Below are 71,830 nucleotides of genomic sequence, written 5' to 3'. Positions count from 1 at the left end.
GTAACGAGTGCTTCCGGGACATTTTGTAAAGGTGTTAAATAGTATCTTTTTTATAAAAACATGTGTATTTAATACATTGGATGTTGTACTATTTGATTTTTTTAAAGAATAATTTCTTAATTTAAAATGTTTAAAGAGTACCTCGAGACACTGTTTAACAAACCCGTATATTAATGATATAGTTGGGGACATTGCTGAAGAGGCCTAGTTGTGGGCTGTTCCTAGTTTAAGGGAATTTGTAGTACACTTGGAGTATGAATTTGCTCTATTTATTTTACTTTATTTAATGTCTATTTATGATGAAAATATACATAAATGATAGCTTAATTAGTGAAATCCATTAAATAAAACAAGTATTACTAAATCCAAGAATAATTGGATGAGATGGAAAGAGATATTTTCCATCAACAAGAGCTCATGAGTTTAAATTTAACCTTGAGCATGCAACACTGATAAATCCTTTGGGAGAAAGCTTTATTATCTAAATTGCCTGGAGACAATACCTCGATTTACAAAACAAAAAAGTCTTAATAAGTTATCACTTGTGTCTATTTCTTTTGTAAATAGATAATAAATTGAGCAAAATAAATAGAGAAATTTCATATTCCTACACAACATGGGTCTTATTTCATGGTACTCTTTTTCCTTCGGTTTCTTTTAAAACCCTTCTTGGAATTTTCTTCCTAAATTAAATTTGTCCGAATTTTTTATATATTCGAACGACATGCATACTTCAAACTAATTCCAAACTAAGTTTCTAAAAACATTTTTCGTATCCCATGCTTTTTTACTTTCTGACACTGAATCTCTCTCACTCTAAAAGAAATTCACGTAGGTTCACTGTGTTGAAAATGAGACTCAAATAAGGTGTTAGAGTTTACGTGATTTACACAGTAAAAAAAAAAAATCAATGTTAAAATAAAGTGTTAGAGAAAGTGTTACGGGTTTAATAATACTTAAGGAGGATGCATGTAGAAGTGGAATGGCGTGTTGGAAATAGTAATTTGAATCATGTTAAAGACCACATTTGGTAATTTGAATTACACGTTTTGCCTATAAAATAAGATGTTTATCTCATTAGTCAGGGTATTAATAAAAGAGGGGTCCTTAAGAAACTTTTATTTTGAAAGAGGATCCTTAAGAAACTTAAAGGCTGATGGTTGGTGTCTTTTGGGGGAATGACTAGGGTTCAAGAGCAAGAGACTAGAAGAGGGAACAAAAAGAGAAGATTATGGCTCTTGTGTTTAGTGCTTGCTTTTGTGTTGATGGTTTTTTGTTGAGGACCTAGGGTTAAGAAACATATTGTAAACACCATGAAAGAGTAAACAATTTTGGTATGTTTCTTCCTCTTCACTCTTTATCTTCTTGATCTATACACGTAAGTTTTAGATTTGTTCTATGTTGAATCTGTTGTTGCTTAGACTATTTAGTTTGGTTGTCATTATTTTGTTTGTCCCGCACATGTATGGTCTTGGTGTGTTCGATCGATTTCACAACACTATGAGACAATCAGATATTTTATATGCGACATTTGACATGAGACGAAGGAAGGATATTCTTGAAACAAAATTATATAGGAGCTTTTAAGAAACAAGTTGAAAACATCGTCTATTTTATCATTTGTACCTGACTCTTCATAGATTAGGCTTGATACATCTTGTACTCCATCTGTTTCTTATAAATGAAATCGTTTGACTAATTGATAGAAATAAATAATGTATTTTGATCTAGTCCTTTACTTAATTTATCCCTTTATCTGGTTTGTATTTTGATCTAGTTGAATTAAGGTAACCTTAAAAACATGGATTAGAAGTCCCACTATTTTGTGAGGCCAAATGTCAGATGATATGAGAACATTACAACAACTTTTTTTTAATTCATATATATTTTAAATGAAATGTACAAGAAAGAAAAAGAAACTCAACCAAACGACTCTATCCTTTGGCTTCTCTTCATAATAAAAGAAAAAGATATCACATGCATATTTCATTCATTTAATTTGCTAGGTTAGGTCGTGTAACAATTACACCATGCACTCTTAAAAAAACTCTTGAAATCCAGTAAAAAAAAAAACTCCAACTAATACAATATCCATGCACCTTCTTCCTACTAGCTCTATTAATTTTACCATAATAATATAGTGGGGGGCATGTTGTTGCTCCTTTCCAAGCTTCTAATTAACCCGTGCTATTAAAATATGTACTACAAAATACTACTAAGAGCCAAATCCTAAACTTTTAATTAATATATCAGAACACTATTGATCGTTTGATCCATAGTGCCCAAATGATTATTTTTCTGCTTCTCATATATTGACGAAAGCTTTTGAATCAGATCATCACACTCATATCTTTGAGTTTTATCCACCTGCAAACATTGCAAAATAAATAAATAAATCAAAGCAAAAATTTTAACAACAACAATAACAAACAAATACTACATATGTCCCTTAATAGTAAACAATTAGGGTTAATTTCTGTAAAAATATAATTTATGCGTCTGATAATTTGAGAATATAATTAAACTTATTATTAAAGATAATATTTTTCTTACAAATATAGACTTATATTTAGAGATAAAGATAATAATATTACCTGAAAATGCAAGTTATAGAAGAGCCTCCCTCCAAAGGTTTTAGAAGAAGAAGAGTTTAATAGAAGAAGTCCATTATTTTCTAAACACATCAAGATCTCAGATAGAGGAATCTTGTAGGTCTCATAAGATGAAATATGAATAACAAGCTCAGTATCATTAAGCCTACTTGTTGAAACTACAAAAGCAGAATTGTGATTTGGAATTTTCTTGCTTTGTGATTCTTTGTTAACTGCATATTCTTGTCGAGAAATTCTTGATAGAAGCTCTTCTTTTTTCTTAGTTAATCCTTGCACTTGCTTTTGTAAATCCGGTATGTATTTTAAGACACGTGAAATTGTTACTGGAATGCTCATTTTTTTCTGCAACATCAACATGGAATAAAATATATATTAATGACAATATTTTATGTGCAAAGTTTCAATTTTTCGTTTTTATATTGATATGATTCCATTCATATTATGAATACGTCATTTTCATTTCTATAAAAGAAAATGTCATTTTCAATTTATACCGTGACATAATTCCAAAACATTACGAAACAAACAGTAAAAACAATAGTTATAGAAGAACTAACACACCCTTTTTTTCTTAAAGTAGGTTACAGCTAAAAAAAGAAAATAATTCCTTTTAAATAACAATTAGCTATCAAAATGAGAATTTGAAAAATAAATCCATCACTAATTTTTTTGCACATTAATTATACACAAATTTCATAATTTCTTTGCAAACAATATTAACATTTGAATTTTTTTTTTCTTCAAATAGATTGGTTAGTTTTTTTTTTGGACAAAATTAGTTAGAATGTTAATCCAAGAATAGTCTCTGATCCAATGAATGATTAATATAGAGGACCAACCCCACCATCCACTCGAGTGAGGGTCCAATAGTCAGATCAAAACTCTTGTAGAGTAACCAAACTTTCATCATCAGACCTAGAGATAAGCATAATCATAGGTCTCAAACTTTCATCATCAGACCAACCATGGAGTTATATAAAGCTAAATATAAACCTGTCATTTTAAAAAATAGCTTATCTTTTGTCACAAGTTCTTGAAATTGTTTTTTACATTAGTTAAGTTGTTAATTCCATACCAAATTAAATAAAATTGGAAGGAGAGAGATGAATTATTACCGTTTGATCTTCACCAGGAAGAAGTGAACGAAGTGAAGAAATCAAGCTATTAATCTTCTTGCGACGATCACGTTCACTAGCATTGTGGTTAAGCTTCTTAGCCATAAGTTTAGGGGATTGTGGCTTTTCAATCTCAACATGTTCCTTTGGTGAAGAGAATTGATGATAAGGTAACGAGTACTCTAAAGATGCATAGTTCTTCTCTTTATGACTAATTAAGGACTCTGGCTCTAACTCCTCTAAGAGCCATCCCATATTTGAGTATGAGAACTGAGGTGGGCAGAATGCAACCATGAATTGGATTTCTTACAATTAAACTGTTAACTTAATTATTGGCTTAGAGATCATTAAGACTATGTAGTATATATAGGATACATATAAACAAGTTGACCCTTACATAAGCTTCATGTTTATATTAAAATTAATGAATAAACAAATGATTAGATTTGTTTAATTATTATGTTATTTTTTTTTTTTCAGGAATTATTATGTTATGTTATGTTTTATTAATAGGAAAATGGGTCATGCTAACATGTGTCTTTAGAACACATGTTAAGAATTCATCAAATAAAAAATATTTAATGAAAAAAAATTAATTGCCAACATTTTAAGAAATAAATTTGCACCATTTTCAATACATAATTTCCACTTTTGGCATCGAGGAAAATTAGTTGGTCCCTTTAAACCATCCACAATGCTGCACCCCATTTGGGTGCTTAAACGGGTCTCGAGTGTACACGTCATTCGTTTTATAATTAATACTAAATAAGCACCCAATCTCTCCAACCTATCACCTCAAAACAATTATTAATTATGTCTCAACAATAACTCTATGTCATTAAATTTTAACAATAATTTATATACTCAATTATAATTATATAATTTTAAAATATTAAAGTATTTTAATTATAAATTATAAAAAAGCTAACATTTTTTTAGTTTTATTAACAATTAAAAAAAGTTAAAACTTGAAAAACAATCTAAATAAAAACTAATCTTGTTGACGATCACTCCCAATGCGTTGCCACTATTTTTGTTGACGATTAAATATTACTCTTGCAACTATTATATAATTTACTTTTTATTATTAAAATAATACAACAATTGAATTGAGAAAAAAAATAGAATTAATTACATGTGGGACTTATGAGTAATAGGAGAGAGAGGGTGCCTATAAAAACACTCACCTTTATAAGCACCATATTTATTGTTGTCACAATGGGGGTGCCTATTTGGCATGGTGCTATATAGGGGAAGAACCCTCCATTGTAGATGGTCTTAGAGCTTGTTATTTACTAAAATTACACAATATTTATTCATTTAAATTGATAAAGTACATCGATACAATACAAATTTGCTAAAAACAATAGGTATGAATATGCGGAAAAAAAACCCACATCATCTATATTAATAGCATAACATGGCAAACTACACAAGGCTACAAGTATGGCACTATTCAAGTATTCAAAATAATCATGCCTTCAAATTTGTAACGTTGGCGACACCAAAGTCATTGATTGGATCTGTACTGGATCAAAACTGAGTTGACAATTTGAACCGAGCAAACACCGTAACAAGATGGGAAAGCAAAACAACGTTGCTTAAAGACGAAAAATGCGGTTGTAAAATGAGAGAGAGAGAGAGAGAATTAAAAAATGACCTTAGGGTTTGTAAACTAGGGTTGTAAAAAGCATTGCTACCTACCTTTGTTATGTCTTGATACCCTCAAGACAAAATTAATTCAAAAATCAAAATCACATTCAAACAATTAAATATATAAATGACCATTAAATTATTGAATGTTAAGTACCATATATAGCCAACAAAACTCTACGATATTAGAGTGCTACTCTACAAGGGGTAGTCTCTCTTATGATCTCGAAGCTGAATAATGGCTTTATTGTTGCTTCATTCTCCTTTGAAGCAATTCAAAAACGGGTTATAGAAACTAGAAAGTGATGAAACAAAAGTTTTGGGTTGAATGGTTTCAATTTTTCGTTTATCAAAACGTTAAGGTATCTCATTAAGAAGGAAAATTGTATTACGTAATTTTATTTAAAATTAGAGATAGAAAACGACGATGAAAAATATTTGGAGGACTAAAACTTGGTGAATTTTTTTAAAGAAACTAAAAAACGAAGTTTGAAAAATTTTTAAGAGGCAAAAACTTTTTTCGAGATAAGGGAGCAAAACTTATTTATCCAAAAAAAAATGACACACATGATGTAGCAACTATTCATTCAAAATTGATATATTAATGATTCTGGTTTGAAGTTAAGATGCGTAGCTTCTAACTTTAAACATCACATTGATTTTGAATTACTTTATTTGTTGTTGAAGGTTTTATGTTTAAATACTTAATTTGTGTTTCTTTAGTTCATAATATTTTCGATGTTTATCAACTATGGTGTTATGTAATGATGATCAATTCCAAGTATATGTTCCAAATAATTTTGACCAGGCTTCTTTTTCATTCCTTCTTTAGATAACTGAAACCATGGAAAGAGTATGTCAGACCAACAAATTACATCACAATTTCTGATTTTTGTGAAGTCTTGGAATATGGAAGTTTCCATGTGACGGTACCGTCGCATCATTTCCTTGCTAGGGTTAATTATGTTTTTGGTCCCTACAAAATTGCGTCCTTGTAAGTTTAGTCCTTACTTAATTTTAATAGCATTTTTAATCCCTACAAAAAAAAAATTTACTTATAATTTTAGTCCCTGCTAAAATAAATTTTGTTTAATTATCCTTAAACTCTTAAATTTTTTAACGATTCTTTTTATACAAGTTTAGAACACTATGAAAGGTTCATTTACTAAAATCTATAATTTTTTAACATGAAATAAATTAAATATGAATTTTTTAAAACGACAAAAGTTTAAGATATAAGTAAAAAAAAATATGGACATAGAAATCAAATTTTTGCGATATTTTTTTTCGGAGGACCTTTTAATAACGTTCTTAACACGCCTGTAAAAAATTGTTGAAAAACTTAAGAGTTTAAGCATAAATTAAACAAATTTGGATTGAGTAAGGACTAATATTGAGTGCAGAAATTTTTTGTAGGGATTAAAAATGCTATTAAAATTAAGTAAGGACTAAACTTACAAAGTCGCAATTTTGTAGGGACCAAAAACATAATTAACCCATAGAGATATTTCATATAATATAGTCTTAAAAATCGTGGTTGGGCCTAACACAACCCCACAAAACCGGCTTGTGAGGTGAGGATTGCCCCCACTTATAAACAAATTGTCAGGCCAACTCCTAACCGATGTGGGACTCTTAACACACCCCCTCACGCTCAGGATTACACATCTGAAGCATGAACATAAATGACGGGTGGCCCGATAACGGAAACCTGACAACAGGTGGCCCATAATCGTGATAATCGTGAAGAGGCTCTGATACCATGTAAAAATATGTGAAGTCTGTGTAATCTCTGTGTGTCTATAATGAGATCACACACCTTGTATTTATAATGGCTTTACAATAAATACATTGAATGCTTATTTAGTAAGCACTAGCCTAGGAAGATGAATACTCTAGGAGTAATAACAATCAATCTAGGAAGTTGTACAATTAAAGGAATATCAAAAGATTCTTAATTTTAACACCCCTCCTCAAGCTGGAGCATACATGACATATGCACCAAGCTTGTTACAACAAATCAAAAGTCACCATCAAGTGATCATCACGGGAAGAGAATGCACCATTGATAATCATCTGTGTGAATATAGTCACCAAGTCACCAAATGTTGAAAAACACCTCAGAATGTGGCAGAGGGGGACCTGCGATGGCTGGATCTGGAAACCATTAGACGGATAGTTGGACACACGCTCTTACATGCTGATTTGGCGACAACACGTGGGGCTCACGCGCAAGGGAAAAAGTGGCCCGTGGAGGCGCATTCATCGGAAGATGGCAGCGGAGAAATAGTCGTCGTGCACGCCGTATGATTACGCGGCGGTATGGTGGTGGCGCTCAGTGTTGAGTCGCACCGAAAAGTGGCAGCTGGTATTTGCACAGCGGGAAAGGGTGTGAAGGTCACTGGAAGAGATGAACACAGTGATAAACACCTCTAGCAGCTGGTATTTGCACAGCGGGGTGTGAAGGTCACCTGAAGCAATGGGCACAGTGATAGGCACATCCCTAGGAACAAAACAGTACTAATAGGTGGTGCTGCTGGCGGAAATGCCGCCGGCAGCAGTAGTGAAGCACAGAGAAATGCCACAGAATCAGAACCAGCTCTGATACCATGTAAAAAATCGTGGTTGGGCCTAACACAACCCCACAAAACCGGCTTGTGAGGTGAGGATTGCCCCCACTTATAAACAAATTGTCAGGCCAACTCCTAATCGATGTGGGACTCTTAACATATAGGGGGATAGTTTTGAGTTTATTCACCTTTAAAATACCAGTTTGTTAAGAAAGTAAACAGAAAGAACCTTGTTTCTTTTTTTTTTTGGCCACATTGCAGACACGTGACCTGGCTAATTCTCAAGTAAGAAAATTATTCTATGATTTTTTTTTTTTAAAAGAAAAATTATTCGATGATGATGATGTTTTTATTTTGACAAATTTTATAATGATGATGATGATCCTTGCATTATTAAATTTCAAAGGCCAACAAGAAAAGAAAAAACAATTATTCTCTCCATTCTTATTCATAAAAAAAAGTCATAATTTATTTGACATTTTTGTGTTAATCCTCTGGTTATTAGGAGAAAGAGACTTTAATAATTCAGAGTTCGATCAGGAGGTAAATAAAATCTAACAAAAAATTGTTCTCATCATAAATTAAATTTAGATTTCCCTAAATGATTCGTCTTAAGAGAGATCATTAACCATTTGAAGACAATCACTTATTTTATTTTATTTTTTGAAAGGGAGATCAATCACTTAGGGTGTGTTTGTTTGAAGTTTATTCCAAGGAATAAGATTCTATGGAATATAAAGATGTGAATTTTATTTAAGGTATTTAGTGAAAAAATATTTAGTTAATATTATAATATTTCAAGGAATCTTTTTTTTTTTGACAAGAATATTTCAAGGAATATTAAAAATAGAGATTATAATAGGTAGTTACATATAAATTTACTATCACCCTTTTCTTTGAGAATTTTTTATTTATTCCCAGTAACATTTCATATCGGGGAATAAAATTAAGTAAACTTGTAACAAAATAAACATATATATCTCTATCATTTTATTCACAGGAATCTACGAATATAACTTGAAACAAATGCATCTTAGTTAAATACTGTAATTATTATGATAAAAAATATTTTAGTAAAAAGGAGGGATATATATATATATATATATATATATATATATATATATATATATAATAAAAAAAAATCATGGCCATTAATTAGTTAAAATTAAGGGTTGAAATTTGAAGTAATTCTAAAACGTTACTACTCTTGGAATTAATATATCACCCCTCTTTTTAATTTAATCTATTTATTTTACTATTTCATGCAGGTTTTACGTATAAGTTATATTTTATATCAAAGATATTACTTTTACTGTGGCTTTCTAATAACAGTGCTAGTATTTCTTTTTCACACTTGTAAATTGCCTAAATTGAAACTAATCTAAATTGTTTTTTTTTTTTTAAGGATCCATCCAAACCGAACGTATTTTTTCCTAAAAAAAAAAAAATTGGATCAAATATTTTTTTTATCTCAAAATGAACTCAAAATTCTCTATTAAGAGTCGCGTACAAGTACTAAAAAGTAGGTTTTATTTATTTTCAATAAGTCTTTCAAAAAAAAAATATTTTCAATAAAAGTCTCTGATAGTAAAATGAAGATAAGGCTAAAATATTTTCAATAAAAGTCTCTGATAGTAACAAGAATTAAGTTTTCAGTTTCCTCAAAAAAAAAAAAAAAAAGAAAAGAATTAAGTTTTCAGCGGTTCAAACTTTGGAGCCATGAAAGTTTAGTTCTAAAGCTTAGTTCATATCAAAATGCTCCACTGATTTGGCATACCTGCATGAAAGTTTAGTTGAGAAATGAGGGAATCTAAGATTAATTGGCTTGATCTAATGAGAAGATTAGACTAGTCACTAAAAGCTCGATCAATTGAATCTCTCCAAAGATTCTAACAAAAAGAAAGGAGTTGCATGTGAGATTAATCAGTCATTCATCTCGAAACTTTCATTTTCTTATCAACTTAGTCCCTAAATCATGATAAGCAGTTAAAAATTCTTAAACAATAACAAATACAACGGTTAGTTCATTGAGTATCATAAAACAACCAATTTTATTAATTGAAGGATTAAATAGTTGGATGAGAGAATAGTTTAGTTAGGGATATTTTAATTAATTTTAATAGTTCAAGAACTAAGTTGATGAGAAACTGATAGTTTATTGATTAAAATGATTGTTTATTCTCGATGTGAGCTAATTAATAAATGGTGAATGGAAATAGTTGGATCTCACGCTCTTAAATTATGTTGTGTATCCAGTTGTCACAATTGGAGAAGGATTCCTCTGCCATTATTTAATCTTTCAATATTAATAGGTTGAGTATCCCGGAGAGCTCCAAAAGCAACAAGCTAATCAGGGTTGACCACGTGCAATTGGCATAGGGCCTCAAACTAATAGGATCCTAAAAAAGTTGAAGTAAAAAAAAACTTGTATATGTAGACAAAATTTGTCACTAATGTCATTTTTCTGTAGGTAAAAGTCTTTAAGACAACAATTTTGCTATCAATTATGTTTTGTCCATAAGTAAATGTTTTATAGGTAAATGTCTATTTGTCTCTAAGTAAAGGTCATGTTTGAACTATTTACTCATATATTAAACTATAACTTACTTGTTTATCATTATAAGCGGTGTTTTTTCAATTATTTTTAAATGAAAACTACTAAGATTATAATAGGGATTCTAAATTGTCGGGAACGGCCCTAGAGCTAGTGATTCTAAAGTCATAAGAGTTTGGAAAACATTATCTTCATCCAAAAACTAAGAGTGTATTTAGATGAGTGAATTTTAGAGTGTAATTTAACTCATTAAACTAAGCATTTGAAATTTAAACTGCGATTTTTTTTAATAGTCCTAGTTTATTTACTAACCCATTCTTACTTTAATACTCATCTATAGAAGAAACTAATCTCTCAAAAAAAAAAAAAAAAACTATAGAAGAAACTAATCTCTCAAAAAAAAAAAAAACTATATAGAATGTTAATAAATTACCTAATTGTTGTAGCCATTGAAGTGCACGTGCCACTGCATGGTATACACAAGCCTTTTGCTTCCTTGATTGTGGTTTGCACGGGTTTATTAATTAACATTGTTTGAAAGAACTATGGATAAAGAATTGATAATATGATGGTTTGCATGACATTATGTTGACATAATGTTGTATATATGTCAATTAAATTAGTTCTACACTAGACAGTTCTTAAATAAGAGACATGAGTTGTTTATAGTACGAATGCAATATTAAATGTGTTATTCTTATTCTCATATAGTGGATCAGGTTGAGTGGTGTATTTCTTATTGTAATAAGGAAATATTGCTTTGTGCTGCAAAATGTGCCGACGAAAAACGACTAAGCATGTAAATTAGTGGTTAGTATTTGCGTGAATACCATTTTTATTCTTCACCTATTTTCTTTATTACCACCTTAGCCATGTATGGTAAGTGGTTTCTTACTTCGTCAAATTTTGTTCGAGTGCATGTCACACTGTATAGCAATGCTCTTGTAATAACTTGGTTGTTTTGATCTTCTTGGCGATAGATTTCAATTTTTCCATCTTAAGTTTGAACTTTGATTCGCAATGTTGTGGCAGCATAACATTTCTGCTAGACCCAACACATATGGATGGATTTAAAAATGTTTGAATATATAATGTATAATTATATTATTGTCTTGAGAATTTGGTTCTCAAGTGATTATTAGCTGGTTAACAAATTTTTACATATTGTAATATGGCTTTTGGTGAATATATACTCTAGTTGATTTCCGTTGTTAGACAATTAATTATGTTGAGAAAGACTACTTCCTCAGTCAATAATTATAAGACCATTCTTTCGTATTTCTTTGTCTCTTTACAACATACTTTTTACAAAACTTTTAAACGTATTAATAATTTCTTTACAAAAATATTCATATTTAACTTACAATTGAAAAACGTTAATTTATTTCATATAAATATGATATAATTAATTGTAGAGGTGATCATGGAAAAGTAACATATTTTACAAATATTTCATTCTTATACATTGTCTATGTGTAAAGAATTTTTAAACTCTTAATTCAACACAATGGTCAAATGACTAGAAACATTTAACTTTTATTATAACCGTTTTCTAAGGTCGATGCATGATTGGTTGTGATGTGTAAACAATCCATGAAAGTTAAACTATTTTTACAAATTCATAGTTGTAATAGTAACCCAAAAAAAAAATTCATAGTTGTAACTTGTTATTACAGGGTCTTGTAATAAAGAACATATGGAGTGTATTTAGTGTTTGGGTCAATGTAACAACATTTTTTTGTCGATATTACCATTAGTTATTTATGGCTGAAAGATAGTAAATAAATAAAATGAGATAATAAATAATTAAATTATTGTAAGAAAAGATAAATAATTATATTAATAATAATTAACAAAATTCATTGGTTGATTTGATTATGTGGAAAAAGTCTTAAAAAAATTTATTAAAAAGAAATGGGGCGAGTAGATAAGAAGTCTCACTATTTTATTCACCCAAAATAAAGAAGTCCCACTATTTTGTGAGGCCATAGCACAAGATGATTTGAGAATATTGTAACATAATTTTTTCAATTCATATATTATAAGTGAAATCTAAAAAACTCAACCAAAGGACTCTATCCATTGCTTCTCTTTGTAATAAAATAAAAAGAGATCACATGCATATACTGTCCCACTATTTTGGTTAGCTAGATTGAGTGCATTATGCTAATGCAACATAGGTTAACCCTTAAAAAACTCCTAAACTCCTAAACTTCCTACTTGCTCTTTTTACCGTTATATAGGTGCATGTGATTGCTCCTTTCCAACCTTTCAAACCATGCTACTAAAATATGTACAAACTACTAACAACCAAATCCTCAACTTAATTTAATTAATATATTAGAACACTGTTGATCGTTTGATCGTAAGCTCCCAACACTAAATGATGATTACTTTGCTGCTTCTCATATATTGTTGAAAGCTTCTGAATTAGATCATCACACTCTAATCTTTGAGTTTTATCCATCTGCAAACGTTGCAATTATATTAAGATTAACAGCAATATTAACTAACAAATACTACATCTGTCGCTTATTATATTATGGCTATTATTTGTCATTGAAAAAAAATATTATAACTATTATTTTGACAATTTCATACAAATTAAAAAGTGTGTTATATTTTTTTTTTTTGGTCAAGATATTTATTTCTTTTATATTGAGATTCCAAAATTTCCTAATAATTAATGTTTTAGTTGAACAATAACACTAAAATAAATAAATTAATTAGGGATACATTTTGTAAAATTATATTTAATGCATCTAATAATCTGAATATAAACTTATATTTAAGGACAATATTTTTTTTTTACAAATATAACTTATATTTAGAGATAAGTGTAGTATTACAAAATGTACCTGGAAATGTAAGTTATAGAAGAGCCTCCCTCCAAAGGTTTTAGAAGAAGAAGAGTTAAGTAGAAAAAGACCATTATTTTCTAAACACAACAAGATCTCAGATAGTGGAATCTTGTAGGTCTCATAAGACGAAATATGAATAACAACCTCAGTATCATTAAGCCTACTTGTTGAAACTTCAAAAGAAGGATTGTAGCAATTGGGAATTTTCCTTTGTGATTCTTTGTTCACTTCATATTCTTGCCTAGAAATTCTTGATAGAAGCTTTTCTTTTTTCTTAGTTAGACCTTCTACCTGTTTTTGTAATTCCGGTATGTATTTTAAAATTTGTGCAATTGTTGCCGGGATGCTCATTTTTTTCTGCAATATTAACATGGAATAAAATATATATTAATGACAATATTTTATGTGCAAAGTTTCAATTTTTTATTTTTATATTGATATGATTCCATTCATATTATGAAGACGTCATTTTCTTTTCTATAAAAAAAAAACATGTCATTTTCAGTTTATACTGTGACATAATTCCAAAACATTACGAAACAAATAGTAAAAACAAAAGTTAGAAACCGGTAATCAATTGATCATAGGTCTCAAGTTCTTGAAATTGTTTCTTACATTAGTTAAGTTATTAATTAGACATGAACAAGTGACTCAACTGGTTTGAGGTAAGGAATAAAAGTTCAAGGTTTTGGTACAAACTCGGACGAATAAGAAAAAAACTATTCTAACAACTCATTACTAATTTTTGTCGCTAAAAATTTATATTAATTAAAGAAAATTGGAAGGAGAGAGATGAATTGTTACCGTTTGATCTTCACCGGGAAGAAGTGAACGAAGTGAAGAAATCAAGCTATTAATCTTCTTGCGACGATCACGTTCACTAGCATTGTGGTTAAGCTTCTTGGCCATAAGTTTAGGGGATGGTGGCCTTTCAATCTCAACATGTTCCTTTGGTGAAGAGAATTGATGATACGGTAACGAGTACTCTAAAGATGCATAGTTTTTCTCTTTTTGACTAATTAAGGACTCTTGCTCCAATTCCTCTAAGAGCCATCCCATGTTTGAGTATGAGAACTGAGGTGGGCAGAATGCAACCATGATGTGGATTTCTTACAATTAAACTGTTAGCTTAATTATTGGCTTAGAGATCATTAAGACTATGTAGTATATATAGTATACATATAAACAAGTTGACCCTTACATAAGCTTCATGTTTATACTAATTAATGAATAAACAATTGATTGGATTTTCTTAATTATTATGTTATGTTTTATTAATATGTAAATGAATTATGCTAATACGTGTCTTTAGGGCACATGTTATAAGAATACATCAAATATAAAATATTTAATGAAAAAAGTTAATTGCCAACTTTTTAAGAAATAAATTTGCGCCATTTTCAATACATAATTTCCACTTTTGGCATCCAGGAAAATTAGTTGGTACCTTTAGAGCTTGTTATTTACTATAAATATACAATATTGATTCATTCAAATTGATAAAGTATATCGATACAATACAAATTTGCTAAAAACAATAAGTATGAATATGCGAAAAAAAACTCACATCATCTATGTTAATAGCATAACATGACAAACTACACAAGGCTACAAGTATGACACTATTCAAGTATTCAAAATAATCATGTCTTCAAAGTTGTAACGTTGCCGACACCAAAGTCATTGATTGAATCTGTATTGGTTCAAAACTAATTTGACAATTTGAATCAAGCAAACACTGTAACAAGATGGGAAAGCAAAACAACGTTGCATAAAGACGAAGAAATCACGATGGAATAAACTATACATACATATATATATATATATATATATATATATATATATATATATATATATATATATATATATATGGGGTTTGCTACAATAGACCCACTTATTTTCATGAATGTCTATTTTAGCAACCAACACCTTTTCATTTGGACCAAAAACCCAATTTTTATTTTTTTGAAAATATCAAAACTTAGGGATACAATTGTAATTCACTTTTTTATCATTAATGCTTTTTTCTTAATTTTTTTTTTCTGCATCTCTCTCACTCCGATCCTCTCTCTTTCACTTCCCTCTTTTTCATCCTTCTTCCATTCCATCTTCTTTGCAAAAGTGACTATTCATGATGAATAATTCATTATTCACGTTTGAAGCTACCATTGATGTTTTCTCTAATGTTGAATGCGCAACATAGAATGAACTAAGATTCGATTTCCGGCCAAATGTTGTGGTTTCTTGCGATTTCTGGATTTGAAAGGGATTCGCTTTGGTGAATTCGGATTCAACAGATTTAACAGATACTGTTGTTGTTAGATTTTTTTCTCAAGATTTGTTCCCCCTTGAAGAATTTTAGATTCATACCCATTGTTGTGGTAGTTCAATATTAGGTTGTTGGTTGAAATCAATTAACCAAGAAAAGATGGGGAAGAACAAAGAAGAAAGAGATTTTATATATTGTATTGTTAGTGTTTTGAAAGATTATTATGGATTAAGCACCTTCCTCATGAAATTGATCTCACGTTACAGAGGACAGTGGAAACACGGAAAGAGAAAAGGGAACCGCAGAACAAAAAAAAAAGAAATAAAAAAAACATGAATGATTATACGTGAATTACAATTGTATCCCTAAGTTTTGATATTTTCAAAAAAATAAAAATTGGGTTTTTGGTCCAAATGAAAAGGTGTTGGTTGCTAAAATAGACCTTCATGAAAATGAGTGGGTCTATTGTAGAAAACCCCTATATATATAATCACTTATTTAAATAAAAGCAAATGAGAAAAACAATTTATAGGTGTGATTTCACATATAAAATGACTCTAAATAACCTTTCTTTGGTGTATGAAGGAGAAGAAATTGAGGTTATAAATGGGGCAGGATGAGAGAGAGAGAGAGAGAGAGAGAGAGAGAGAGAGAGAGAGAGAGAGAGAGAGAGAGAGAGAGAGAATCAATTCAAAATGACTTTAGGGTTTGCAAACTAGAGCCGTAAAAAGCATTGTTACCTTATATCTTTGTTAAGTCTTGATACCCTAAAGATAAAATTAATTCAAAATCACATTCAAAAACTCTACGATAACATTAAATTATTGAATGTTGAGTATCATACTATCATACATAGCCAACAAAACTCTACGATACTCCCTAAAAAAAAAATAAAAAATTCTACGATATTAGAATGGTACTCTACAAGGGGTAGTCTCTCTTATGATCTCGAAGCTGAATAATGGCTTTATTGTTGATTCATTCTCCTTGAAGCAATTCAAAAACAGGTTGTAGAAACTAGAAAGTGATGAAACAAAAGTTTTGGGTTGAATGGTTTCAATTTTTCGTTTATCAAAACGTTAAGGTATCTCATCAAGAAGGAAAGTTGTATTACGTAATTTTATTTAAAATTAGAGATAAAAAACGATGATGAAAAATATTTGGAGGACTAAAACTTGGTGAAAATTTTTAAAGAAACTAAAAAACGAAGTTTGAAAATTTTATAGGAGGCAAAAACTTTTTTCGAGATAAGGGAGCAAAACTTATTTATCCAAAAAAAATGACTCACATAATGTAGCAACTATTCATTCAAAATTGATATATTAATGATTCTAGTTTGAAGTTAAGATGCGTAGCTTCTCACTTTAAACATCACATTGATTTTGAACTACTTTATTTGTTGTTGAAGGTTTTATGTTTAAATACTTAATTTGTGTTTCTTTAGTTCATAATATTTTGATGTTTATCAACTATGGTGTTATGTAATGATGATCAATTCCAAACTATGTTCCAAATAATTTTGACCAGGCTTCTTTTTCATTCCTCATAAGTGAAACCATGGAAAGAGTATGTCAAACAACAAATTACATCACGATTTCTTATCTTTGTGAAAGTCTTGGAATATGGAAGTTTCTGTGACGGTACCCTCGCATCATTTCCTTCGGGCCAATTGTATACTCACCCTTGCTAGAGATATTTCATATATAATATAGGTAAAGTTTTGAGTTCGAACCTAAATAATTTATTCACCTTAAAATAGTTTGTTTAGAAAGTAAACAGAAAGAACCTTGTTTCTTTTTTTTTTTTTTTGGTTACAAAACAGAAAGAACTTTTTTTTTTAAAAAGAAAAAACAGAAAGAACCTTGTTTATAATAAAAGTAAGCAAACCCTAAATTAATAAATAAGTGTGTATTGTGTAATTCAGTTTTAATCCACGCTCTCACAGCTTCCCAACCTCTCTCCTACACGGACAAAAACATAGGTGCCACATTGCAGACACGTGACCTGGCTAATTCTCAAGTAAGAAAATTATTCTATGATTTTTTTTTAAAAGAAAAATTATTCGATGATGATGATGTTTTTATTTTGAAATTTTTTTATAATGATGATGATGATCCTTGCATTATTAAATTTCAAAGGCCAACCAGAAAAGAAAAAACAATTATTCTCTCCATTCTTATTTATAAAAAAAAAAAATCATAATTTATTTGACATTTTTGTGTTAATCCTCTAGTTATTAGGAGAAAGAGACTTTAATAATTCAGAGTTCGATCAGGAGGTAAATAAAATCTAACTAAAAATTGTTCTCATCAGAAATTAAATTTAGATTTCCCTAAATGATTCGTCTTAAGAGAGATCATTAACCATTTGAAGACAATCACTTATTTTATTTTATTTTTTGAAAGGGAGATCAATCACTTAGGGTGTGTTTGTTTGAAGTTTATTCCAAGGAATAAGATTCTATGGAATATAAAGATGTGAATTTTATTTTAAGCTATTTAGCGAAAAGATATTTGATTAACATTATAATATTTCAAGGAATCTTAAAAATAGAGATTATAATAGGTAGTTACATATAAATTTATTCTCACCATTTTCTTTGGGAATTTTTTTATCTATTCCAAGTAACATTTCATATCCAGGAATAAAATTAAGTAAACTTGTAACAAAATAAACATATATATCTCTATCATTTTATTCACAGGAATCTACGAATATAACTTGAAACAAATGCACCTTAGTTAAATACTGTAATTATTATGATCAAAAATATTTTAGTAAAAAGGAGGGATATATATAATAAAAAAAATCATGGCCATTAATTTGTATTAAAATTAAGGGTTAAAATTTGAAGTAACTCTAAAACGTTACTACTCTTGGAGTTAATATATCACCCATCTTTTTAATTTAATCTATTTATTTTACTATTTCAAAGATATTACTTTTTTTTTTTTGGGTCAGGTAGCCTAGTGGCTAGTAATCTATTTATTTTACTATTTCAAAGATATTACTTTTTTTTTTTTGGGTCAGGTAGCCTAGTGGCTAGAATTCACCTTATAATAAGTGGGGTGTCCGGGGTTCGAACCCCGATCCCTGCATATAACAATGCATTGTCCTACCAACTGAGCTATGCTCACGGGACTCAAAGATATTACTTTTAATGTGGCTTTCTAATAACAGTGCTAGTATTTCTTTTTAACACTTGTAATTTGTAAATTGCCTAAATTGAAAACTAATCTAAATTGTATTATCCTTAAAAAAAATGATTTTTTTTTAACCGAACGTATTTTTAATATTTGGATCAAATATTTTTTTATCTCAAAATCAATTCAAAATGAACTCAAAATTCTCTATTAAGAGTCGCGTACAACTACTAAAAAGTAGGTTTTATTTATTTTCAATAAAAGTCTCTGATAGTAAAATGAAGATAAGGCTAAAATGTTTTAAAAGTAACAAAAATTAAGTTTTCAGCGGTTCAAACTTTGGAACCATGAACAGTTAAACACCCAAATTTCAACTTCTAAAGCTTAGTTCAGATCAAAATGCTCCACTGATTTGGCATACCTGCATGAAAGTTTAGTTGAGAAATGAGGGAATCTAATATTAATTGGCTTGATCTAATGAGAAGATTAGACTAATCACTAAATGCTCGATCAATTGAATCTCTCCTAAGATTCTAACAAAAAGAAAGGAGTTGCATGTGAGATTAATCAGTCATTCATCTCGAAACTTTCATTTTCTTATCAATTTAGTCCCTAAATCATGATAAGCAGTTAAAAAGTTCTTAAACAATAACAAATACAACGGTTAGTTCATTGAGTATCATAAAACAACCAATTTTATTAATTGAGGGATTAAATAGTTGGATGAGAGAATAGTTTAGTTAGGGATATTTTAATTAATTTTAATAGTTCAAGAACTAAGTTATGAGAAACTGATAGTTTATTGATTAAAATGATTGTTTATTCTCCATGTGAGCTAATTAATAAATGGTGAATGGAAACAGTTGGATATCACGCTCTTAAATTATGTTGCGTATCCAGTTGTCACAATTGGAGAAGGATTCCTCTGCCATTATTTAATCTTTCAATATTAATAGGTTGAGTATCCCGGAGAGCTCTGAAAGCAACAAGTTAATCAGGGTTGACCATGTGCAATTGGCATAGGGCTTCAAACTAATAGGATCCTAAAAAAGTTGAAGTAAAAAAAAACTTATATATGCAGACAAAATTTGTCACTATTGTCATTTTTCTGTAGGTAAAAGTCTTTAAGACAACAATTTTGTTATCAATTATGTTTTGTCCATAAGTAAATGTTTCATAGGTAAATGTCTATTTGTCTCTAAGTAAATGTCATGTTTGAACTATTTACTCATATATTAAACTATAACTTACTTGTTTATCATTATAAGCGGTGTTTTTTCAATTATTTTTAAATGAAAACTACTAAGATTATAACAGGGCTTCTAAATTGTCGGGAACGGCCCTAGAGCTAGTGATTCTAAAGTCATAAGAGTTTGGAAAACATTATCTTCATCCAAAAACTAAGAGTGTATTTAGATGAGTGAATTTTAAAGTGTAATTTAACTCAATAAACTAAGCATTTGAAATTTAAACTGCGATTTTTTTTAATAGTCCTAGTTTATTTACTAACCCATTCTTACTTTAATACTCATCTATAGAAGAAACTAATCTCTAAAAAAAAAACTATATAGAATGTTAATAAATTACCTAATTGTGGTAGCCATTGAAGTGCACGTGCCACTGCATGGTATACACAAGCCTTTTGCTTCCTTGATTGTGGTTTGCACGGGTTTATGAATTAACATTGTTTGATAGAACTATGGATAAAGAATTGATAATATGATGGTTTGCATGACATTATGTTGACATAATGTTGTATATATGTCAATTAAATTAGTTCTACACTAGACAGTTCTTAAATAAGAGACAAGAGTTGTTTATAGTACGAATGTAATATTAAATGTGTTATTCTTATTCTCATATAGTGGATCAGGTTGAGTGGTGTATTTCTTATTGTAATAAGGAAATTGCTTTGTGCTGCAAAAATGTGCCGACGAAAAACGATTAAGCATGTAAATTAGTGGTTAGTATTTGAGTGAATACCATTTTTATTCTTCACCTATTTTCTTTATTACCACCTTAGCCATGTATGGTAAGTGGTTTCTTACTTCGCCAAATTTTGTTGGAGTGCATGTCGCATTATATAACATTAATTCTCTTGTAATAATTTGGTTGTGTCGATCTTCTTGGGGATAGATTTCAATTTTTCCATCCTAAGTTTGAACTTTGATTCGCAATGTTGTGGCAGCATAACATTTCTACTAGACCCAACACATATTGATGGATTAAAAAAAGTTTGAATATATAATATAAAATTATATTATTGTCTTGTAAATTTGGTTCTCAAGTGATTTTTTTTTTATGGTGTAGTTCTCAAGTGATTATTAGCTGTTTAACTAATTCTTAAATATTGTAATATGGTTTTTTGGTGAATTTATACTCTAGTTGATTTCTTTTGTTAGACAATTAATTATGTTGAGAAAGACTACTTCCTCAGTCAATAATTGTAAGACCATCCTTTCATATTTCTCTGTCTCTTTACAAGATACTTTTTACAAAACTTTTAAATGTATTAACAATTTCTTTAAAAAAAATGTATTAACAATTTCTTTACAAAATATTCATATTTAACTTACAATTGAAAAACGTTAATTTAGTTCATATGAATATGATATAATTAATTGTAGATGTGATTATGGAAAAGTAACATATTTTATGGCGGGTAAATTGCTCATTTTCATTGGTTGGTGGGGAAATTACCAACTTTTTTTCAAATGTATTCTAGAAAAAAACCATTTTACAAAGACTTCATTCTTATACATTGTCGATAAATAATTTTTACAAAATTAATTCAACAAGATGGTCAGGTGACTAGGAACAATTGACTTTATTATAACCGTTTTCTAAACTCACCAGCACGATTGGTTGTGATGTGTAAACAATACATGAAAGTTAAACTATTTTTACTTTTTACAAATTTATAGTTATAACTAGTTATTATAGGGTTTTGTAAAAAAAAACACGGAGTATATTTAGTGTTTCTGAGTTCTTATATCCATGGTTGTCAACTTGTGAGTAGACTCGCGAGTTTATACGAGTTTACGAGTCTATCAGATAAAAACAAGTAGACTCGCACATAGAATAGCTTTTGTGGTAGACGCAGGTAGAGTCGTACAAACTCACATAGACTCGTGAGTCTAGGACGAGTTTATCGAGTCCATGACTCGCGAGTTTATACGAGTCTATCAGATAAAAACAAGTAGACTCACACATAGAATCACTTTTGTGGTAGACGCAGGTAGAGTCGTACCAACTCACATAGACTCGTGAGTCTAGGACGAGTTTATCGAGTCCATGAACTTTTTTAAAAAGTCCAAATTACGGCCCAAATTTCAAATCAATCAAAAAATGTGAATAGAAAAAACGTAGAATCTTATAACCCTAGAAACGAAAGGTTACTTTCTCTCACTCTCAATTTAGAAACAAAAAGCCACTCTCTCTCAACGACGATGTCCAATCTCACCTCTATAGTCGGCGAACACTTCTCAAGTTTGTATTTCGTAAATCACTTACTTTTTTGTTTTCATCGACGACGTTCACTTGCTTCCTTTTCATGTAATCGTTGCCTTGTTCAATGTGTTTCATCCGGGGCAGAATTTGATGATGATGATGTTGACGATGATGGTCAGGATGCTAGTGAAGATGATATGGTGACCATGATGGTGACGATGATGGTGGTGATTTTGATGATTGACAAGATTTCATTGGAGCTTTAGATGTTTCAAGACATTATCATATATGCTTTATTTTTATTTTTTTTAATGTAGTAGCTAATTGGGAAGGAACTAGAACCTTATCTACTTACTTTTACAAATTTACTAGCTTTATCATAGAGATTTTTTGTTAACAAGTTGGTTATGGAGTTTGAATTTTTATGTTAATTGGTATTTTGTTATATATATTTGTCATTTATGTGTCACATACATAAATTTTAATATCAATTTAAATTTTCCATAACTTGTACGAGATTACGAGTCGAGTCGTACAGACCCTTTTTGAGAACTAATATATATATATATATATATATATATAGGGTTAATGGTATTTTACCCCCCCTGTAATATAGATCAAAATTTTTTGATTTACCCCCCTGTAAAATATATTTTTTTTCAAGAATACCCCCCTAATAGGCCATACAAAAACCAAAATTTTTGTAAAATAAAAATAAAAAATTCGTTTTTGTATGGCCTATTAGGGGGGTATTCTGAAAAAAAAAATTACAAGGGGGTAAATCAAAAAAAATATTTTACAGGGGGTAAACTCGGAAACGGCCTATATTACAGGGGTAAAACACTATTAACCCATATATATATATATATATATATATATATATATATATATATATATATAGACTTGGGAGAGGATGAATTATGGAGTGTTTTGACACAATCAATATTACAATTTTTGTTAAAACGGGTTGGGGGCTGGGGTAAGGTGAACCCTTTTTACCTTTTTTATTTTTGCTTATTGTTGAAGGTCTCAATTTTCTACTTATGACATGTATTGATAAAGTTCAAGTTGGAAATAATGATGAATTTATTTGTGGTAGATACCAATGTGTATGTTTTGGAATTAGGTATCAAGATGTATGCGAAAGTTCTTCTTCAACAAGATGTGTATTTTTACACACCTATTTAATTTTACACACATTTTAATGTATACACGTATGAAATTATCTGCTTTATTGTTTTTACTGGTCTACTAATGTTTGTTGTCCGGGAGTTGTTTTGGAATGTTGTGATAAGGTAATATCCATATATATATATATATGAGTGGGGATCCATTGACTCCAAGAGTAAGTCTAAAGACTTACTCCAAATCTTAACCCTTCATCTTAATAATAATTAATGGCTATAATTGATTACTAATAATTCCTATGTGTGGTTAACTCAGGAGCATTGCATTGTATTGGTGCACTTCATTCATCCCTTTCAGGTTCCATGACACAGCCCTTCGTCTACCAATGCATTTGGCTTAAAAATTTCATATTTTAGAATTTTAATTTTCAATATCATTTTATTCTTCTCTAGGAAATCGATTCATTCTTTTTAGGTTTTTTTTTTGGTAGAAGGTTTTATTTTAATCCATTCATTTATTAATGAAATTGTACCTTCATCACTATCATGTAAGTGGTGTGGAAAATAATCGGTGCATTGATACAAATTCAATATCTGAACCAAACATTATAAAAAATCCTACACCAAATTATGCAAAAAAAACTGTGTTTGAAACTTGTTGATTGCAAATTAAAAGGTACCCGATTTGATGAGTGACCTATGATTATGCATAATGGAATTTTGATGAAACCAATTCCTGGTAGATTTGTAGCATTAATCAAATAGTGGAACGATACTGTGCTGATTCTTTTGGATTGGAAACACGCATGTTTGTGTCAAAATCAATCTTTCCATGTCTTTTGCCGTTAGAATCACGAAGAAGGCCTATACCATAGAGATTATTAAGAATCAATTATAGCCATTAATTATTATTAAGATGAAGGGTTAAGATTTGGAGTAAGTCTTTAGACTTACTCTTGGAGTCAATGGATCCCCACTATATATATATATATATATATATATATATATATATATATATATATATATATATAAAAGAAACTTGAGTTGTTCTCATGTAAGCTTTATGATATTGTGGCACTTTAAAAAAAATTCTTATCATCTCTTAAATCTTTATCTATAATATACTCTTAATTTTAATAAAATAAAATTCTCACATTCATGAGTTTTATTTATTTAAACTACTAGCCATGTTTGGAATGAAAACAGTTTCTCATGTAACATAAGTAAATAAAAAATATTTTAATGCTCCATTTTAATTTGAATGGAAATTTCTTAATTAATTACAAGTGATCAAGCTTACGTTTTTTTTATCTTATGAATTTCTATCTTAAGTGTAGAGTTGAAGACCAATAGTTTTTGTACTTTAATCTAACTTTTACTATAGAATAAATAAACAACATTGGTATATTTCCCACCATAACATCCACATAAAAAACGTATCAAATGATCAAATTCTAATTCAAAAATTAAAGACAAAAAATAAGAGGAACGAGCATAAGGAGTGTATATAATGAAGTTGCGGTTCTAGCTAGATTAATGGGGAGCACGCTCAGCCTCTCCTTTTCTCTCTCAATTTCTATCTTTTTATTATTTTTAATTTTATTTTGAGCTCTAATTTATAAACTTCATTTATGCATTTTTAAGTTCATTGTATAATTGGAAAACTGAATTTGTTGTTGCTTTGACTGAAAAATTGAATTTGCAAAGATGGAAAGGAAAAGAGGTGGCTACACTTTTGCTTGGAGTGTAATTTGGAAAGTTTTTGGAGATGAAGAGAGAATGTTTTAACAGAGGAATGATGTGATGGAGCTTATCTAAATTTGTTGTGTCATCACAATTCGTATAGATAGATGTAGATGTATATACTAGGATATGAAAATTTCTATCATTCAATTTATGTTTTGGAGGCGGATGTCTTTGTGAACCTATTTGCAAAGTTTTATAGATTCGTATAGATAGATGTAGTCATAAGAAAGACAAAAATAATTTGCATTCTTCAATGGTAAATTAAATAGTCATTTTTGTAAAGAAATCATCAATGCATGTGGAATTTTGACAATGATCTTATATAAGAAATAAAGGAAAATTAAGAAAAAAAAATTCTTTACAAGTATTTTACAAGGATGTAATTTCTTTTTCAAGAAAAAAAAAGATTTAATTTTTTTTATAAATTTTTTATAATGTACCTAGATTATAAATGTGGTTCGTATCAGACACAACGTCAATATGAGGGTGTAGTTAGAATTATTTTGGTTTTGTATTGTTTATGCATCTTAACTTATCTTATAGTTTAAATAAAGCCCGTGAATCTAACCCTAGTCACCACCCGTCACCCACATCCAGATCTAATCTAACGAAATTATGAAGTTTTTACCTCCGGCCGCCATGTACTCAGAGCTTCTAAAAAAAACAAAATCGCTTGGATCAATGAGAATCGTGTGTTTGGACGTGGGAGACATTAACACTGGAGTATCATTCACAAAGCTAGACCTGAAACGCGTCTCAGAAAAGCACTTTCGGTATGTAATAAATGTGTTTGTGCATGAGTGCTTCTTCAGTTAACTGATTTTTTCGCTTTACTTAGCATTTCTATAATAACTAAGTTTGATTTTTTTCTTTTTCTTTTTATTTGTTGCAGTGTACTTCATATGCTAAACGAGAATAAGAAAAAAAAAATATGTTCTGTTGATTGGGCATCAAATAAGTCACATGGTATGTTCATTGACAATTTAAGTTGATTGCAGTTGTTACTAAGTGTTAGTAATTAGCCAACTAAGCAAATTGTTTGTTGTGCACCTACTAGCTAGCTGCAACCTAAGTATTTGTTTGGATGTAACATTTAATTTACTTTTACGTGTTTTGATTTTGAAATTAAAACTGTTTTTTAAATGTTCAGAGTTAACTGCTCTGAATTCAATTTTAAGATAAACAACTTCTGGTTTTGTATCTTTGTGCTATTTCCTGAAAATCTTGTGTTTTTTGACTATGAAATGAAGCTATGTTGAAAGAATTTATTTTAGATGCTTATGATGGTGATTGTTTGGAGTGATATCAATTGTATTTCTTTTCTTCTTGATTTTATGTTATGGAATTCAAAATCTGCTACAAGTACTTATTTCATACAATCATGTAAAAATTCTTTAGACATCCAAACGTGAAGATGTGAGTGGAATGTACCTGTTTTGGGAATAACTGCAAACAATGTTTTAAAACTTTTCAGAATTTTACAAAGTAATTCAGTCTATGCATAAACACTTCCATAATGCTTTTATTGTTCATGTCATGAATCATGATCTGAATAGTTCTATAAGTGCTTTTAATTCGATATTCCTTGCTGTTTTATGTGTAGTATTTAGCGGGCCAAAATGTTTATTCTGCACCCACTAGCTAGTAATTATAACACCATCTTTTCATATTTCTTTGTCTCTTTACAAAAATATTTTTTACAAAACTTTTAAATATATTAATAATTTCTTTACAATAATATTCATATATAACTTACAATTGAAAAACGTTAATTTATTTCCTATGAATATGATATAATTAATTGGAGAGGTGATTATGAAAAAGTAATATATTTCACGAAGATTTCATTCTTATACATTGTCTTGTGTAAAGAATTTTTACACTCGTAATTCAACACAATGGTTAGATGACTAAAAAACATTTTGACTTTTATTATAACCGTTTTTTAAGGTCGCCATGATTGGTTGTGATTTGTAAATAATACATGAAAGTTAAACTATTTTTACAAATTTATAATTATTATAACTAGTTATTATAGGGTCTTGTAATAAAAAAAACATATGGAGTGTATTTAGTGTTTGTGAGTTATTATACCACTTCGAGTGCGATATATATAAACTTTTGCTCTATATATCCCATATGTAGACTTTGTGGTGACAACAATGAGATTTTTATTTTTTATTTTCTTATAAACGGAGAGGATGAATCATGGAGTGTTTTGGCACAATCAATGTTACAATTCTTGTTAATGGAAACCCGACAAAAGAATTTAAAATGGGGTGGGGGTTGAGGTAAGGTGATCCCCTCTAATTTTTTTTTTTTTTGTTTAATGTTGAATGTCTCTATTCTCTACTTTTGACGTGTATTGATAAAGTTCATGTTGAAAATAATGATGAGTTCAAATTAACACATCCAATTTGTTGATGATATGAGTTTGGAGGAAGAGAAGTCTTGGGCGAACATTAGAGCTCTCAATAATTACATTTTTGTATATTATAAGTGTTCGAATTTATGATTTTTTCATCAAAATTTTGCTATACAAAAATTACAGTAGTCCTCATTAATTTGAATATGCAGAACAGCGTTTTATTATATATATTCTCTTATTTGCTCCAATAATTTTTTAAAACTTATCACAACATTCAATAATTTCAAACTTTTTATTGATCATTTGATCACAAATGATGTGTGAATTATTAAAAAAAATTATTGATCATTTGATCACCAATGATTTTTATTGAATTATTTAAAACTTTTTGAGATGACATGGTTTAAAAGTGATCTTCCACAAAGCTTTTTTGGTTGGAGTCAATGTGAATCAAACTTGGTTAGACGAGAACCAACTAGTGCTTAACTGCAAATGGGGCCAAACTACATTTGAATATATTGATGGAAATATCAGGAGAGGATAGCTTTTCGGAACCTTGTCATCATTAATAAAATTCTAGCAAAAGGGTAAGGGTGGGAAAGTTATAATTTATCTATGGGAGATATGGCTTGCATGTGTGTGGACCATTTGAAAGGCAGACAATAATTTGGTGTTCCGATCTAGGGATGAGAACAACTATTGCATTATGGATCATGTTAAATTCTTGTGTTGGTGCACCTAGGTCAGAACACCAAATTAAACAAATTCTAATCCCTAGGTTGAAACACTAAATTAAATGAATTCTTGTTCAAACCTAGGCGTGCAATAATTTGGTGTTCCGACCTAGGGTTGAAGCACCTGTGTATAGAGTTCTGTTTTTAATTTAAACAAATTATGTGATCATCCAGCAGAGTGTCTCGACAACTTATATGGTAACCTTTGAGGTGTTTTGAGGCATTGTTTTCATTCTTGTTGTCTTGATAACTATGCTTTGTTTTGCTACCATCCTCGTTGTTTGATGATGGTATCTGATCCTTTGTTTTTAGGACAGACTTTTGAGTTGTAACTCTTTCTCCATCTAGATACGCCTCTCTGATCATATTTATTAATTCATTTGACTTTAAAAAAAAATTAAAACACAGTTGATTCATTAGAATTTATTTAATGAAATCAAAGAATAATTAAATTTCATTGGTGGAGGCAGAACCAATTAGTAAGATGTTGATTCATACTTCACAAAAGTGTGAGATTAACTCTCGTTAGAGACGTGAGAACCTCTTTGACAGGTAATGTTTTCAGCGCTCTTTGTGTCTTACAATCTACCTTCACTCTAGTGAACTCTCAAGACTTAACTCGCCTAACTTTTCTCCGGTTAAAAAAGTAAACATGGTGCTTATTTTTAAGATAATAAATAAATAAAATATCATTTATAAGAAATTCAACTTTATGTGTTATATTTCTTCAAAAAAAAAAAACTTTATGTGTTATATAACATTAGAACAGTTAACTTTAATAATTACTTTTTTCTTTATGTTATTAGAGTCGAATATATGAATTTTTCATCGAGTTTTTGTTATACAAAAATTACAATATTTCTCATTAATTTGAATATGCAGAACTGAGTTTTATTATATATATTCTCTAATTTTGCTCCAATAATTTTTAAAAACTTATCACAGCATTCAATAATTTCAAACTTTTTATTGATCATTTGATCACCAATGAAATGAATTAATTTTGCTTCTTCATTCTAAAAATAAGAGATATTTTGGTGAACTTGATGATACAAAAATAATAATTTGAAATTTAACTATAAAATATTCATAAAATAGGAGGACTTTTCTGCAAGTTTAAAAAATAAAAGGAATTTGTGTAAGAGATTGGAAATGTTGAAGTAATTTACTCAAAATTAATCCACCGGTTTATTCTATTTATTAATAATCCTTGTAGCTTTAGAAAATCTGTAAGAAAACACACTGATGAATGCAAATATAAAAGCTCCTACCTACACCTTCATTTCTGTTTCATAAGTTACAGTCTCACATCTCTTTCATACATGTACAGTACATTATTGTAACTAAAGCCTAAACACTATTAATAAAATGTATATTTATATTTGCATAACCTTCTTGAACTTGTAGCATAAACATTTTTCAGACCTGGACACCAATCCTCTGTGCTACCTGCGTCAGCAAAAGAATCAAGTCATTTATGAATGCATCGTCTCAAATAAAAAATTTAATTTTTAGAAATCATATATAAGATTAGCATAGACAACAAAAAGCAAAAATGAACTGTTGATAAAAAAAATAATAAACAGCAGTGGATTTATCCATATAAGGCATACATTTTTGGATCATATTGGACATAAGGATATACTTGTCAGATAGGGTCCCTGTTTTCCCTAAATTTGTAACAGAATAGCATTGTTTCTATTTTTTGGCTAACTAGGGAGACCTCTATTGGGAATTTGGTATCTGAGGGGAAGGAGAAATTGACATGTGGGAAATCAAGGGATTGTATAGAATGGTCCTCATGAGTTTTGGACTTTTGGTCTATGATGGACAAACTTCTGATGTACAACTGACATATTATAAAATAGTCATACCAATGGTTGGATTTTGATGGACTATGGACCATTCTATACAGTATACACAACTGGGAATGAAACTTCCACCCAGCAGTAAGAACCTGAATTTGCGAGGTACCTACATAAGAATTAATTTTGGGAGGATGTTTTATTCTCCCCTAGGTGTACTCGCCCTCTAGTCTCCACTCCAATAAAATTTTCTTATGCATCAAAAAGAGATGAATATGCTTAACATACCTCCTTAAAAGAGTGAACATCACTTCCCCAAAGCCATGCATCACAGCCTGCATCTCTGGCACCCCATATATCATTTCGACGATCATCCCCAACATGAACAGCATCCTCAGGTTTTACATCCAATAGTTCACACGCTTTCAGAAATATAGTTGGATTTGGTTTCTCTGCTTCAACCTGTATGAAATAGGCATACCAATAATTCACATATACATTAAATGTGATATGAGTTCATAAATCAGCTATGGAACAGAAAAGGAAAATTGCATGCTTATAAAACTTTCAACTAACAGCACACACCGCAAAATCATTATTCAAATGCATGGTTGCTCAAATGAAAAACTTGAAAATATAAATAACTGTCAAGAGGATCTCGCAGGACAAATCCAACTCCTCAAAGTTAATATTGGCAGCAAAAACATTCCACAGAATCTATTGAATGATTCTAAAGTATTAATAATACACAAATTCTTCTTTTAGCCATCAAAGTCCCCATTTAAATTTTCACCCAATTTACTTCAATATTCCTCAATTGCATGCAATACTTGATACATCTTCAATGCTAAGGGTAATGCAATTCCCATGCAAATCCATTGTTTCAAATGTAAGCATGTTTGGTTCAATGGGGGAAGAGCTCTACAACATAACTCTGCAATCCAGAGTCATGCTAAGCTGCTTCCTCCTCCAATACAGTTCTAAGAATTGCATTGGGTGAGCACACTACTTAAAGATACATACTGAAATATTAGCTTCACAGTTGACATATTTGTGGTTCTACTAGAAAGATTTGTGATATATCATATACAAACAAAGATTATGCTTTCACTATCGTGGTAATTTATCTGCATTTGATCTTTCAATTCCTAACATGTTTCTGCAAGATGCGAATTGACACAGTGAATGATTTAAGATTTATTTCCACCATTTCTTTCCCAAAGATTTTTTGGCAGTGATGATACTCTACATTGTGAATGACATCGATACAGTAAGTTCAGCGAGGAGCTTGCATAAATTTTTCGAGGGAGCCAGATACATGTATATATACATGCTGTGTTGTCAACAAATGAGCCAAGTGTGATGGTGGAAAGTTAATGATAAGAAACATGTTCAAGCGAGTTTGAACCTTGGAAATTTCATTTTCTTGTTTTTTTCTTCTTGAATATTCAGTGCGGAAATACAAAACACAATGGTTGAGGAGTGGAACACAGGACCCTGCTTAACCCAAAGTGAGGAAGTTACGACTACTATATACTACAAGTTGGTGTAAAAGATTTAATATAATATAACATTTGAGGGGTGCCATGCTCCCACCCGCCATGCAGAAATACTAGCATGCATCAATAGATGAGGGGGGAAGTGGAAAACATGCGGTGACACAAACTGATAAAACAAAATACGGTAAAAAGAGAAACTCAATTTACTTACCTCAGCTGATACTGCTACAGCATCAAACCAATCATCACAGTTTAATGCCCGCAAGAGAGGTCTTAACCGAGTGTCAAAATTTGACACAACAGCCAATTTCACACCTGAGTTTCTAAGAGCTTTGAACACTTCTTCTGTGTTAGGATCACATAGGTGCCATGCCTGTGGATGATAAAATGCCAAAAAAAATCAAATCCCACTCAGATTGAAAACAGGAAAAGAGGTTATTATACATTTTAGAAAAAGGTAACTATTGGAGGGCATACCTTGTCAGTCGTATAGTAGTTATAAAGCTCTTCAAAGTATTGAGAATCCGAACAGCCAGTAGAATTACTCACTATGTATTGCCAGAAAGGTCTACCATCATTAACATATCTGCAAAGTTTATAACAAAGAGTATACAAATGAAGACAGTAGTAAAGCAACAAAGCGTCGCTACTCGCAATAGCTATCCATAATGAAAAACTTGTTTAATGGTTTGAAGTTTATACAGAGACAGAAAAAAGGAGGAGAAACATTTCATTCTAAATTTTACTCACAGCTAATTTTCTGTTATATTTATCCAGTATGTACTAAAAACGCTACTGAAGAAGTTAACCACTAAACCCAACAAGTCAGACCCATAAAAAAAATCTAGAGTGAATAACCAAATCAGTTGCTCACAATTTTCATGCGGGTCAGTTCAGTCCCTGACAAAAAGTAAGCCCAAATTAGTCTCTTACATTTTCATTTCAGTGACAAATTCCTCCCTCTAATACAATGAGTTAGGGACTAATTTGTCTCCGGTTTGAAAAAGTCAGGGACTAATTTGGGCATAATTTTTGTCAAGGACTGAATAGGCCCACTCAAAAATTGTGAAAGACTGCTCAAAAATAAATTATATTTCTACCAAACCATTGAAATAGCATTTTGAAGGTACTTTCACCAACAGGGCAAAATCAAAATCCAGAAATTTTCAATCCAAAGAAAGCCATTGATAATCTCTATTATAAATGACATAATAGCTACTAAGAAATGAAAAATTAAATAAACAAATGAGTTGATTATATTGATTTGATATTAAAACAAAAATGTTTGAAAGTGATAATTAATAGTACAAGTATATAGAATTTACCTGAGACGAGATTTACCCCAAGGTTGACTATAAGCTCTTCTGTATCTATACAAAATCTCTTCTTCTGAATAATTCACACCATATTTCTCCCCAATCGTTCTATATATCTAAAACAACACAAACAATAATGAAAATTAGCACTGAATTTGAAATTGAATATGAATTAGCAGCATTGAATTTGAATGAATTACCTGAGCCATGGGTTGAGAAGGAAGAACAAGAGTACCAACAGCATCAACAAGAAGAGCTTTATGAGTGATGTTACCGTAAAGAGATCTTCTATAATCAGCATAATCTTTCAAATAAGTGCTGTTATCATGTTGTTCTTCAGCCACCACAGCTGCGGCGGAGGAAGTGGAGGAGTACGACGGTGAACGGCACCATTTGGTGAGTGACTTGGATTTGGAAGTAAGAACGCTTCTGAAACTACTCATCACTGCCATGTTCGTTCGTTATTTGTTCTTAGCTTCTTCACATTGGAAATGAGTTGGTTATTTATCACTCCACTCGTTCACATGTTTCATACTACAAACACTCGCATCGCACGGAATCGATATTTAACGGAAAATGTTTCGTTATTCCTACGTGACACTGTATTATACACTCAAACATCTTGTATTCATTTATTAAAGGATGTATGTGGTCTATAATAAAGATTATATACATCATTATTAATTAAATGAATCTAAAATATAATATTTTTTTATAATGGTAATTGAAGGGTGTATGTAATAAAATAGGTCCCTCAATTATTTTTTCTCTTTCTCAAATCTTATCTTTGTACAATGTATTTTTTATCTCTCGTCTTATTGTGGTTTTTATTTCATTAAGATTGAAAATAAATTTTAATCAAGTACAAATTCAATCAATGACGTTTATCTCGTCAACGTTGCAGATCATAAAACTTAAAAATATTCATATTTATAAGCATATATACTCTTCCGTTTTATGATATTAACATAATGGTTGTGAATTTGTCTGTATATTCATCTCTTTTATTTCAAGCAATTTTAAATTTGTATTGTATCGATACTTTATCAATTAAAATGAATAAATATAGTTTATTTTTATAAAATAAAAAATATATACCCCTCAAATTTACTTTTACTACTCTTTTCTTTTTAAAATAAATTATTTAAATGAGCAATTGATTAAAATGTATAAATGAAAAAACAAAATTTGATACTGCATTTAGATCAGATGGTGTAGATTTTTTCAACCCAACTTGAGTTCGAATTCAACCTTAAAAATGTTGAATTGTACATCTATTGTGATACTATACCGTTCGAATAATCGGTTTGTGCAATTACACGCAAAGATACTTCGTTACGAAAACAACTTGTTTTTTCACAATAATGAGAATGAGTTAGCTTTTTAAAAGATAATAATATTTCGATAAAAAAACAAATATTTAGATTGAAAAAATCAATTTGAGTGTAATCTTTTTTTCTTTTTCTTTGGTACATTAGTTTGAGTAACGTGAAGGTTCATTCACACATGAATCACATAACACTCGCTCACACGGAATCAAATTGAAACGGAAAATGGCTTATTATTTCTACATGAGTGTCTATCCAATAAAATATGCCTTGGTCTTTGCTTATTATACTAACTTTATTTTTCCCGTTTCTAACACGTTATTAATTTCTAGGCCAGGTTTAATGCATTGAATGAGTTAATTTTGTTAAAAAATAACAATATTTAGATAAAATTAATAATTTGAGAGTAATGTGAAGATTCGTATCTATCTACTGTCAAAAGAAAAATAAATTCATGACTATCATTATCAAAAAATAGATTCATAACTATCTATCTCTACATTTGCATGGTCAATTCATGAAATGTGTTAAAGAAATGGTCAATTCATTATTTAATCTATGCATGTAACGCGGGGTTTGAATCAAATCCCATGGGTTTGGGGCAAATTCTGTAATAAAATAAGTGTTAACTCTCCTTCTTAACAACCCTCTCCCTTAGTATGTGAAATTAACTCTCTTTCTTAACAACCCTCTCTCCCGCAGTATGTGAAATTCATGATAAATGCTTAGTCACAACCTCAAGTAAAAATTATTTGAACACACTTTCATAAATATTGTATGTAATTACTTTACAACTATACCATTTAAATTTTGTCTTCTACTTTTTGTTTTTATGTATGTGTTTAAATGTTGTGTCCAAATTTTATGACTATACAAGACATTTTGAAAATTTATATAAATTTTGAGATCTATTCACGAACCAGTGGACCTGCAAGTACCTAATGAAAAATAGTACATTAGAAAGAGAGTGTTAAAGTAAGTGTAACTGCACTCATTATGATTAAATTATATTTAATCAAGTTTAACTTCCTAAAATCCTTTAAAGTATAATCTTATTGTGGAGTATATTTCTAACATGGACAACAAGAAGCTGGAGGAACTAAATTTGAGAGCTTCAAGTATAATCTGTATGTCTTTGGCTAAGAATATTCTTACGAATGTTCTTGGTACGTCTTTGAGAGAATCTTGAAAGGCTATATTATGCAAAGGGTATGTCAAATTTGTTGTTGAGTGAACAATTTCATAGCTTACGCATGGTTGAAAATACGAAAGCGTCTAATCATCTAAATACTCTCGCATCTAAATTATAAACTATTGGAGTGAAGATTGAAGATGAAGATAAATTGTTGAGACATCTCTTACATCTTTCTACTGCTCTCATACTACAAGTGTATATGCTGATAAAGAAGTTGAGATTCTAACCTTCAATCAGATTGCCCAAAAATAATCTAACAACTCAATTAGGTTACTTGGAGACTCGTGTTGATTAAATATTTGTCTAATTTTGTACATTTGTGTAGGAAAATTAGTCCCAAAGATAGCGGTTCATATATTTTTAGAAATTAGGGCATTGGCTTTTGTTTGTCGTGTAATATCATCTTCTGTTTATACTCGATTGAGTTAAATTAATGAACATTTAATTTTGGTGTGTAAAGTTGTAGCTGCTATTGCATTTATCTTTTATTTCTCAGTTAAGGTAGATAAATTTTTTTATTTTTTTTTACAAATGATTTTAATGTACTTATTTGGATCTGTCTCAATTTAATCAATCATATTATTTTCGCTCCTCTATCATAAGTACATGTTCTAAAACTTGAACTTTGTAGATGAAAAAGAAGTGAAACTTTCTTTCTTTTCTTTTTACCAGACAATTAAAAAATTAATGTCATTTTTAACTTTTACTTTCTATTTTTTTTCTCTTTATTTCATTCGTTAAATCAAACGAAACTGAAATGCTAAAATTGAATAAAGTCCAACCATCGTAATCAAAATCCTCGTCACAATTCTGTCTCAGGCAAGCTACGGCTCATCAAAGTAATCGGAAAAACATAAGTGTGGGCCCCATAGTGTGACCTAATAATCCCATGGCCGTAGCTTCTTCATTCATCAAACATCCTCCAACAGTTATACCTTATTGAGTTTTGGCTTTGTGTGACCAAATTCTAGCACAATGACACGTTGGAACATGAGGGTCTTATTCTAGGACACGTTACATTACATGTATGTTACTATATTTTTATTTTATTTCAAACCTGGAATTTGTTTGTGGATTATATTCTTTGTCAGAAATAAATTTATTGAAGATTATTATTGTTGTCATTTTTCATAGCAATGATTGATTGTGGAGTGAGAATTACGCTGCATACAGATATGGGTGAGAAATTTGTGGCATACATACCAAGTAACCAAGATAATAAAGTAACAAGAGCTTGATGTTGACTTCGGATGTTGATTGTGTTTGTATCAACTCAAAACCTTCAATAATACATCACCCACAAAAGAAGCCTCAATTTGTACAATTTGTTAGTTTATTAAAAAATTGTGCGTAAGCATTTTTGTACATGAAACAGCTATGATATTTGGTATGAGCAATTTAAAAGTATATAATTTATATTTCAGTAAGATTGAATCTCATATAAAAAAATAGGTTAGAAATATTTTTTATTTTATTTTAGATAAGCATACTAGGTTAGAATTTGAATTGTTCCAATCATTAGTGTGAAACGTGTGATATGAAGTTGACCTAGATCAACGGTTTGAGAGATAGATGAGCGGGGCAGCAGCTTCACGGAGGGGATGCTGTAACTTAAAACACTTTGAACGGAAGTGTTTTAAGTGATTGGTCGAAGGTGTGAGATGTTAAGTTTAAAAATGATGTATCTAAACCTAAATCTTGGGTTAATATATACCAGATATATTAGTTATTATTCAATACACAATTTTAAAAATGATTTTTTTTTTATAATATTGATCGAATGAAATACTCTCTTAGGTTTAACTCTATGCGCGTCTTCAAGTATTGTGCTTCAACTTATTTGATTTTATGACCCAACTTATCTGATTTTTTTTATAAGATAAGATGTGTTGAATAGTGGAGTAAGCATTGTGAAATCTAATGACATGGAATCCTGAAATGTTGTGGCTATTATATTCCGTTTTTCATCCACACAAAAAAATTGAATGGTTAAGCGCTTTTGAGTCTTGAATTCTCTTAACTCAACCTATCAATCTTTTTCTTTGGACCCAGCTTATCTACTTTTTTTTATAAGATGTCGGATAATAATAGTGGAATAGTGGAGTATGCACTGTGAAATTTGCTGACTTGGAATCCTGTAATGGTGCGGCTGATATTTTCTGTTTTTCAACCACGCAAAAAAAAAAAAAAAAATTTGAATGGCGGGTTTTGAGGGTAATCTTGGACCTTTCAAAAGAGATCCATATGAAATGAACTCTGAACCACAATGTTGTGGATACTATTGCATAATCAATTTCAATTTTGGAGAGACTCTAAGAAACGGTGGTTGGACGTAAGTTGTAACACAACTCCATAAAACTGACTTATGAGGTGAGGATTACTCTATTTAAAATACATTGTCAAGTTATCACTTATCTGAAGTAGGACTCTTAACACACCTCTTCACGACCAGCATTATTAGACTTGGTCGTGGCCATAAATGGTGGGTGGGTGACCCAATAGCAAAAACCTGAAAGCAAGTGACCTAATGGATCTTGGAGAGACTCTGATACCATCTAAGAAATAGTGGTTGGGTCTAACACAACCTCACAAAACCGATTTGTGATGTGAGAATTACCCTTTTTATAAAATACATTGTCAGACCATCATCTATCCGATGTAGGACAGACAAACATGTGGGACTATATATTCTTTGTCACTTTACATCCGATTCTCAATGCAAAAGAAAAAAGTCGGTGTTCCTCTAAATTGCTCAACCTACCAAAATGTAATTTTCGATATGTTTTTGTTTTTGCGCTTAAATCTATCGCATTTTAGCTTTTGATGGGTGTTTTCGTTGAATTTTAAGCAATGTCCGAGACTCTTCAACAATTACCAAAGAACAATTAAGGATAAGAGAGACTATACAATCCAATAAGAGAATGAAGGTTTAAGAGAATGCTTCTAACACTCCCATACAAAATACTCCTTCCGGTCACTATTATAAGCAAAATTCCACTTTTCAGATTCATTCAATAAATGATGTATGTGGTCTATATTTAGACCACATACATCATTTATTGAATGGAACTAAAAAATGAACTTTTGCTTATAATAGTGATCGGAGGGATTACATATTTAAGCAAAAATAAAAAGTGGTTTATATTGTAGCTATACATTATTTATTAAAATTTATTATCAATAGTAAGAATGTAGAACTTTGTCTAACCTTATCCTGTTTTTTGATAGAGTCTGATCTTGGCATTTATTGTGCCATTGATTAGGTTGCAGTAACATTTTTGCCTTTTTCGAAAGGAAAAAAAAAAGTAAAGTAAGAATTAAGCAACAGAAGTGCTAGAATTTTTAGGGTTTTACTTTTCTCATCCTATGAGTTTCCTCGCGCGCCCTATTTTTTTTTTCTAAAAATGCCCTTGAGTTTCCGGATTTTATAATCCGGGATGGTGTTTTCTTTTGTTAAAGGGTGAAAAAAATGAGTTACGGATTTTTCCGGATTTTGTAATCCGGAAATCTCAAAAAATAGGGCGTGTTACATGATTTTTCGGATTACATAATCCGAAAACCCCCTAAGCACCCTTTTCTTCATGGTGTTGATGCAATCCGGATTCTATAATCCGGAATGCACCTGCACCATTTTTTTCATATGTAACAAGTCTTCTGAAATTCTATGTGCATCTAAACTTTTAGATGTTTGATAAAAACAATAGTCTGATCTGAAACTACGCTAAATTTTACGATTTACGATTTACGATTTACGATTTAGCGATTAGCGGTTGCAGGATTACGATTCAAAATTAAAAGTCTTTCAAAGCACCGATTGGTTTTTGAATCATCGTTCCAATTCGTGTTATCCTCCCTCTCACTCTGGTGAATCTGGGTAGTGTTTTTTGTTAGCATCCTTGGATGATTTTTAGGTTTTTTACTAATTCGTTTTTGTGGTTTCAATTTGCTTCGATTTTTTCTGTGTTACCCTTTCCCTTTGATCTTTATCCCTATATCTCTTTTCATCCTTATCGTATCTTTACCTTTTCGTTTCTTTTTTGATCAAAGCGATAAAGATATTCAAGAAACCACACAATCGTACTTTTTCCTTCCTTACAGTTTACGATTACAAGAATTACCAAATTCTAAGTTTCTTCATCTTCTCCTGCTTATCTTTCATCCTCTCTGGATGATCACCTTGCTCTTTCTTGATCTTTTCTCCACTGTTTCCTTTTGAGTATCTTTTTCTCCCTACCGGTGGCTCCCTGTTCTTGGTGCTATTCCCAACCTGCTCCTAATTTTCCTCGAAAATCTTTATAGATTTTTACTTCTCCGTCCTTCTTTTTCAATCTTGCAATCATGTATTCCAACCTAGGAAAAGAGCTCATACAAGAAAACCAATCCCAGCAAAATATTACACCTGGAAACAACATTCAGCGCCCCTTCAAGATTCAAAAAATCCAGACTCACTCCATGGAAAATATGCTTCACTACGTTGAAATCCCCAACCCGGATGGAATTGGTACCAGCAAATCTAATCCTCCTGATCAACCCAGTCCTGCATCACAAAAAAAGCAACATGAACAACAGTCTCCCAATTCTTTTGGGTACCAGAAGCAATCTCCACAATCCAAAAAAGAAGAGCCATTTTTCTATTATCAAGAAAGTCAGGTACATGATTCAGTCAAGCTATGCCAGAAAAGTGTGATTGGAAAATTTCTTTCCAACAAAATCATTCCTCAGCAGCAGATACATAATTCTCTATTGGGTATATGGGGAAACCCCACAGGCTTTAAAGTTACAGAACTAGAAGACAAGCACTATCAATTCTCCATGGATAATGATGAAGATGTTAAGAGAATCCTAAAAGGAAGCCCTTGGATTGTAAGGAATGTTTGGCTTGTAGTCCACCCATGGGATAGAAAAATCAACATCAGGAACCTGAACTTCACTCTTGTTCCTCTATGGATACAATTTTGGGGACTTCCCCTTCACTGCAAAAATGCTACTATGGGTAAAGACATTGGTGAACAACTAGGAGAAGTGTTGGATTCTGCAGTTTATGAACTGGCTGATAAGGCAAAATTTGTCAAGATTAAAATCCTTTTTAACATCAATGAGCCTATAAGGGCAGGAATGTTCATAGGTAATAAAGTGGATGGGGTCAATTGGATAGATTTCAGGTTTGAGAATTTACCTATGTTCTGCTTTAAGTGTGGCTTAGTTGGACATGTGGAGGATTCCTGTACCATCAACCAGGAGGAAGAAGATGATCAAGGAGGGGTCACTGTTAATCCTAGAGGCGCTTGGCTTCGCACAAACAACTATGGAAGAAGGGTGATGGAGAGGAAGGAGAAAACTTTTAGCAGTGACCCTAGGAAATCTCTTAGTGGGGGCATGTTTAGCCCCATTCCAAAAGGTCTATCAGAGATAATGGCATAACTTGATATGAACTCAGATCCACAGAGGGACTCCCCTTCAAACCAGAAGTACAATGGAAAAGCAAAACAGCAACAATATACCACTGAAACAACTTCTGCTATTCAAAGCTCACACTTAAAAAGAAAGACAGCAACAAACATTGATATTTCTCTCTCTGCTGACAGATCACAGGACCTCATATTGACAAAGGCAGGCCTTGAGTACAAGGCCAGCCTAGAACCATGAAAATCCTAACTTGGAACTGCAGAGGGTTGGGCAACCTTGCTGCAGTTCGAGCCTATAAGAGGCTCCTCAGGTCTAAATGCCCAGATATTGTCTTTTTGATGGAAACCAAGCTAAAAGATTCTGATCCTAATGTGTCTAGTAAGTTGTGTCTTGGCCACCTTCAGAATCACTTCATTGTGAATTGTAATACTGAAGGTGGAGGTAGGTCAGGTGGTCTAGCTCTTATTTGGCACAATGATGTAAAACTTCATATTACTAATCATAATAAAATGCTCATTGATTTTTATGTTTTGGATTGCGATAGTAGCACAAACTGGAATGGGACAGGGATCTATGGGTACCCCTTCCAAACAAAAAAGCACTTAACTTGTGAAACTATTAAAAATCTCTATAATAGTAAACAAGATGATAAGTGGCTTTTGTTTGGCGATTTCAACTTATATCTGAATAGCTCTGAGAAACAAGGGGGAAAAAACATAGATTACAATCTCTGCAACCTATTCCAAAATACTTTACATAACTGCAACCTTTCTGATCTAGGTTATCATGGTAATATTTTCACTTGGGCTAACAACCAGGAGAACACACAACACATCAAAGAAAGAATAGACAGATATTGTGCTAATGAGTTGTGGATAAATCAATTCCCTAGATATACTAATTATCACTTGCTTAGATTTACTTCAGATCACTCTCCTATCTTACTTGAATTTTGGAATAAGAATCAGTGCAGGCACACCAGAACTAATCAACAGAAAATCACTAGATTTGAAGAAATCTGGAGTAAAGATAAAGACAGTTTCAAAGTTGTTCAAAGTACCTGGTATAACACTGCTGGAGACAGTATTCACAAGATTAATGCTGTCCTGCATCAACTTCACAATTGGGGATCCTGCAAATTTGGGACAATCCCAAAGCAAATCAGAAAACTTCAGGACCAATTAATGGTGCTCAAAAATAAAATTCCTAATGCCAGTATTAAGAATCAAATAAAGGAGATTGAAAAGAATTTGAATGACACTTTACTTCATGAAGAAATCTGGTGGAGTCAGAGAGCTAAAGTCCATTGGCTTAAATATGGAGATAACAATACCAAATTCTTCCATTTTAAAGCCAGTCAAAGAAAGAAGAAAAACACCATTTTCTCCATCACTGACCATAATGGCAGAGAATGGCAAGAGGATCACCAAATACATGAAAGCTTTATTAACTATTTTCAGACTATTTTTTCTACAGATAACCCTACTGAGGATCAGAACAGTTTAGACGTGGTTAGCAACAGGGTTCCACAAAATATGCAGGAAGAGCTTAGTGCTGAGTTCACAGCTGAAGAAGTGGAGATGGCCATGAAGTCTATGAAGGGAAATTCATCTCCAGGGCCAGATGGCATGCCAGCTCTCTTTTATCAAACTTACTGGAAAATCATTGGCTCAGATGTCACTCAGCTTGCCCTTCAAATCCTAAACAAAGGGAGTGATCCAACTCTTATTAATCACACCTATATAGCTCTCATACCTAAAATTAATAAACCAACCCAACCATCTGATTATAGGCCCATTAGCCTTTGTAATGTTATTCTTAAGATTGTTACTAAAACCATAGCAAATAGACTTAAAAAGGCCCTCCCTCATGTTATTACTGATCATCAAAGTGCGTTTATTCCTAACAGACTTATTACTGATAACATCTTAGTAGCCTTTGAGGCCTTTCATAAGATTTACAAGACAACAAATAAAAAGAAAAGGTTTGTAGGGATTAAATTAGACATGGCCAAAGCCTACGATAGGATTGAATGGAGCTTTTTAAACAAAACTCTCTTAACCATGGGTTTCCCCTCTAATATTGTTTCTACTATTATGAACTGTGTTACTACTGTTTCTTTTTCTATTCTTATTAATGGGCAGCCTAGTAATAGGTTCAATCCCCAAAGAGGCTTGAGACAAGGGGACCCCCTATCCCCCTATCTTTTTATTCTTTGTGCAGAAGTCTTATCTGGCCTTCTTTCTAAAGGCCTCTCTAATGGCAATTTCAATGGGATTAGTATTGCTCCCTCTGCCCCTCCCATTTCTCATCTATTCTTTGCTGATGACAGTCTATTCTTTTGTAGGGCTGAACCAAAGGAAGCCAAGTTTATCATGAATACTTTGCAACTATACCAAAATATTTCAGGGCAGAAAGTAAACTTAGACAAATCAGAGATGGTGTTCAACCCTAGGCTCAGAGATAATAAAAAAAAGGAGTTTCAGGATCAGCTCCCTATAAAGATAACCAACAAGATATCTAAGTATCTAGGTATGCCAACCCAGTTTGGTAGATCCAAGGTGCAGGACTTCAATTTCATTATGGAAAAAATTACCAAGAAGCTGAAAGGATGGAAAGAGAGGCATCTCTCTTTTGCAGGGAGAGGTGTGCTGATAAAGGCTGTTGCCCAGGCTATTCCTGTTTTTGTAATGAGTTGCTTTCTCTTACCTCAAGACACTTGTGACAGAATTGAAAGGGCAGTTTGTAAATTCTGGTGGGGAAGTAATGGAGACAACCAGAAAATTCACTGGGTCAGAAAAGAAAAACTCCTAAAACCTACTACGGATGAAGGTTTAGGTTTTAGAAGCCTAAGAGATTTTAATCTGGCTATGCTGGCAAAACAAATATGGAGGTTTCACACTAACCAAAACTCTTTAATTTCCAAAGTTTTTAAAGCTAAGTATTTCCCCACTTCAGCCATCCTACAAGCTACCATAGGTGCTGCCCCTAGCTATGCTTGGAGAAGCCTTCAACAAGCTATCTGGATCCTTAATAAAGGTTGTTGCTGGCAAGTGGGGAGTGGCGCCTCTATAAAAATTTGGGAAGACAAATGGTTGCCTAACCAGAATGGCTTCAAGGTACTATCTCCTAATCCTGGCAATCCTAATATAACAAGGGTTCAGGATTTAATGACTGATAGTCCACCTGGATGGAACAAAGACTTAATTGAGAGACTCTTTATTCCTTTTGAAGGAGTCTTAATCCAACAAATCCCCATTACTTTTGGAAGGAACCCAGATTCTCTTATGTGGATGTACAATGAAAATGGCGATTACTCTGTCAAAACAGGATATAATGCACTACAATTGTGGAAAAACCAACAAGAGCAAGGTGGTTCTAACAATGAGACTATGAACTCTGTCTGGAAAAAGATCTGGAGTCTTGACACAATCCCTCGTCATAAGGTATTTCTCTGGAGAATTATAAACAGAGCTCTCCCAGTTAGGAATGAATTACATAAGAGAGGGATTAACTGCCCTTTACTCTGTCCCAGATGTGAAAATGGCATAGAAACAATAGACCATTTTTTTCTCAAATGCGACTGGGCTCGTAGAGAATTGTTTGGTTCTAACCTGGGTTTAACGTTTCAAAACAACCCTCCAGCAGACTTCATAGAGTGGATCATATCTTTTATACACAACAGGGAAAAATCTACTATCATTTCCCTAGCTGCTCTCCTCTACAGTATGTGGCAGTCCCGTAATCAAAACATTTTTGAAGATAAAATCATACCTGGAGATCTAGTGATTCAACGCGCTTGCAACAGCCTTACTAGCTTCAAAAACGCAAGATCTGACTCCCCTGACCCTCCTCAAATGGCTACGCAGCTTAACCACTCCCATCGTCCAAATCAAGCTCCTTCAACAGTCAAATGGACTAAGCCTCAATCAGGAGTTATTAAGATAAATAGTGATGCAAGTCTCAGCAGAGAAGATACCTGGGGAATTGGTGTTATAGCACGTGATGATACCGGATCTGTGGTGATCTCAGGAAGATGGAACAGAATGGGATTTCAGTGTCCCAACACCGCCGAAGCTTGGGGTGTTTACCAGGCTGTTCTCTTAGCTCTGGAACAAGGGTTTCAGAATGTTATTTTTGAAAACGATAATGAAAAAGTTATCTCTATGCTGGATAGGAAAGTGGAGGCTCATAGATCTTACCTAGGTTCTATCACTCATAGTATTATCTCTCTAGCTTCTAGGTTTAGTTCCTGCTGTTTCAACTTTGTAAAACGGGATGGTAATAAAGTGGCACATAGTATAGCTCACTTAGATGTCACTTGTCCAAACCAAATCTGGGTGGGTCAGGTCCCGGCCCAAGCCCAATTATTGTATTTTTCTGATATTATATCTTAATATAATTGTGTTTCTTTCAAAAAAAAAAAAAAAAAACTTTTAGAACCAGGACAAACTTTAAAAGTAAGAGTCCTTAACGATGTTGAATTTGCATTCTAACTCTTCTGAATGATCTGACACTTGTACGGTAGAAACATCGATGTAACTCTGAAGTGTAAAAATTAAAGTGTCAAAATACAACAATAAGAAATAAGCTAAGAAGCTTAGGTAATCATGTTTACCTGTATAATAAGTTCAACCAAGCCAGGAGCACATTGGAGTGCACTAACAATATACAAAATTTCTCCTCTATCATTGAAATTCACACCATCCAATTTCAGATACTTTATGGACCTGAACGAGCCTTTTAGCAGCGTTGGACGAATGATATTTGCATACTGCATCTATATGCATATTAGAAAAAACTATGAGATATGCAGAAACAAACCACACTTACAAGTGAAAAATAATAACTTTCAGCATATATATTCACTAATGATCCAAGGTTGATATATGTCAAACTCCTGTTAAGGTATATGTCAAACTCCATGATTTTTACACCCAAAATTCAAAATTCCATCATTTATACTTTTTTTCATGGTGCTAATGCAATCCGGATTCTATAATCCAGAATGTACAAGGACATTTTTGGAAAATTTACAGGCCGCAAGAGAAGGTCATAGGGTGGGAAAAGTAATTCCCAAATTTTTAATACCATCAGGCAATGTTCATGTTAACTTGCATACTTTTGTAAAAAAATAAAAAAAATATTGCTTTCATGGACTCAATTTATCATTGATGCAGCGACTAAGAGACTTGCAAAGAAACACTATTTTTATTATATTATATGTATGAATGTTATGAATTGATTCATTCATGTTAGACTCGTTACCTAAAAATAATTCATGTTAGATTTGTTTACTTACTATGCAAGTTAGAAAAATAGTTTCATATTCTGTTTTTGGTAATTAATTGTCCGTTAGAAAGTAGAGAAATTCTAATATGGATAAATCTTCGTAAATAATTCATTGTGGACTAATATTTTAAAACTCCAACGACGACATACATCGTGTTTTGGTTGTAGTTGTTAGTAGTCCTCGTCATTTTCACAATTGAAATAGTGGAATATGGCCTCAAGAAGACACATCGTCAATGTGTTGATGGATCTTTGAAACTTCTGCTCAAAATCAAGAGTGAGATCAATGGTCTCAATCATGGAGGAAGATGCTAGTTGTGATTTGTTAGATCGAAGAAATACTCAACATTTTTTTTATAAAAATTATCTGATAACCCAACAAGTATAATAGGAGTGTTTCTTCAAAAAAAAAAAGTATAATAGGAGTGCTATCAAGTGTTGCTAGCACTTTTCCAAGGATATAAATATGTTATTTCCATGAGAATCTTTATCTAAACACAATCTTAATCGTAATAAGTTATCCTAATGAGCTTAATTAATAGCTTGCTCATAAGTGTTTTTGGAAAAATATTGAAATAAATAGAAAACAATAGACATTTCAAAATTATGCTTATGAAATGTATGCATATATTGTTATAAGTGTCCTTGTAATAAGATTAATTTGTTATGAATAATTAACTTAGTGGATGTCGATCATTAGCCTTCCACCTTCCTATAACTCTATTAGTGAGTGAATAGTTATTGGTTCTTAATTACTTTGATCACTCATTTATTCATTTTGTGTCCTATAAATATGGCCCATATTTTAGTGTAAAGACACACTTGTGAAGAGAATAATACACAAAATTTTCATCTTCTTCATCTCTTGTTTCAATATGATACCCATTTAGACAGAAATCTTTGAAAATTAATAAATTCCTATGAGACTTTGGAGAATATAATGCATTCTCAATGTTTAAATTTGTTCCTTCAGATAATATTACATTAGCTCTTCCGGAGCCTTCAATTATATTTGAACTTCCAGATATGGTACTAACAATGATTTCTCGCTTTACCTTGTCAAAAAAAAATGATTTCTCGCTTTACTAAATAAGAGAAATATTTTTTTATCCTTGAAAATCGTATGAGTAGTTGCACTATCAACGAGACACATATCTCCATTATTGAGGTTGATGTTAATACTCATTCTATTTAAAAAATGAACAAACAAAAGATAAGTATAAAAACAAAATTATACTCCCTCCGTCCCGGAATAACTGACCCATTTTCTAAAAAAAAGTGTCTCAAAATAACTGACTCATTTCAATTTTCAATACAACTTTCATCATTCCTAATACAATATAACACTAAATAATACTACTTTTATCATTCCCAATACAATATATTCCACTTTCCCCTTTATTTATACACTTTTCTTAATCTGTGTGAAAAACCAAAGTAGGTCAATTATACCGGGACGGAGGTAGTATAAAGGTAATAATAATATTTATCATGACTTTGAACAAAAAAAATAATATTTATCATGACTAGCAATCGAGGTTGAAAACACACAAATAAAACTTTATTATCATTAGCATAGGAAAGTTAAAACATAACATAAAACTTTAGTTTGAGACTCTAAGGGTGCTGCAGGTGAGGCTCCAACGTGACCCCATTGTCCTTCGCCATCCATTGTTTACTGCTTTTTTTAGAAACAGGTTGTTTACTGCTTTTGACGGATGAAGCCATTTGCAGTTCGACAGATTATGCCCAATGATATGGCAGTGAGAACAGAATAACGGTAAACGTTTGTATATTGCCTCGACGTTGAACGCATATCCTTCCCGCTCCTCCAAAACTTCCTCAAAAATGCACTTGGATAAATCCATGTCGATAAGAATCTGTGCATAATGCCCAAAATGCCAGTTTTGCGTTGCTGAATCAATAATCAACGGAGTACCGATGGCTCCGGATATCTCTCGAAGCGTTTTCTCCCTCCAATATTCTCTTGGCAAATCCATTAAAGGAATAAAGTCCTTTGTCCATGGAGAGAGATGAAGGACTCCCGGTTTCAAATTCATAGTACCATGCGCCCATGCCATTCTCATATCATCCAGTCAAGAGAATTGAAACTCAAAAAATCCTCTCCCTAAGGGTCCGTTTGGTTCGAGAGTTTTGGAGGGGAGGGGAGGGGAGGGGAGATTTTTAATTTGAAGTGTTTAGTTCAATTTTTAGACGGGGAGGGGAGGGATGGGGAGGGGAGCAAATTTTATTGCACTGCCAAAATTATCCTTATATTAATTTAAAATCACAATATTATCCTTGTAACAACATTTATTATTATTAGGTTATATTATTTTGAAACAACTTTTATTATTATTAGGTTATATTATCTTGTAACAACTTTTATTCCATAGTATTAACAATTTTTCCTTGTAACAACTTTTATTACTACTTGTAATTGTAACAACCCTATTACTAATCCATTATTTCATCGTCTACATCATGTTGTTATCGATTACATCGTTATTGTTTCGTTACTTTATTATCATTATTTAATTAAGTTTAAGGGTAAAACTGTAAAATAATTTTAAAATCCCTCCCCTCCCTTGTGAACCAAACACACTTTTAATTAAAATCTCTCCCCTCCCCTCCCCTCCGTTAAAATTCCTCCCCTCCCCACCCCTCCTAATTCTCGAACCAAACGGACCCTAAAGAAACCAATTTCCAATGCCCCGATAATTTCCATAATTCGAAAGCTTCATAAATAATTCCTTAGCCTAGTAGGGTTTATCTCCCTTACTCATAACCATTCGGCCATGAAGTAATCGCTTGCAGTCATCAACGCCTTTCTCATATTCCTCTTGGGAAATCTTAATACGCTGGGAATCCCCTTTGATTACAAGAACAGATAAAGCCTGTGCAAAAGAAACTGCAGCGGTATGCACAAGTTTCTTCGGTTTGGGGTGTATTTCTTCCGCAACACACGGCCAAAGGGCACACAAAGGCCATTGTCAAAGCTGCACATGGGCTCTTCCCTGTCTTCTCAGTCATGAATGTGCCTGTAGCCACGCCTGGATCAAATTAATGGGAGATCTTGTTTCAATCTTTGCAACGCCTAAGGCATTGTCGTGACTGCAATCACCCCAAAGTTATCAATCCAAGTGTATCACAGACAGTTAATGTCCACAAGAGAGAAACTGGGAGGAGAGGAGCACAAGGCAGCCGTGAGACTCAAGGAAGAAGGAGGCCACCGGAAAACCCTCAAGGCCAAACCCTAGCAGAGCCGTGTTTCTAATTTTGTTTCAAAAATAAAGTCCCTGGATACTGTCACCTACAAGTTTGAAAGAGACGTCGCTGAATGATACATTGCACAAGAGAAAGAATACAGCCCACTCAATCAAATAAGTGATACTATGAAGAAATTTGATTTGTTAAACGTGTTTGCAAAGAGGAAGAAGCACAATAACATTTCCTGCCATCAGAACCAGACATAATTACAATCGCAGTTTTAGAAAATCATAAGTTAAACGTGTTTGCAAATTCATTTGCTATCATATCCAGAGGGATGCATCTTGTTGCGAGATAGCATCCAGCTGTTCCTGTAGGCATAAAATCCCCAAAACAACCAACATGCATAGTATATGCAGCAAACTCTTCTAGTATCGTGAATGTTTTATATAACGAATGTGTCAAGTAAGGATTAGTCAATTTGATCAATAAATCATCACACAGCTAACATCAGTACAGCACAACTTCAACAACAGACAGAATCTCAAATTCATTGAAAAATTGAAAGCCATGAATATCTGATTTCCCAGCATTCTAAGGAGAAGATGGAAAATAATGTTGTCAATGCATGCCAAGAATTTTCCCAAAATATGAAGAGCGTAGTGCAGATAAAACCTAGGTCATAAGAAATTTCAAAAAGTAAAAGCATCATGTTTAAGCCATACGATTCCACAAACTAAGACAAAAACTGGATAAAGAGAAGTATTGAGAATTCATTCCAAACTAGTTGTCGGTTCATATACTCAGACTTGAAAGACATAACCAAATATGTGTGTTTTAAAATTTCGTATTCAAAGGCATCAAGTGGACACCATCAATTACACGTCTACCGGGGAATAATCACTCACCGTGCTGGTAACGTCGATAACAAATAGTGGTGATAATTTCCTCATGGTGTATAACCCTTACATTTACAGTATTGACTATTAAATAAGCAGATAGAATTCAAAATCATCTCACGACTGAAGGCCAGTTTATCAAAATATCACACCCTTACAAACAGATAAGATTCAGACCTTCCTACCTTTATCTCTTGATTCAAGTGCACGCTCATCTGTATTCCTTAGATTCATGAGAGCAATGTCAGGAGTTGGTTTATCCACCCAAATTGAGAACCTCCAAATAAGAAACTCAAGGGAAGCATCGAACTCAGCTACATACTGAAATAACATTCCTGGCTAATCCCAAAAGAAAAACAGTAAATATTAAATAAATAACTTGAAAGATGTTTAAAGCAGATCCAAACTGATAGTGCAGTTAGGGCAGTTTGGATTGGCTTATTTGAATGTATATGCATGCATAAGCCCATATGACAAGCACTCAATTAAGTTGTTTAATCCAAATAGGCCCATACTCAATTACCACTAGTACCATGGAAATTCATTACACAAAAAACAATATTAAAGTACCTTCATCAAAGTAAAATTTTGATGTAGAATAGTAGCAGACTTTAGGATGTACTATATTTTGTGCATGCTGCGGTTTGAGTTGGAGGGCATCCAGTTGATTGAGCTTGCTGCGCTTACAGATCAATCTCAAAATATGTATCTTTTGTGGTTAATTTATTTAATGTAACATTCTTTACAGTGAAGCATGTAATTGACAGCTTCAAAAATCATAAAGCAAAGCAACCTAACAAGTTGAATTGCTTGTATCATGTTCTGAATTAGCGATGACTATTTTTTCTTTGTCAAAACCTTGTGGCAGTAAGCGCTTAGCTTCAATCTCACTACACAACATCAACGCAAACTGTTTCCTCCCACACCTGCAAAGTCCACTACAAACTTCAGATAAAATACTAGAATCAGGAGTCATGAATCTTTCCAACATGTCCCTTAAGACTTGCACAGCTCCATCAAAGTCTTCATTCTTACAAAAAGCCGATACCAACATCCGAAAAGTATTATCATTTGGACTAAAACCACTCCTAACCATGCTTCTATAAACAAGAAAAGCACGTTCAGAGTTGTTCCTCACACACTGTCCAGCAATAAGAGCAGAAAAAGTAGATGCATTAGGTACCAAATTCTCCTTATCAAGCTCCTTAACCATATAAGCAGCTTTCTTAGTCTTCCCTTCTTTACAAAGTCCCAAAATCAAACCATTATAAGTCAAAATATCAGCTTTCACTTTATTCTTCTCCATCTCCTCAAAAAGCCCAATCCCCATTTCACTATTACCAGCTTGACCAAACCCATTAATCAAAGTATTATATGTCACAACATTAGGAGCCACATTAACCAACTTCATCTCACCAAAAACCCTATTAGCTTCATGCAATTTCCCTTCTTTACAAAAACCATTAATAAGAGTGTTAAAAGTAACCACATTTGGAAACACCCCATTTTTTCCCATCATCAAATTCCTAACCTTTAAAGCCAAACCAAGTAAACCCTTATCACAATAACCCGAAATCAAAGCATTAAAAGTAACAACATTAGGATACAAACCCATATCCCTCATCTTCTCCAAAACCTCACTAGCTTTATTCAATTCACCTAACTTACAATAAGCAGAAACAGCCATATTAACCGTGTAAACATTAGGTGAAATACGACTTCTCCTCATTTGTCGATAAAACGATACAACCAATTCCGGTCTTTTAAGATAAAGCATTGAACTAATAAAAGCATTGCAAGATTCAACAGTTGGAAAGAAACCATATTCCTTCATTTTAACAAAAGTATCAGTAGCATTTCTCAGCTTATTCATATGAGCAAAAGTCTTGAAAAGGGCATCAAAAACAAGAGGTGAAGAATTGCAGAGAGTATAGGAATGAAGCAATGCTTCAAAGAGATTTGAATTGGTGGTGATGATTTTGGTGAAAATGGATTGTGCTGTTTTAAAGTTACGATTTTTAGTGAGAATGTGAAGAAGGAAGGAATGGGTATGAAGGGTATGAGAATTAGGGTTATGGGTTTGAACCCAATTGAAGAATTTGAGAGAAAGAACGGCGTCGTTTTGGAGTTTTAAGAGAATGTGTTGGATTTTGAATGGGGTTAAGGTTTTAGAGAAAGGAGTGAGTTTTTCCCATTGAGAGTGGATTAAGTGACTGTGGAAAATGTTGATGAAATCTAAGTCTTGTCCTTTTGGTTGTGGAAGTGTTCGATGAGGTATAGGTAGGTAAGGAGAGTGTGTTTTTGTGTGGGATTGGATTGATGTCGTTGAAAATTGATGAAATCGAATGGTTTTTTTCATATTGAATTGTATTTGGGGAAATGGAAAAGAAGGTACCTTGTGAGAGAGGGAAAGGGAAATCCAGTGACGTAGAGTATTGGTGCTCACTTGGGGAAGATGATGGAAGTATGATGGTCAACTAAAAACAAACTGAAATAGCCAGAAGTTCCACTCAAGTGTATTGAGTTTCATAACCCTACTTCATTTAGGTGAAACAAGAGGCTTGTAAGAAAGAAAAAAAAAAAAAAATGCTCTTTCTTCTAGAAGCTAGAGGCTTGTAAAAAAAATATGCTTACCATAAAATTTAACTCATTGGTTTCTTGTTAATCAAATCACCTCTCAATTATAAAAATGAGAAGCACCATGAGCTTCTACTTTGAATGAATTTTTTACAGTCTTGTTTTAAGAAAGTTTGTCTTTTGAATAAAATACAGCTACAATCCTTGTTGGGGGAAATTGACTTTTAGAGAAGATTCATTTCTAATCTCGTTGTAAAATTCATCATTTTCTCTCCATTAATAAAGCTAAAGAAAGAGGAAGAGTTAGATGGAGAGTAAACATCAAGAAGCCATGAAGTTTTTTAAAAAAATAGTGTCATATTACTTGTTAGTCGATGTTAAGAGTAGTTTATAAACAACAAGCACACTTTTCAAATCTAATAACGTTTCTTTTATAAAAGACAATCTTGAAGAGCTTACATCATGAGTGGACAATACTTCGCAAAGTGGAAATGTTTACCCTAATGAAATGTTATAAAAGACAAAATTGTAAAGGACTTACACCCAAAACATGCAATACTTGTGACAAACTTGAGGTCAAAACACAAACCATTCTAACTTTGCATATTAGGTCATACCTTTAAGGTTATTTATTTTTGTGTAATAGGAAGTATGTTGACTCAAAAAAATGAAGGTAAAATCCAATAAATATTAATTACCACTACTCTAGATAGATGATGTTCATTCAGGTACCAGCACCTTACTCCCTCAATATTAATCACCACATCTCCTAGAATGGTATTTTCGAATTCCGTCCTTTCATACAAAAGCCAAGCCTGGGCATGTAAAATAAACCAAGTGCTCCCAATATGTTTTTGCATGTTCAAACATACTCTATTCTTTTGGTTCCATAACGGCCAAAAGACAACAAAACAGAGAGATATCCACAACTTACGCCAATGGCCTCCAAACAGTGGAAAAAGGCACAACACAAGAAAATAAATCTCAAACAAAAACCATTAGCAGGACTAACTCGCACAAGCTGCGTGTAGTGGATATTAAGGGAGGGGGAGGAATTTAAACAAAGTCTACTAAAAGAGGACAGTTACAAACTTAAAAATGGTGGCAAATATAATGTTCAAATTAATCATAAATGGATTGAAGAATCGAATCTGAACATTGATCATAAGCTTCTTACGCAAAAGAAATTAACCTCATCAGTACATCTGAAGCCTTGACTTTATTGCCGAGACCAATAAATTCACATTTTTTTATTTATAAATGAATAAACACAGATGATTTAGTACTTCAAAAATACTAAAATTCAATCAACAGACTGATATATCTGATGACACACAGGCCCTTCTATAACAACTCTGGTAGATAATACAGCCTACAGTTGTAATGGACACAAGCTATCATGTCGGTTTTTTACATTCTTGCCAAAAGGGATAAGCAGCAGAGAAGACTTAATCACTAGAAGTACACAAAACATAGTGTGCTATACCGTAATTGAATTCCCGCACACTGATGATACAAGGCAAACTAAATTTTTGAGGGCCATGTTGCTTGAGCTGACATAATAATTCCAACAATAACTCCAAATAGGCCAAGCGCACTACCAAAGATCTCAATCACAAGAATTTTCACGAAGAGAGAGGAGTTCTGAGCATCAGACAATGCACAACTGCTTCCAATTATGCCTACACACAACCTGCAACAACAAAAATAATTGAGTATGTAGAACAGGATGGATAAGGTCTCCCTACATTCTCCATGAGAATTCTTGTGAAGATGTGAATATGCAGGTAAAAAAGAATACACACCCACAAACAAGATTTGCGAAGCCCACAATAAGTCCAGAAGCAAAGATTGCATATCCAGCTCTAAGAGATTCTGGTTCATAGATACTTGATTTTGGAACGCTTTCTAATTTTGTCTGCAGGATAATAGCGACAATAACACCATATATAGCAACAGCTTCACAGAAGATTACACTGAAATAGCATAAGCATCAAGAACCATATTGTCAAGTCAAAGTCAAGTGCCACAAACGGTTGTATTTGGAACTATTGCTGCTGTGCAGGATACTGTATGTAGATAATACAAACTTAAACGTAAAAGGAATACTACCACTCACAACACTCAAATGTAACGATCTTAAATTTGAAGAACAAGAAAGAAATTCTAAATATCACATAAAATACAGGGTTTACAACCTTAATTAACCATTTGTTTAGCCTTAAAGGTTTGAGAAAACGTGAGATTCTTACATGATGGTTATATTAAGTGTGTGTTTAGATCAAGCTTACTCAGTACTAGAAACAGTTCATAGTGAAAATCTTGGATAGAGCTTTTTAAAATACAAGTATATTCCTCTGTAAAACATAACCAAAACCAAACACACACCAATAGAGCTTTTTAAAATACAAGTATATTCCTCTGTAAAACATAACCAAAACCAAACACACACCAGAAGCCAAAGATTATGTGTTGAGATCTACCACAATCACTTTACCATGCTTTGATGCAAGGAAAATCAAAGGTTTGTTTACTTTTAAAAAAAATTCTTTCTTTTTTTGGTCAAGGATATTCTTTCTTTATTATTGTCGATTTGCACCAATAATTAGAGTATCACTTTGTTATCATATTATCCCAACCCATGAATTTACGGAAATATTCAAAAAGTCACACGATAAGTTCACAGCTAAGCTAAGCATACAAAAAGTGCGCATAAATTTCAAAAATTAATGTTACTATCACTCAGCTTCCACTTGGTATATATCATGTTACAACGTACAGATACTTCCTCCACAAAATTATTTCACTTGTTTCAATACAGACTGCAATTCTTACAACAACAGCTAAGCCTTATCCCACTCTAGGTGGCGTCGGCTACATAGATTAACTTGATCATTTCTTTAAGCCAACCATTGACCTTTGGGTCTTTTTTGATAGTTTTCTGGTGTCTGGTATAGAAAATGTTTTCCAGAAACAAATTCTATTTGGTTGTAAAGAATTACCTAATTTTGGTGTGCCAATCAAAAGTGAATATTATCCGACTTAATTACTACAAGTATCCGACCTAATTACTACAAGTAACAAGACATCCAAACAAAGCAACAAAAGTAACAACTACAATAAAATCTTGTATGTATGGTTAATAACTAATACTACCAGGTGAAGTTAGCTACATCAATTAAACGACACTGGACTATATGAAACCTTTAAACAAATCACGCAGACAAAAATTTGGAAAAACACATTAATTTTCGTATAAATTACATGTGAAAATAATACTTTGAAGAAAATATCTCACCTAAACATTTTTCTGAAGCAATTGTTGAGGGGAAATATATGATTACAGAGCGAGTTTATGAAGTCATTTAAACCTTCTATAAAACAGTATTGTGATGATACATAATAGACAGCCGATTGATGTCACTGGTACACCCAAATGGAGGACAAACCACACTAAACCAAATGAGCTAGTGCAGAGGGAAGTTGACATGGATGATAAATGAGAAAGACTTGTTGGTACAAAGCATAATTTAATGAAGTATGTGGCTTGGCTAGTCATTTTTGTTTAATAAAATACACGATCCACCCGCCAAATCCAAAAGTAAACATTTTCTACTTAGCGGTTCTCATGATAAAAGGTGTCGTACTAAATAGTAGCTCTTGTGATAAATTACAACTCCAACTACAATGCTACTTAGTGGTAACTGGTAAGCCATTTTGAGCTCGATCAACAATGTCAATATTGAAGCTTGTCTAGAATTTAAACTTCACCCTACAATACATTTCTTAAAAAAGGATACAATCTCTATCCCAGACAACCACCCACTCACTGTTACATGCATAGATGAACTTTAACTTCATTGACAGATAAAATAAGCTAGCTATAAATAAACTTCAAATAATTTTAGTCGATAATCTTCAGCTTTTATATAAAATACACAGAGACGGAACTAGGCATATGTAAAATGTGTCTCTAGTCTTTAAATAATACGAGAAATCAAATGATGTATTATCCTATTTTGATGTCTCATTATTTCCTCCCACCCCCCTCAATAATTTTTTCCTGATTCCGCCTCTAACACGACACAGTGGTGAGGAGTATGATCACAAAATCAAGTTATTTTCCTACAGAACAATTGGACCAAAGTGCTTTGTTGTGGCCAATTGTATGATTACACAGTGAGTTTAGTGGAGGAAACATTATATTTTCTTTCCTTTTTTCTTTATCATTTTCATTTTCGAATATTAGATATATGCTCGTGCTCGTGCCCTTCATATCAGACCAAATGATCATTTATTATGAGCAAGAAATAAAGATTATCAGTTATTATCAACAGATACCAGATACATAGTAATATCGCTTCATCCTCCTCAACACTAAAAATGACAGATTACAAAAGTTTTCTACTAACAAATCGTCAATCACCCACCCATTAAGTCGCCAAAAAAGTAAAATATTTACATCAAAAGCGTCTTACATTATTTTCTGAACACTAAAGACCTAGTAATTAACTTCCTCATTTCCTTTCAACTAAAAAGAAACTAGTCCATGATATTAAGCATTAAACATCAAAATTAACACGACAAAACAATTCCAAGCTCTATAACAATTCCTTTCTCCTCCAAACATCAATCGAAGCAAAACTAAACAACATAAGTTCCCTATCTAAGTTCAATCAACAGAAAACAAGAAACTTTCACCATTGTAAAACTTATCATCGAGATCATTCAACGAAAAATGACTAAAAAACACAAATTTAAAGGAATTGAAGAAAATTACATACCTAATGAGATTTTTGGAAGTGATCCTTGGAGCCTTGATAGCAGCACCGATCAAACTACTACCGGTGATGTAAATTCCCCTTCAACCATTACATAAACAACAGATTCAAATAACGGAAAGAGATAATTTGATTTGAAAGGGGAAAATTGAAAAAAATAGGGGTTACCAAGCAGCGCCGAGAACGGAGACACCGATAGAGACGGCGATACCGATTGCGGAAAAGGTGTATGGAGAGATCCTGACGAGTGCTGCAGCCCAAGAGCTTGAATGCGCTGCAATGATTGCAGAGCTAGACATCGTGATGGTTGTTACGTGAGGAGAGGATTGGGATCGGATCTTGGAGAATTTGTGTAGTGAGATAGAAAGAGGAAAGCTGTCGTTTATTGATGTTTGTCCTTTGTTTTTGTGGTTTAAACGACGGTTGTTTCTTATAAAGGCCCAAGTACAAGATTGGTGTTTACCAAACACCGCATTTTGTTACTCTACCCCCACCACCACACACGACCCAAACCTATTAAGTTAGTGTGTGTTTGGTTCAGCTTTGAATATAATTGATTCTGACAGAATTGATTCTGATAGAATTGATTCTGACAGAATTGATTCTGAGAGAATTGATTTATGTTTGGATACAATTATGTAGAATTGATTAAACAAACTGAATGTTGTTTGGATGATTTTGATCAAAATTGCTTTTGAATGTATAATTACTAAAATAGACATAGCTAAAGGAGAATTGATAAAGAAGGAGAATTGATCAAGGGCAATAAAGGAAAATAATAGGTTGTAATAATAAAATATACAATTTACTGTTTATAATTGATTCTAGAAAAGCTAGAAGCTGGGATTTGTAGCTTCATGAATAATTGCTTTTAGAGGATAAAAGCAATTCTGAAAAGCCAAACCAAACATGTTGGAATTTTGTAGAATTGCTTTTGTCACCGTAGAGAATTGCTTTTGGCTTTGAAAAAGCCAATCCAAACAGATTTGTATCATCATTCTCAAACAATTTTTGTGGTGACCGGGGTTTGAACCCTAGACCTTGCATATATTATGCATTGTCCATACCAACTAAGTTAAGCTCACGAGGACAATTTTAAACTTTCTTTGTAGTAACTATTTCAAAAAAAATATGTTAACTATATCAATCTTTCTTTCTTAAAACTTTTCTTTTGAAGCTATTTTTAAATTTTTTTAGATTCTGATTTTTTTAAAAAGTTCTAACAAACGCATGCAATATTCGTAAAAGTGATTTTTTTTAAATGGTTTTTTATTTTAAAAAAATGATATTTTCCTTAAAAAAAAAACTATAACAAATGAGCTCTTAATATGGTTGCATGAAATATCAATACTTTTGGTTTGACGAAAAAATTGTTAATTTTAATCTTTCTTATCGTGTTCGGGAAGCGCTTGTAAAGTGAACGAGCTAAACGTCTAATCACTTTAATATCTTACGTAATATTGCTATGTATATAATTTATCTTGATCATCTTAATATTATTATTATCTGCCCGGTTATAGAAAACTGACATAATTAGTTAAACAACTAATAATCACTCGAGAACCAAATTCACAAGACAATAATATAATTATATATTACATATTCAAATTTTTATTTTGTTAGACAAATACAAATTATCAATTTATACAAAAATACAAATACAAAAACTTATACATTCAATATCTATTTATACAAATACAAATTATCACAAAAAAATACCAATACAAATTTGTAAATGGATTTCATATGATACGACCTATTGTCTTCTTTATGTAAAAAAATAAAAACATTGCCTTTGTAAGTTAAATAATAAATTAAAAGAATCGTTGGTTACATAGATTGATTAATTTATCTTTATTTACAAACTGTTAAGCATCTAAAAAATCTATCTATCTATCTATACTATTACTAATACTAATATTCCATAAAAAAAAAATACTACTACTATTCTCTCAATTAATTATTGAAAATGATACTTATTCTTCCCATTCCACTTCATCTTTGGGTTCATTTTTGTTTCAACTACTCTATTTCTATTCCATTAATTAGTTACTAGCCACCACTCACCCTTTCATTTTCCCCTCAATTAGTGACAACCATGTTACTTATTAACCTAATCTCATTTCTTCATTCGTTTCATTTTTTGTTCTTAGGTTTCACTTTCCTCTTTCAAACTTCATATATGTTTTCTTCTAATATTTAGTATTATGAAATGAATATCCAAATTGCATGTGCAGGTTTTGTAAATAGATGACTTTTGTTGAAAGGTCCCTTCTTATATGAAATGTCATCTCTGCATTAAAATTGAAGTTTTTCCAATTATTTCTTTTACTTATTTTGTAATATGGTGAGTGTTATATTTGTCATATGATTTTTGGTTATCCATAAAATCACTCAACTGAAATAGGATCTACTTTCACTCATTATCTCATCCCTTTTATTTATATTCATTGTCTATGATAGATATTTATGTCCTCCTGTTCTTCTACTAAACTAGATAGGAAAATCAATGTCCATTTTTTTTACCATTTTGCCCTTGTGGGGGTATTTTGGTAAATCGGTAATTGGAGGTATCTCTATATATAAAAAATCAGTAACCCTCATTCCATTTTTCCATTTCCACGTTCAGCAACTCTCCCAATTCTTTCTTCTTCTCCATCGAACCTCTCTCCTCTTTCCTCTCAAATTTCCACCAATCTTCACTCAAACATCAACAAAATCAACATGCAATCATCTCACAATCAATAATCATCAAAGGAAATTCTACATTCAATCAAGGAATCTGCCTCTTCTTCAGTTTTCCTTCATCATCAAAGGTTTGTTTTCCAGAAATTTTATTTGTTTCGGTTGTAATTTTGCTTGCATGTGTTCATAAAATTGTTTTATTGATTTTAGGGTTTGATTTCTTGGTTTTGGGTTTGATTTTAGGGTTTGTTTTAGTGATTCAGGTTTGTTGTCTGTTGGGATTAGTTTTGTGCCCTAATTTTGTATTTCACTGTTGAATTGTTGAATTTGAATTCATATACTTATATCTATTTCACTTGTGGTGTGAAATTGTTGTTGAATTTCATTAGGGTTATGTTTGATTTGAATTTAATTTGATTTGGAATTAATTTTGTGTTTCATTTTGGTTTGTGTTTATGATGGGGATTAATAGTAGAGGAAAAGATGGTGAAGGAATTTCTGGAATTAAAATAAAGTAGCCAAAACAATGTTATTGTTAATCAAATTGTTAATTATATTGTTAATGTTGTTGTTGATATAATTGATCAATTGAATTGTTAATTTTTTGATTTAATTTTGTGATTTTTATTGTGTAGGTATGAAGAGGGCAAGAGACATACTTGTCTGAAAAAAATGGCATGCACTTCAATTGTTTTATTTGTAATTGTGTACTGAAGTTTAAAATTGGTATTAAAGTTTTTGATCTTTCTGTAATCAATGGCAGGTAATGACTCAAATTTTCTGATATGGTTTGATGAGATATGCCAATCTCTTATGAAAGGTTCAATTAGATAGAGTGCTTTGGTGGGAGCTAATTAACTGATGTTACTTGCAGAATGTTCATCAAGGACATGTAACTGAAACCTTGATTCGGTTTCTGAAAGCAAGGGAATGGAATGCTTCAAAGGCTTTAATTTGGGAGCTTGTGAAAGAATTCAGATTTAGAAAGGTGAGTTTCTTCTTTTAGGCTTTAATTTGGTTGTATAGGACTGAAATTGTTGTATGAATTTAGTGTTATGCTCTAAATGGGAATTGTTGTCTATGAACTTGGGAAATTAGTGATCATTTATAATTTGTTTTGTTTTGTTAGAAAAATTTGATTTTTTTGGATTTGGAATCCTGCAATTTTTTTCCTGTTTTTTATGTGATTGCAGATGCTAAAAAGGATGAAGGATTGTTTGAGAGAAATGAAACAATGGTGGGATGAACTAATGAATGAAGAGGAGGAAAAAGTAGAAGAACAGCAAGAAGAGGTAGAACTTTTCAAACTTGTGCCTTAGATTTGTTTTGATCAGCCTGTGTTGCTGAGTTTTGGTGTCCTTTTTCTTCATTTTGCTGGTCTGGTTTTTGGTGTGGTTACTAGCTTTCTTTGTGGCTTTGCTGCTGATATTTTTTTATCGTTTTTGCTGGTTTTTTTCCTGCTGTGTCTAGGTGCAGGGTCTGGGTTAATATTAAACATGTTGGCATTTGTTGGTGAAGCAACATTTAGCTTATTCCTCTTTGATAGGAGTGGCGTGGTATCATAGGCACTTAGAAGAACTATTTTTATTAGTCATGTTATATAGTGTTGTAGGGACACTTATAATTCTACATTAGGTGATCTAAGCCAGACACAAATTTTTGCAAAGATTGAAAATGTTGAGGTGAATTGCATTTCTTCATTATGCATTGGACAAAATTGAATTATTTATTAGTTAGATCCTTATTAGCTATGCTGATTCAACTGCATTTATATATCTGTTCTTTTTAGGGATTGACCCATTTTGATGAGATTCTACAAGAAGCTGATGGAATCATCTTGTCCCGTGGGAATTTGAGCATTGATCTTCCACCAGAGAAGGTTAGATTCTTTGTAGTAATTAGTCTCTACGTGTTATTTGAAGTGCTTTTTACTTATTCTGTTTTGTTGTGCTTTAGGCATATGTTGATAGTGTACTTAATAATTCTTAAAATGGGGTTTGGTAATATTTTTGTTTGTTTTATGAGGTATTTATTATGAACTTGAATTTTGCCAATTTTATTCAATCTTTCCTATTTTAAAGAGTAAAAATCTTTACATTGATTTTTTTTTTCAATTTATGTTGATGTTTTAATCTCAGATTGTTTGTTTTAGCTTACATGCATGCTTTGACTATAACTCTTTTTATAGTCACAAGTTTTTTCATGAAAAATGTGCAGGTTCTTACCAATGGTATTGAAGTGAAGCTGCATAGGAATGCTCTTAGTGTGATTGAACCACCAACCGGTCTCGAGGAAGATGATGACCTTGAATTTGAAAATACCATTTGGCATAAATCAGATATGGGTGAGTTTCAATTTGGGATGTTACTGTTTTTTTTTTTGTTCCTATCTTTCCAAGTTTTTATTTTTCACTTCATTTTAGGAAATTATGATTGTATTTGCAAAGATTTTTATGACTTTGTATTTATATTTGATCAGTTTGTGTGATTGTTTCTCTTCCTTTTGATTTTCCCTATTGCTGATTTGTTTGTGCTTTGTTTGATTTCTCAGCATCAGATGACACACAAAAGTCCTACAGATCAAGGCCTAGAATGCATAGATCATTAGGATCATCTCACGGGAGCATGAGCAAATCCTTCTCTGTTGATTCACAGTCCAAGGGGTCAATTTCTATGCCTCAGCGGTGGACGGTATAAATACTTGACTATTTTTTTCTCTTCTCTAATGGATATTCTGTTACTCTTTTGTATATTACAAAATTAATTTGTTGATGATTGAGGGAATTTGAATCTTTTTTTTGCAAGATCGCGTATTCTTTATTGAAAGATGAGAATGAATTTTCCTTATGCAATTTCAATTTTTAATGAGTGGCTTTTGAAATCTGATAATGTTATTCTTTAAATTAGCTTTAAATTCATCAGCTATGATGTGTAGTTTTGAAGAATGGTGGAAATAGTTGATTCTGGACCATTCACTGTTATTGCATTTTGATTGAATTAGTGGTTGTATTTTCAATTTATAGTACCCTTGGTGACTGAGATGTTTTGTAATTGGTTGACAGTGTAAATCATTTGTACCTTTTGCACTGACATTGGTGGGGAGGCACTTATGGTGAATTTAGTTATCAAACAAATTAAAAAATTAGTAAAATGATTTCTAATTGTGGATATGTTGATTTTGTCCATGCCATGTAGTGTATGCTTTCTGTAGATCCTAACATTTGTGTGTTTTTCAATTTAGCTAGAATATTCTCCTTTCATACTGATAGTGATTTTCGCAAGTGTATAAAATCGTGCAAGTAGTAATTTAAAACGGTAAGACCGAGTATCGAACTCGAGGATTGCGGTATATTGTTGAATAGTATTTGTATCTTAATTGAACAAAAGGTACTGAGTTTGTTTTATAGCAATACTGAAAATTGAGCAAAGTAAATTGGTTCGAATTTGTTCAATGACTATTTCTATGTAACTGTTTGATAATTGTTGTCCTTATGCTTAAAAGGTGGCTGTTATCTTAAAAGATATAATTTCCTTTCTCCTTTCTAAGATAGCAGCTTTACTATTTTGGTATCGATTTAGCAACTATGCTATCATGTATATTACCATTTATCTATTATATACTACCAATGATATTGTAGTAAAATGAGTATGTTAACTCAAAGTCTCAAGTCTTAGGAGGGACAGAATATTTAGTGATTGACTGAACTTCATTTTTTCATGTCTTGGGAGAACAAAATATTTTGTAGAAAGATGAGTATGTTAACTCAGAGTCTCAATTTTTTGCAAACTTACACACAATCATTTTCTGATGCAATTCTAGATTAGCCTATTTGGATTTGGGTAATAGTCATTCCAAAAATGCCTAGACTTAGCATCGATGAGAAGAGAGCAACAAAAGCATAAGCAGGCACATTCTTAAAATAAGTAGTAAGCATATTATGAAGATATCGTGAATAAGAATATAAGTGTACTCATGTTCTGTTTGTGGTGACATAAGTCCCCCTTACAACTCATGAAGAACATTACCAGGGCTTGACATGCCGCGACAATCTTTCAAAAATGATAATAGAATTACCAAACTAAGTGAATCAAAATTATTGTCCCAGTATTCATATGCTTTTAGAAAGTAAAAGTAATGGATTGTACCTTATCATTGGTTAATTGAATAGTAGAAGTAAAAAAATAAAAATTAATATACATGGAATTAGGAATTCAGCATTATTATATACATGGAATTAGAAGATATAAGCTTTTATTACCAGGAAACTGATAGACATAGTTTGCTGAATCTGATTTTGTTGATATTAGGTGGTTGTTTAATACATTGTTGACAACCTGTACATTGAACTGATTTTAAAATTTTTTTTTTCCTTTTAGGTTTTGAAGGAGAATTTAACATTCTTTCAATTGTTATGGAGTCCTCGGATGGACTTTATGCAGCAGCAAAAGGTCTGGGAATTGATTTGCAGATTTTCTTCTCCTACTCACCTGAGTTGACCAATGAAGTTATGATAAACTGCATTAAGAGTACTGCCATTCTGACAAGGGGTTTGTATGCTAAAATGCCTGATTCAGTAACTCTTGCTGAGTCATTTCTTACACAATTTCCTGGAATAAATTCTTTGACAGCACATTCTATACTATCTTTAGGGGTCACACTTCATGGGTTTCTTGCTTGGTCACACGAACAAAGGATACATGTTTTCCTAATTATTGTAAACTGAAGTTTGAATTTTGACCAGAGAGATGTAATTACATTTAACTAATATGCCTAGAATCGGATTAACTTTAATGGAAGAAACCAATAAAAGAAGAAAAAAGTGTTATATAACCATTTAAACTTTTGATAAATGTTTGTTTGTGAATAATGGTGGTGATGAGAGCTTTTCTTCTATGGCATTCGGACCTGTAGGTCCTGTTGGTGCGGGTTTGAAGCTGCAAGTGTCGAGTCTATACAATGTATTCTCTTCTATTAGTTTTGGCTCTGATGTTAGTTTTGTCATTGGAATGTAGTGTCATTAATTTTTATATGTTATTTTCAAAGTTTTCCTGTTAGTTTGGTGAACTAAGGTCAAGGCCAGTATTAGAGTAAAAACAAATTAAGTTTATAAAAATTGTAACAGCTATGAATTATGAGCAATTAATTTAGAATATCACAAGGTCTTTCAAACTTGAATGTGATTAATAATGAAAATAAAGTATGTGTTCTCACAGCTGATACATTTGAAAGCAATTCTCAAAGTAAATATTTTGAACACAGTGATAAAAAAATGAAAACCCTCCGTATTAAAAACAACACAAGCATTATATAGAAAATTATAAAGAATGGAGTTATAACTAGGACTCATCCCTTTTTCTTTGTCTCCTTTTAAAAGCATGAAATTGAATAATTAATGCATATTATAAGAAAATGTATTTGCAAGTTTCATTATTGGTGTTCATATTTGTGTTTAATAAACCAAATGTCTAACATATACACGAAAGACTTTACTAGAGCTGCACAATGTTGCGTCGGTGTAGAACTCTTTTACACCGATATTCAACGACAAGTCATCCTATTTGTAAGATTTATGTGAGCTATTTCCTTAATTTACTTATTTTTCATGTATAACAAAGTATTTCTAAAACGCTATATTCAACCCGTGCGAAGAATGATTTGGATCTGGCTGGGAGCGCACTCTTGCAAATGTGTTAACAATGTATAATTTGTATAATATTTCGATGACTATGTGTTGAAACTATGGTTTGGATATAGTAATCCAACCCTTTTTTGGTAATCAAACTTAAATAGGTTCTTGACTATATCGCAACATCTATATTTTGGCTGCAGTACACTATCTATACAATAACAATGGTTGCTATGTTAGTTACTATGTAATACACATGTTACAAATTTTCAATTTAGACAACCTTACGAAGAATATCAATGTTATGTAATTTGAACATCTCTCTTTTAGAGCTCCATTGAAATTACCATTTTGCCCTCATGAAGTGCATTTTGGTAATTCAATTATTAGAGAGTGTGTTTTTTTTAAGGTTGGCCTATGAATTTCTATTTTTGCCCCTAACCAATTTTTTTAAATTATTTTCTAATTTTTATATTTTTAATAACTTTTAATTATTTTCCAATTTTTATATTTTTAACTATTTTTCAATTTTTTCTCCCAAATTCAATTGCTTCTACATTGCCGTTGTGGGAGATTAAGGTATCGTTTGACCCGACTTTTTTCAAACTTCTTTTACATTTTTAAGGAGAAGTTAGGCCGAATACAATATCAATTAAGTACTTACTAAAAAAAGTACTTTTTTTGAACGCATAAAATTGAATGGAATGAGCTTTGACCAGAAGCTGTTGAATGTTACTTTAAAAAACTACTTCTCGACAATTTATTTCACAAGCACATCTTTTCAACTCACGCCGGGAACCTTTTCTTTATTTTTTAATATTATATTTCAATATGTTTTTTTTCTTCCATTTAACTTTATTTTTTTTAACCGTTCCATTAATTTTTTAAGGAGGTTCCATTTAATTTTATTACCTTTTTTTCAAAGGAATTTTATTATCTTTTTATCACTTATATATTTAATTTCCATATCGTTTAATCATCACAATCTCACAAATATTTTTATTCACGATGTCATTTAATGATCCCAAATATTTTTATCTTCTTTCTTCAACCTCACGAATATATACACACATTAACGTTTAGAGTAATATTTTATGTCCGTCTGTCTGTTTTTTTTGTTACGCATGCATATAATTTTTTTAGTGTTGCTTGGTTGAGTGCTACCTCACCAATTTTTTTTAACTATTTTCCAATCTTTATATTTTTAAAAACTTTTAACTATTTTACAATTTTTTATTTTTAACTATTTAAAACTAAGTTGATGGTTCATGGTTTTTAAGGTTTATATTTTGACATATTACAATGATTCACAATTATCCGTCATTTTACCATCTATCCTTTCAATGTAATCTTTCAGACTGAATATTACTAAGCATATGTGAAGAGACTGAATATTGCTCAGCTGATATTACTTTTTTGACGTCAAAGAGATTTTTTATTTTTTAACGGTCAAATTATTAATAACCAAGTTTCTACACAAGACGCTAAAGAGTTTGATGTGTTTCTTTCGTTCATTTTGTGTCATGTAAATATTGTTGTTAATCCCCTTTTTGGTAACTCTATGACAGTAGCGCTCACTTTTATAATTTTAACTAATATGTAATTTATAATGTTTTTCTGCGCTTGATAAAGCTTTCATAAATATTTTGATATAGATTTATAATTTTTGTGCAATATTCACTAATTTGATCATTTTTCCTTCGGAACAATTTTTTTTACAAAATACGTTACTGAACCCCATGCCTTAGACCATGCATCACAAATATTTGGATTATGTGACCTTGATTCTCTAATTTACGAAGAATGGTAATATTCCGTAATTTGAACATCTCTCCTTTAAAACAAGTTTTTTAAAAGTACGTATAATTCACATGAAAGGACTCGATACTAAATTGCAGTTAATATCTGCCTTTGTTGTAGATCATGCGAAATGATTTATATACGTTGAAACTGAAAGGCAAAATGATATAAATCAAGTAGAGAGACATTCAACTATCTGTCTGATTCAGAAGTTTGTTCACCTGAAAGGACTGGATACTAAATTGCAGTTAATATCTACCTTTGTTGTAGATCATGTGAAAGGACTTATATACGTGGTACTAAATTGCAGTTAATATCTGCCTTTCCTAGGGGTGGCAAAAATACCCATGCCCACGGGTACCCGTGGGTAAAATCCGTCACGGGCATGGAGCGGGTAGCTAAACGGGTATCCACGGGTATAATAAATGGGTATTTGACTACCCATTATTATATGGACACAGACACGGATTGGATTGTATCCATATCCACGGGTACCCATACCCGATAATAAATTAAGTAAATTACTAATATATTTTTATATATCATATCTTATTACTTAAAGTTGGTACCTTATTATTGAATAAAATTTTACCGCCCACCTAAAAATCCTCAATAATAACCTACTTTTATTTTCAATTTTTTTAATTCATCTTATTAAGTTCACCGTTTCCACTTCATTCACATCATAAAACATATAGATTATATAAGAATCATGAATTTTCTATGAATTATGTATGATTTATGAAATTTTGAGTGGATTATGTATGGATGTTTAAAAGTTGAAGTTTTTTGGTAGTTAAAAAAAGTTATTATTTGTACCAAAAAATAAATAAATTCAAAACTCCATGGGTACCCATGGATACCTCAATACCCACTGGTACCCGTATAGTGGGTACCCACGAGGATACGGGATGGGCACGAGTATCATATTTATCCAACGGGGCGGGGACGGGTATCATATTATTCGTACCCATGGGTATCCATTGACATCCCTAGCCTTTGCTGTAGATCATGTGAAAAGATTTATATACGTTGAAGCTAAAACACAAAATGATATAAATCAGGTAGAGAGGCTTTCAGCTATCTGTCTGATGCAGAAGTTTGTTCACCTGAAAGAACTGGATACTAAATTGCAGTTAATATCTGCCTTTGCTGTAGATCATGTGAAAGGATTTATATATGTTGAAGCTGAAAGTCAAAATGATATAAATCAGGTAGCTTTGGTAATAGGGTTTTCATTGGTTTATAGATAGATATCAATTATTACTAGGAAAGTGTTTCTACCGCTGACTAAATATGTTTTCATTTGTTACTCGTGATCAAGCCATTTTGAAGATTTAATTTTGTAATCTGTAATGCAAGAGTACTCTAAATATTGTATTATGGTTTATAATTATCTGTCATTTCGCAATCTATCCTTCCAATATAATATTTTGTCAAATACGTTACTGAACCCCCGTGCGAAGCACGGGTTTGTAACTAGTTTATTATAAAAAAAAGTCATGCCTATATCATAAAATTTCTATTGTCTTTATGATCGATATTTTTTGTTTCATTTTTTTTGATGCACAAATGAATTTATTTGTGGTAGATACCAATGTGCATGTTTTGGAATTAGGTATCAAGATATATGAGAAAGTTCTTCTTCAACAGGATGTGTATTTTTACACATCTATTTAATTTTTCACGCATTTTAATGTATACACATATGAAATTATTTGCTTTATTGTTTTTACTGGTCTACTATTGTTTGTTGTCCGGAAGGTGTTTTGGAATGTTGTGATAAGGTAATATCCATCTATCTATCTATCTATATTATAATATACATATATATATATATATATATATATATATATATATATATATATATATATCTTTGCAAAAGAAACTTGAGTTGTTCTCATGTAAGCTTTGTGATATTGTGGCACTTTAAAAAAAATTCATATCATCTATTAAATCTTTATCTATAATATACTCTTAATTTTAATAAAATAAAATTCTCACATTCATGAGTTTTATTTATTTAAACTACTAGCCATGTTTGGAATGAAAACAGTTTCTCATGTAACGTAAGTAAATAAAAAATATTTTAATGTTCCATTTTAATTTGAATGGAAATTTCTTAATTAATTACAAGTTGTCAAACTTACGTTTTTTTTATCTTATGAATTTCTATCTTAAGTGTAGAGTTGAAGACCAATAGTTTTTGTACTTTAATCTAACTTAAAGGATTTGATTATTTTTATAAATTTTTTATAATGTACCTAGATTATAAATGTGGTTCGTATCAGACACAACGTCAATAAGGGGGTGTAGTTAGAATTATTTTGGTTTTGTATTGTTTATGCATCTTATCTTATCTTATAGTTAAATAAAGCCCGTAAATCTCACCCTAGTCACCACCCATCACCCACATCCAGATCTAAGTTTCCAGATCTAATCTAACAAAATTATGAAGTTTTTACCTCCGGCTGCCATGTACTCAGAGCTTTTAAAAAAAAAATCGCTTGGATCAATGAGAGTCGTGTGTTTGGACGTGGGAGACAATAACACTGGAGTATCATTCACAGAGCTAGACCTGAAACGCGTCTCACAAAAGCACTTCCAGTATGTAATAAATGTGTCTGTGCATAAGTGATTTTTCAGTTAATTGATTTTTTTCCGCTTTACTTAGCATTTCTCTAATAACTAGGTTTGATATTTTTTCTTTTTCTTTTTATTTGTTGCAGTGTGCTTCATATGCTAAACGGGAATAAGAAAAAAAATATTATATTCCGTTGATTGGGCATCAAATGAGTCACATGGTATGTTCATTGACAATTTAAGTTGATTGCAGTTGTTACTAAGTGTTAGTAATTAGCCAAATAAGCAAATTGTTTGTTGTGCACCTACTAGCTAGTTGCAACCTAAATATTTGTTTGGATGTAACATTTAATTTACTATCTTTGTGTTATTTCCTGAAAATCTTGTGTTTGTTGACTATGAAATGAAGCTCTGTTGAAAGAATTTATTTTAGATGCTTATGATGGTGATTGTTTGGAGTGATATCAATTGTATTTCTTTTCTTTTTGATTTTATGTTATGGAATTCAAAATCTGCTACAAGTACTTATTTCATACAATCATGTACAAATTCTTTAGACATCCAAACGTGAAGATGTGAGTGGAATGTACCTGTTTTGGGAATAGCGGCAAACATTGTTTTAAAACTTTTTAGAATTTTACAAAGTAATTCAGTCTATGCATAAACACTTCCATAATGCTTTTTATTGTTCATGTCATGAATCATGATCTGAATAGTTCTATAAGTGCTTTTAATTCGATATTCCTTGCTATTTTATGTGTAGTATTTAGCGGGCTAAAGTGTTTATTCTGCACCCACTAGCTAGTAATTATAACACCATCTTTTCATATTTCTTTGTCTCTTTCAAAAAAAAAATTACAAAACTTTTAAATGTATTAATAATTTCTTTACAATAATATTCATATATAACTTACAATTGAAAAACGTTAATTTATTTCCTATGAATATGATATAATTAATTGTAGAGGTGATTATGAAAAAGTAACATATTTCACGAAGATTTCATTCTTATACATTGTTTTGTGTAAAGAATTTTTACACTCGTAATTCAACACAATGGTTGGATGACTAAAAAACATTTTGACTTTTATTATAACCGTTTTATAAGGTCGCCATGATTGGTTGTGATTTGTAAATAATACATGAAAGTTAAACTATTTTTACAAATTTATAATTATAACTAGTTATTATAGGGTCTTGTAATAAAAAAAAACATATGAAGTGTATTTAGTGTTTGTGAGTTATTATACCACTTCGAGTGCGATATATATAAATTTTTGCTCTATGTATGCCATATGTAGACTTTGTGGTGACAACAATGAGAATTTTATTTTTTATTTTCTTATAAACGGAGAGGATGAATCATGAAGTGTTTTGACACAATCAATGTTACAATTCTTGTTAATGGTGATACATCAACCCACAAGTCAATTATCCCATACACATTCAATACGTTACATCTTAAAGCATGCATTATTAAAGATTATACTATATGTTTCTTTAAAAAAAAAATCAATGATGATTAGTGATGTATGTTTATTCGGAGATACAACCAATATTTTGTAATTTTTCCACTAACCGTGAGAAAAACATTCGCTGCCACCGTATCTTTGTTTGTGTTGGGTG

General features: G+C 31.6%; 7 protein-coding genes and 1 long non-coding RNA gene across 9 annotated transcripts; 2 read left to right on the top strand and 6 right to left on the bottom strand.

Moving 5' to 3' along the window:
* Positions 1-1,856: 1,856 nt before the first annotated feature.
* LOC146909703 (transcription factor bHLH100-like) lies at positions 1,857-4,072 on the bottom strand. Its single transcript, XM_085725750.1, has 3 exons — positions 3,728-4,072; positions 2,595-2,954; positions 1,857-2,367 (listed from the first exon to the last, which is right to left on the bottom strand). The coding sequence occupies exons 1-3, from the start codon at positions 4,019-4,021 to the stop codon at positions 2,242-2,244; spliced, it is 780 nt and encodes a 259-aa protein (XP_085581876.1). The 5' UTR covers positions 4,022-4,072; the 3' UTR covers positions 1,857-2,241.
* An 8,433-nt stretch (positions 4,073-12,505) lies between these two features.
* Positions 12,506-14,508, bottom strand: LOC146909702 (transcription factor bHLH100-like). Its single transcript, XM_085725751.1, has 3 exons — positions 14,170-14,508; positions 13,363-13,722; positions 12,506-12,971 (listed from the first exon to the last, which is right to left on the bottom strand). The coding sequence occupies exons 1-3, from the start codon at positions 14,461-14,463 to the stop codon at positions 12,837-12,839; spliced, it is 789 nt and encodes a 262-aa protein (XP_085581877.1). The 5' UTR covers positions 14,464-14,508; the 3' UTR covers positions 12,506-12,836.
* A 6,076-nt stretch (positions 14,509-20,584) lies between these two features.
* On the top strand, positions 20,585-22,674 carry LOC146909701 (uncharacterized). The gene is made up of 2 exons (XR_015018649.1): positions 20,585-20,740; positions 22,372-22,674. It is a non-coding gene; the product is annotated as an uncharacterized LOC146909701 (long non-coding RNA).
* A 6,692-nt stretch (positions 22,675-29,366) lies between these two features.
* On the bottom strand, positions 29,367-33,358 carry LOC146909700 (Haloacid dehalogenase-like hydrolase (HAD) superfamily protein). Its single transcript, XM_085725749.1, has 6 exons — positions 33,023-33,358; positions 32,832-32,938; positions 31,984-32,092; positions 31,718-31,879; positions 30,296-30,469; positions 29,367-29,651 (listed from the first exon to the last, which is right to left on the bottom strand). The coding sequence occupies exons 1-6, from the start codon at positions 33,272-33,274 to the stop codon at positions 29,622-29,624; spliced, it is 834 nt and encodes a 277-aa protein (XP_085581875.1). The 5' UTR covers positions 33,275-33,358; the 3' UTR covers positions 29,367-29,621.
* An 11,847-nt stretch (positions 33,359-45,205) lies between these two features.
* LOC146909699 (uncharacterized) lies at positions 45,206-47,911 on the bottom strand. The gene is made up of 3 exons (XM_085729373.1): positions 47,750-47,911; positions 45,370-45,531; positions 45,206-45,295 (listed from the first exon to the last, which is right to left on the bottom strand). The coding sequence occupies exons 1-3, from the start codon at positions 47,909-47,911 to the stop codon at positions 45,206-45,208; spliced, it is 414 nt and encodes a 137-aa protein (XP_085585499.1).
* A 2,114-nt stretch (positions 47,912-50,025) lies between these two features.
* LOC146909698 (Tetratricopeptide repeat (TPR)-like superfamily protein) lies at positions 50,026-52,664 on the bottom strand. 2 transcript variants are annotated; one of them, XM_085725747.1, is made up of 2 exons: positions 50,723-52,664; positions 50,026-50,491 (listed from the first exon to the last, which is right to left on the bottom strand). In XM_085725747.1, the coding sequence occupies exon 1, from the start codon at positions 52,509-52,511 to the stop codon at positions 50,946-50,948; it is 1,566 nt and encodes a 521-aa protein (XP_085581873.1). In that variant the 5' UTR covers positions 52,512-52,664; the 3' UTR covers positions 50,026-50,491; positions 50,723-50,945. The 2 variants fall into 2 exon arrangements, with proteins under 2 accessions (XP_085581873.1, XP_085581874.1); XM_085725748.1 differs by having other exon boundaries at positions 50,026-50,487.
* Positions 52,665-53,947: 1,283 nt separating this feature from the next.
* Positions 53,948-57,887, bottom strand: LOC146909697 (V-type proton ATPase subunit c''2). The gene is made up of 4 exons (XM_085725746.1): positions 57,679-57,887; positions 57,514-57,591; positions 54,535-54,705; positions 53,948-54,422 (listed from the first exon to the last, which is right to left on the bottom strand). The coding sequence occupies exons 1-4, from the start codon at positions 57,807-57,809 to the stop codon at positions 54,254-54,256; spliced, it is 549 nt and encodes a 182-aa protein (XP_085581872.1). The 5' UTR covers positions 57,810-57,887; the 3' UTR covers positions 53,948-54,253.
* A 2,305-nt stretch (positions 57,888-60,192) lies between these two features.
* Positions 60,193-65,062, top strand: LOC146909696 (uncharacterized). The gene is made up of 7 exons (XM_085725745.1): positions 60,193-60,326; positions 61,070-61,183; positions 61,389-61,487; positions 61,985-62,074; positions 62,413-62,539; positions 62,746-62,885; positions 64,572-65,062. The coding sequence occupies exons 3-7, from the start codon at positions 61,389-61,391 to the stop codon at positions 64,689-64,691; spliced, it is 576 nt and encodes a 191-aa protein (XP_085581871.1). The 5' UTR covers positions 60,193-60,326; positions 61,070-61,183; the 3' UTR covers positions 64,692-65,062.
* Positions 65,063-71,830: the final 6,768 nt, after the last annotated feature.

Source organism: Medicago sativa, chromosome 7 (genome assembly GCF_051527215.1).
Source record: "Medicago sativa cultivar Bolivia chromosome 7, Bolivia_mono, whole genome shotgun sequence".
Classification (NCBI taxonomy): Eukaryota; Viridiplantae; Streptophyta; class Magnoliopsida; order Fabales; family Fabaceae; genus Medicago; species Medicago sativa.
Note: the sequence above shows the minus strand (reverse complement) of the source record. Positions and strands in the feature narration are given on the sequence as shown.

Coding starts and splice junctions, on each gene's coding strand:
- LOC146909702 (XM_085725751.1), bottom strand. CDS start 14,463: ATGGTTGCATTCTGCCCACCTCAGTTCTCATACTCAAACATGGGATGG. Junction 13,723..14,169: donor TTCCCGGTGAAGATCAAACG/GTAACAATTCAT, acceptor TTAATATTGCAG/AAAAAAATGAGCATCCCGGC. Junction 12,972..13,362: donor TCTATAACTTACATTTCCAG/GTACATTTTGTA, acceptor CAACGTTTGCAG/ATGGATAAAACTCAAAGATT.
- LOC146909699 (XM_085729373.1), bottom strand. CDS start 47,911: ATGGATTTATCCAAGTGCATTTTTGAGGAAGTTTTGGAGGAGCGGGAA. Junction 45,532..47,749: donor GGCTTCATCCGTCAAAAGCA/GTAAACAACCTG, acceptor ATATGCATATAG/ATGCAGTATGCAAATATCAT. Junction 45,296..45,369: donor TGGTTGAACTTATTATACAG/GTAAACATGATT, acceptor TTTACACTTCAG/AGTTACATCGATGTTTCTAC.
- LOC146909696 (XM_085725745.1), top strand. CDS start 61,389: ATGCTAAAAAGGATGAAGGATTGTTTGAGAGAAATGAAACAATGGTGG. Junction 61,488..61,984: donor TAGAAGAACAGCAAGAAGAG/GTAGAACTTTTC, acceptor TGTTCTTTTTAG/GGATTGACCCATTTTGATGA. Junction 62,886..64,571: donor CTATGCCTCAGCGGTGGACG/GTATAAATACTT, acceptor TTTTCCTTTTAG/GTTTTGAAGGAGAATTTAAC.
- LOC146909700 (XM_085725749.1), bottom strand. CDS start 33,274: ATGGCAGTGATGAGTAGTTTCAGAAGCGTTCTTACTTCCAAATCCAAG. Junction 32,093..32,831: donor TGGGGTAAATCTCGTCTCAG/GTAAATTCTATA, acceptor TAAACTTTGCAG/ATATGTTAATGATGGTAGAC. Junction 30,470..31,717: donor CTGTAGCAGTATCAGCTGAG/GTAAGTAAATTG, acceptor TATTTCATACAG/GTTGAAGCAGAGAAACCAAA.
- LOC146909697 (XM_085725746.1), bottom strand. CDS start 57,809: ATGTCTAGCTCTGCAATCATTGCAGCGCATTCAAGCTCTTGGGCTGCA. Junction 57,592..57,678: donor TCCGTTCTCGGCGCTGCTTG/GTAACCCCTATT, acceptor TAATGGTTGAAG/GGGAATTTACATCACCGGTA. Junction 54,423..54,534: donor TTCGCAAATCTTGTTTGTGG/GTGTGTATTCTT, acceptor TTGTTGTTGCAG/GTTGTGTGTAGGCATAATTG.
- LOC146909703 (XM_085725750.1), bottom strand. CDS start 4,021: ATGGTTGCATTCTGCCCACCTCAGTTCTCATACTCAAATATGGGATGG. Junction 2,955..3,727: donor TTCCTGGTGAAGATCAAACG/GTAATAATTCAT, acceptor TTGATGTTGCAG/AAAAAAATGAGCATTCCAGT. Junction 2,368..2,594: donor TCTATAACTTGCATTTTCAG/GTAATATTATTA, acceptor CAATGTTTGCAG/GTGGATAAAACTCAAAGATA.
- LOC146909698 (XM_085725747.1), bottom strand. CDS start 52,511: ATGAAAAAAACCATTCGATTTCATCAATTTTCAACGACATCAATCCAA.